At 40.5% G+C, this 72,089-nt stretch overlaps 2 long non-coding RNA genes across 3 annotated transcripts in view; both read right to left on the minus strand.

Moving 5' to 3' along the window:
- Positions 1 to 18,799: 18,799 nt before the first annotated feature.
- Positions 18,800 to 21,400, minus strand: LOC122010138. Its single transcript, XR_006119794.1, has 3 exons — positions 21,037 to 21,400; positions 20,660 to 20,867; positions 18,800 to 18,985 (listed from the first exon to the last, which is right to left on the minus strand). It is a non-coding gene; the product is annotated as an uncharacterized LOC122010138 (long non-coding RNA).
- Positions 21,401 to 71,797: 50,397 nt separating this feature from the next.
- Positions 71,798 to 72,089, minus strand: part of LOC122034318 — a 9,737-nt gene continuing 9,445 nt past the window's right edge. For both annotated transcript variants that reach the window (XR_006126681.1, XR_006126680.1), the window contains exon 6: positions 71,798 to 72,089. This exon is cut by the window's right edge and continues 735 nt beyond it. This is a non-coding gene — a long non-coding RNA (uncharacterized LOC122034318).

Below are 72,089 nucleotides of genomic sequence, written 5' to 3' on the forward strand. Positions count from 1 at the left end.
AAAGATTTAGGAACTCAAAAATCATTGTTAATGCAATGATAGAAGTTGTAACATATTTTGAGGAGGAGGTATTCCTTAAAGACATGTTTTTTTATGAGACAATGGAAGATTGAAAATCTTCATCGTGATGGATATATACTCAAGATTGAGCATATGATACAATGAAATGTATGATACTTTCATTGGGTTCCTTTGAACAAATTGTCTATCAGAAAGAGTTTTTGATGTGTGTCAAAGAGGGCTAAATGTGGGGTTTAAGTTAGAAACCCTCGTGAATACTTTGGTATGAGATGAAGATAGAAGTTGGGCTAGAAGTTGGGCTAATGAGTTAGCCTAATTTAAACATATTGTCAAATATAAAAAAGGAGAAGATTATTGGTACAATCTTCTTTGGGTTAAGGTTGACTAAGTTGACTAAGCTCGAGTTAGCTCGAGCTTGAGTTTCGATATTTGAATAATATGTGTGAATGAGAAGTCAAGTAGGCCAAGGTTGATCAGAAACTTGACTAGCAAATTTCTAACTGAAAGTTAGGCAAACAAGAAGTCCTAACTGGAGGTGATGCAAATGAAAGTTCTAGTGGAACTAGGCAAACCTAGTTAGGAACTAGGTTAAGTCCAAGGTGGGTTAGTTGAGAGCTAAACACTTGGCACAAAGGAAGTCCTAGTGGGACTAGGCAAACCTAGTTGGGAACTAGTTAAGTCTAAAGTGGGTTAGTTGGGAACTAAACACTTGAAGTTCTAGTGCGTCTAGGCAAACCTAGTTAAACTAGGTTAAGTCCAATATGGGTTAGCTAGGAGCTAAACACTTGGCACAAGAGAACTCCTAGTAGGACTAGGGAAACTTAATTGGGAACTAGGTTAAGTCCAAGCTGCATTAGCTGGGAGCTAAACAATTGGTACAAGTGAAGTCCTAGTGAGACTAGGCAAACCTAGTTCGGAACTAGGTTAAGTCTAAGGTGAATTAGTTGAGAACTAAACACTTGGCACAAGAGAAGCCCTAGTTGGGAACTAGGCAAGGGAAAGTCCAAGTTGGTCGAAGGTTGACCACACACTTGGTAAAAAAGTTCTAGCAGGTCAAGGTTGACTGTATGCTAGACAAAAAAAAGTTCCAACAAGTCATGGAAAGCTTCGAGTTGGGCAAAGGAACCCTAAAACCAGGTTTAGTGGATTAGGCTAGGCAATTGATTAGGGTAATCAATTAGTCCAAAGCTAATCGATCAGACTGGGATCTTTCCTTGCAAAATAGAAGGGTTCTGGATTGATTGGGTAATCGATTGAGCGAAGTTTTTTGTGAAACAAAAGGGTTATGGATTTATTAGGTAATCGATCAAGAGCATCTTCAATCAATTGAGAGAAATAACGAATGAATAGTAACTTCTGAGATCGATTGGGTAATTATTTGGAAAAGGAGCTTCTTCATGAATAGAAGTTTCTTAATCGATCAGTTGATCGATTGGAAGATGTTCAATCGATTCCTACAGGGCTTAATCAATTGGGAAAAGGAAAAAAAAACCATTAAGAGGTTTAGACGGCTAGCTTCAATCTGATTTAATGTGATAATTGATTGGGAATCTAAATCAATGCGATATAAAGGGGTTTCATGAAGGATTGAAGCCAACTTTTTTCAACCAATTCTTAAGACGTTTGTTGGTGCAATATTCCCTAGGTTAAGGTTGACCAAGTTGACTAAGCTTGAATTGGCTCAAGCTTGAGTTTTGATTTGGGTTTTGATGTTTGATAATATTTGGAGATTGCAGGTGCAATTATCCGTTTGGAGAAATTGTTGGAACAATTCCCCACTGGTTAATAGTTGACCAGGTTGACAAGAAGAAGAGTCAAGTAGGTTAAGATTGACCGGATACTTGACTTGGAAAGTCTTAATTGGAGGTTAGGCAATGATAAGTCTAATGGGAAGGTTGGCAGAAGAGGGAAATCCAAGTGGGTCATTGTTGACCAGACATTTGGTGTTGAAAGTCCTGGTGAGTGAAGTCAGGCAGAAAGAAAATCCTAGTGAGTGAAACTAGGTAAAAGCCCTGGTGAGTGAAGCCAGGCAGAATGAAACTCCTGGTAAGTGAAGTCAGATAGTGAAAAAAATCAGGTGAAAGACCTAGTGAGTGAAACTAGGCAGATGGAAATCCTGGTGAGTGAAGCCAGGTAAAAGCCCTAGTGAGTGAAACTAAGCAGTGAGAATATCCTGGTGAGTGAAGCTAGGCAATAGAAATCCAGGTGGGTCAAGGATGACCGGATATCTAGTGATTGGAAGTCTAAGTAGGTCATGATGGATCGAAAGCGCTAGAGGGGGGGGGGGGGGGGGAATAGCGCTCGTGGCTATTTTTAGCGATTTAAAACACAGATTAGAAATGCAGCGGAAAGTAAATGCAAACACACAAGACACGAGTGTTTTACTTCGTTCGGAGCCTATCTCGACTCCTACTCGAATGCCCGCGGTCCTTGACCGCTTTTGGTGGGCAACAACTATAAATTCGAACTATTACAAGCTAGAAGCAATTACAGTTAAGTGCAAATAAGAAAGTTTTACCAACGAACAAGAAAGTAGAAGAGCGTTTGAGGTTCAGTTCGTTGTTGCAGCAGAGCGTTGTTGAAGCGTACGGAGCACACGAGAGCACAAGACTTCTGTTCGGAATTCGATGTTCTGAGCTGCACCTCGAGGCCTCATTTTATAGCTCTGCAAGGTTTGATCCAGATCCCCAAGTCTCGGGATCAGATTTGACTTGAAGCGGATCGGTCGACCGATCCTCACGTTCGGTCGACCGATCAGATGATCTCCACCGCATCTGATCCATCCATCCGTTGCTCTGCTTCGATCTGGTCAAACTTTATTCCTGGGATCGGTAGACCGATCCCAAGGTTCAGTTGACCGATCAGTCTCCTCTGACCCGCACACCTCGGCTTGATCCAGTTGATATCTATCCCAGGTTCGGTCGACCTTTCCCGAGGTTCGGTCGACCGATCCCTGGTCGAACCTTGTCCAACTTCTGGCGATCTGGTCTGGTAGCTTGGAGGTTCGGTCGACCGATCCCGAGGTTCGGTTGACTGATCCCGGTCACATCTAACCCTGCATTAAAATATTAGTTTCCTGCAAAACAGAGTTAGAACACAAATGATAATATATAAACAAATGAATTGACAGCCTTCGGACTGTCCGGGTCTGACTTCGGGTTTCCGACCGGAAACCCTAGGTCGACCCGACGCCTACTATTCCCTCTACGGAGAACGCGTCCTCACCTACTCCACTCAGGAGATTTTACCTTTTGCCAGTTCGATCCTCCAGATCGACTGGACTTTTGCTCAGCGTCCGATGCTTCCGGTCTTCATGTTGGATGTTCGGTCCTCGACCCATCTAGACTTCTACCCGGTTCGCGACACCAGGATTTTAACCTAGGGTTACCAACCCCTAGGATTTTTGCTCGAAACACCGACCCGCCAAGACTTCCCGCATAGGGTTACCACCCCCTATGATCTAGGGTTATCGCCCCCTAGGGCTTTCCTTTTGCCTAACCGCAGCTAGGACTTTTCTCCACCTAGGGTTACCACCCCCTAGGGTTTTCACCTTGCCTAACCGCGGCTAGGACTTTCCTGAAACACTTAGTCATACACATTAGATAACAATTAAACTTAACTTTGAATCCCTTTGTCATTATCAAAACTAAGGTTCGATCGTCGGATGCTTCCCGCACCAACAATCTCCCCCTTTTTTATTATGACAACCGAAATTCAAAGTTAAGTGAAAAACACAAAAAAATGCAATAAAGGTAAATAAAATCTAAGCACATTGAAGCTCCCCCTTAATGGAAGCTCCCTCTTAAGCTGATTTAGTTTTGAATTTTTGATATCTTTTGGTTTCCTTTGAATTTCCTTATCTTTGAATTTCCTTATACTCTCCCCCTGTGCCATATATCAAAATAAAGAGGAGAAAAATGAGTACTGAAGTGAACACTTAGCTTTTCATTAAAGTTTAAGTGTTTCTTTTAAAATTTTTAACAAACTTTCTTCTAAATTCTAAGTATAAGAAATGAATAATTTTAAAATAATTTTGAATAAATTTTTCAAAGATTTTGAAATTGATTTTCAAAGGATTTTAAAACAATTTTGAATAATTTTTCAAAGGATTTTGAAATGATTTTCAAATAATTTTTAAAGTAATTTTGAAATAATTTTTCAAAGGATTTAAAATGATTTTCAAATAATTTTTAAAGTAATTTTGAAATAATTTTTCAAAGGATTTAAATTGATTTTCAAATAATTTTTAAAGTAATTTTGAAATAATTTTTCAAAGGATTTAAATTTATTTTCAAATAATTTTTAAAGTAATTTTGAAATAATTTTTCAAAGGATTTAAATTCATTTTCAAATAATTTTTAAAGTAATTTTGAAATAATTTTTCAAAGGATTTAAATTGATTTTCAAATAATTTTTAAAGTAATTTTGAAATAATTTTTCAAAGGATTTAAAATGATTTTCAAATAATTTTTAATGTAATTTTGAAATAATTTTTCAAAGGATTTAAATTGATTTTCAAATAATTTTTAAAGTAATTTTGAAATAATTTTTCAAAGGATTTTTAAAATGATTTTCAAATAATTTTTAAAATAATTTTGAAATACATTTATTCATTAGATTTAATTAAGTCGTTTTATTTGATTAAATTGAATTTATTTAAGACTAAGTTTAACTTAGATCCATCTCACCCGATTCTAAGTTATCAAACACGTAATCTTACGTATGTTTGTGAGATGGTTATCTTTGATTTAAATAGTTTTTAAGGATTAATTTACATTTGAGTTAAAAATAGGTTTTCCAATTAGTCAATTAAATAAGTATTTCAAAGATTGATTCCCAGGTCAGGGCGAGGCTCTAGGCCTTCTTGGGTATGAGATCATCCACCCTTTCCTAGACAGAATCGCTCAAAGAAATATATATTTAATTTCCTTTTTGAAACTTCTAGATTTAACTGGCAAGTGTAAATTATGCCTAGATCCTTAAGCTATCCTAGTCTAAGCATGTATATTGTAAGGAAAAAAAATAAACAAGCATTTTATCTATTTATTGAGATAATTTTTCTATTTGCTCCCCCTGGATCATAGCCTCGATATGGTCTATCAAGGAAATGGATCTGATCCTAGTGACCAGGTCCAACTTGATTAACCAAGTTTGACTTGGGGACCCATGCTTGAATTATGTTTCTATTATCTCTATTTACTAACGACAAGTATGATTTAAACTTTGTTTTGGTCTTAAATCCAAGTCCGGATTTGTTGTAAACGGCTCGCTGTTTTCCAAGAATTAAATCCAAATTCTTGGAACCCAAGGTGAACCGTTCCAACGTGTCCTTGAGTTCTTTAATTTGAGTTTTTAAATTGGAATTTTCTTTCTCAAGTTGTTGGACTTGAGTTGAACTTCCAATTTGAACTGACTCAGTTAAGGAACTCGAGTCAGTTGCTCCCTTAAGGGCTGCTACCTCCTTTTGGAGCGACTTAACCCGGATGTTGGATTTAGCCAACTTTTTAAGCAAGTACGGAATTAAATTTTCTGAGTCATCTAAGTCAATACTAGACATTAAAGCACTTACAGTGGGGTTCGGTCCTTTAGAAACGGATGCGGATCCATGGCTTCGCTCGGACTCAGTTTCCGACTCGCTCTCGATTTCGGACTCGAATTCGGACTCGGTTTCATCAATATCTACTTGTACTGGCAACGCGAGGAAGCTTGTCGGTTCTTCTTCGTCGGACTCGGATTCATCTGAGGACTCTAACCAGGTTGCTTTTAATGCTTTCTTTTTGCGTTTCTTTTTGTTTGGACAATCCGGCTTGTAGTGCCCCTTCTGGTTACATCCGTAGCAGGTGACTCCAGATCTGTCCTTCGGGTCCATTTGAGTTGTCCTTTTTTACTTGCATATTTTCTGCACGAGCTTTACCAGTTCGGAAATAACTTCGTCTTCGTCCTCTATGTCTGATTCGTCTTTGGACTTGGGCTTAGTTTTGCGCCTCGACATTGATTCACGTGTTCTGCTGGTACCTGCAACCAAAGCAACACCTTTCTCGACCGGACATGCATTAGTCTGTTCATGCAATTCTAATTCTGAAAAAAGTTCATCTAATTTGATTGAAGAGAGGTCCTTAGAGACCTTGTAAGCATCAACCATGGATGTCCACAAGGTGTTCCTTGGAAAAGCGCTGAGTGTGTACCTTATTATGTCCCGGTTATCTACCTTCTGTCCAATTGCATGAAGACCGTTGAGCAGATCTTGAATCCGGGCATGGAGTTGGGCAGCTGTCTCACCTTCCTGCAGTCTGATATTAAACAATTTATTAAAGATTAGGTCTCTTTTACTTACTTTAGTGTCAGACGTTCCTTCGTGAAGTTCAACGAGCTTCTCCCACAACTCCTTGGCACTATTGAAGGGGCCGACGCGGTTGAGTTCTTCTTTTGATAGGCCACACTGGAGGGTGCAGGTTGCCTTGGCATTTGCTTCCACCTTCTTAATCAGAGATGTGTCCCAGTCCTCGTATGGTAGTGGTTTGCCGGCGCTATCAATTGGTAGTTGGAATCCGGTTTTGACAATCATTCAGACTTCAAAATGAGTCTGGAGATACGCCTCCATCCGACCCTTCCAATACCCGAAGTCGTCTCCGGTGAATAGCGGGGGATGGGCTGTACTATAGCCTTCTTGAAGGGCCATTTTAGATTAACTAAAAAAATAAACAACAAGGAAGTTCCAGGACTTGGTCCTGGCTTAGTAGTGCGGTATAAAAAAATAGACCACGAACTCGGGTGGTGTTGCACCAACCTCGAGCAGAAAGCCGAATCGAGAAAATAATTAGAATATAGCTATAAAGCCAAATTCTAATTGACTCCGAAAAAAAACTGAAAATACCACGACAAATTATTTTTAATAGTGGTTGCACCGATTCAAAATGACCCCTCTATGATACCAATTGATGGATCGAAAGCGCTAGAGGGGGGGTGAATAGCGCTCGTGGCTATTTTTAGCAATTTAAAACACAGATTAGAAATGCAGCGGAAAGTAAATGCAAACACACAAGACACGAGTGTTTTACTTCGTTCGGAGCCTATCTCGACTCCTACTCGAAGGCTCGCGGTCCTTGACCGCTTTCGGTGGGCAGCAACTATAAATTCGAACTATTACAAGCTAGAAGCAATTATAGTTAAGTGCAAATAAGAAAGTTTTGCCAACGAACAAGAAAGTAGAAGAGCGTTTGAGGTTCAGTTCGTTGTTGCAGCAGAGCGTTGTTGAAGCGTACGGAGCACACGAGAGCACAAGACTTCTGTTCGGAATTCGATGTTCTGAGCTGAACCTCGAGGCCTCATTTTATAGCTCTGCAAGGTCTGATCCAGATCCCCAAGTCTCGGGATCAGATTTGACCCGAAGCGGATCGGTCGACCGATCCTCACGTTCGGTCGACCGATCAGATGATCTCCACCGCATCTGATCCGTCCATCCGTCGCTCCGCTTCAATCTGGTCAAACTTTATCCCTGGGATCGATCGACCGATCCCAAGGTTCGGTACACCAATCAGTCTCCTCTGACCCACACACCTCGGCTTGATCCAGTCGATATCTATCCCAGGTTCGGTCGACCTATCTCGAGGTTCGGTCGACCGATCCCTAGTCGAACCTTGTCCAACTTCTGGCGATCTGGTCTGGTAGCTTGGAGGTTCGGTCGACCGATCCCGAGGTTCGGTCGACCGATCCCGGTCATATCTAACCCTGCATTAAAATATTAGTTTCCTGTAAAACAGAGTTAGAACACAAACGATAATATATAAACAAATGAATTGACAGCCTTCGGACTGTCGGGGTCTGACTTCGGGTTTCCGACCAGAAACCCTAGGTCGACCCGACGCCTACTGTTCCCTCTACGGAGAACGCGTCCTCACCTACTCCACTCAGGAAATTTTACCTTTTGCCAGTTCGATCCTCCAGATCGACTGGACTTTTGCTCAGCGTCCGATGCTTCCGGTCTTCATGCTGGATGTTCGGTCCTTGACCCATCCAGACTTCTACCCGGTTCGCGACACCAGGATTTTAACCTAGGGTTACCAACCCCTAGGATTTTTGTCCGAAACACTGACCCACCAAGACTTCCCGCATAGGGTTACCACCCCCTATGACCTAGAGTTACCGCCCCCTAGGGTTTTCCTTTTGTCAAACCGCAGCTAGGACTTTTCTCCACCTAGGGTTACCACCCCCTAGGACCTAGGGTTACCACCCCCTAAGGTTTTCACCTTGCCTAACTGCAGCTAGGACTTTCCTGAAACACTCAGTCATACACATTAGATAACAATTAAACTTAACTTTGAATCCCTTTGCCATTATCAAAACTAAGGTTCGATCGTCGGATGCTTCCCGCACCAACAGGTCAAATGATCGACCAGATACTTGGCACAAGGAAAAAAGTCCTAGTGGGTCAAGGGATTGACCGGACACTTGGTGAAGAAGTCTCAGCAGATCAAGGTTGACTGGATGCTAGACAATGAAGAGTCCCAACAAGTCAAGGTTGATGGGTGTTGGGTTTAAGAACCCTAGACTTGAGTTAGGTAAGTTAAGGTTGGTCAATCGATCTGGTGATCGATTAAACCAGAGCATAATCGATCAGCCAATCGATTGGGAGTGTGCTGCGATTGAAAACAACCCAATCGATTAGTCGATCGATTGGGGAGACCTTCTTGTGAACATAGAAAGGTTCCAAATCGATCAACTGATTGATTGGAGCTGGATTTCTCGCAAGAATGTGAGGAAGCTTGAATCGATTGGTCAATCGATTCAGGGCTTTTTCCAGAGAGAGTACAGAGGTGTTCTAAATCGATCGGTCGATCGATTCAAGCCTCCCTAATCGATTTGTCAATCAATTGGGAAATGATCATTGCGCAAGATGCAGGTTTTGGATGGATGGGATCACTAGGATCTAACGTGGCAATCGATTGGGAGGAGGCCCAATTGATTGGGAGCCCTAAATCGCGAACTATAAAGGCGACAGTGAGTTCAAATGAGGCAGCACTTACACAAAGTCTTCTTCCCGATCTTCACACGATTTTCTCAGCCACTCTCCTCTAGTTCTTAGAAGCTCTTAGGGACAAGTGCTGCTATACTTCTAAGGTTCAAGAGGCGATCTACATCAACAAGATCAAGTAAGAGAAGGTTTTTAGTTTATACACTTGTGTATTTTCTTCTTGTTTGAGTACATCTTGTTGTGAGGAGATTGTACCAGGTTTCTTTACCTCCAGTTGTTCTGAGAAGGAGTTGTTTTCATAGCGGAGAGTATGCTTGACATAGATCCTTGGATTAGTCACCTCATCTTGAGGTGGATACCAAGTAAATCCTACTTGTTAGCATTGAGAGCTTACTTTGAGTTTATCTGTTGCAAAATCAACATCAACGAAGTGAGCTAGCGAGTGAGACAAGTTATTCACCCATCCCCCCTCCCCCCTCTAGCTCCAAAGTGTCCCAACAACGTTGAGGAAGAAGTGCTACATTTCTAATCGATCAAGAGGTATTTCCAAACAACAAGATAGCAAGCTAAGCAAGATCTCATTGTAAAGTATTTACTTTCATTTTTACTTATATTCTTGTTGTATTTCTCATGTTCGAGATTGTACTAAGTTTCTCTACCTCCGGATATTTCGAGAAGAAGTGTGTTCATAGTGGAGTAATATACACCATGTGGATCTTTGAATTAGTTATCTTAGGGAGGTGGAGACCAAGTAAATCAGAGGTGTTAGCATTGTGGAGTCTTCACTTTGAGTATTCGCTGCAAATCATCATCGAATAAGCTAACGAAGTCATTCACTCCCTCTAGCTCTCAAAATGCCCTAACATCTGCAACCTATTCCTGATTGAAATCATTGACGAATGAACAATCAGTGAGTTGACTTCTATGTTAACAAGATCGCCGGACTTCAAGGAAGGAATCAGAGAAGGGAGCCGAAGGTGGAAGAAGACATCATATCAACAATGCCTACAAGACTGTCGAAAGAGTGGAAGGAAACAGAGCATTAGAAGGAATGCTCAGCTACTCTGACACTCAAGTTAGCCTCTAATGGAGAAAACGGAAAAGATGAAAAGTAGTGGAAAAATATGAGTGTGCATGCGTATGTTTGCACACTTGTGTGTGCAAAGGTAGACTCTTTTTATAATACTACTAAAGTAACATTCTCTCTTCATTGATTAGACATCATATCATAGTAAGAAAAAACATCGTATTGCTGTATCTCCGTTGTATCAAACAATCACATCGCCCATATCATGTATTAGTATAATTATACTATCCCACGTGCCCTAACAACCCATGTGTTGTCCCATGTGCTATACCAATTATGGTGCTAACCCACAAAATATAAAACCCACTGGGCCTTAGAGACCTAACCCACTAAGAGGGGTCAAGTCGGGTTGGAAGAATCGAGCAAAGAAGAGTAGTGTGTGTGTGTGTGTAGGTAGGGGGGGGGGGGGGCTAAGCCCTAAAATCGGATGAATGAATGGCAGGAGTTGAGCAAGCTGACTTGACTGGGCGGAGCATTGAGTTAGGGGAGATGAACCCCAAGAGTCGAGCATATTGTAAAAGGTCAATCTTAATGTTTGTTCATATTTGAGGAGTCAGGGGAGCTTCTAGTTGAGTGGAGTGTGGAGTTGAGACCCTGAAGTTAGGCAGGCCGACCAAAGGAATATAAGCTTGTTGATGCAATTGTCTCTGGGTCAAAGTTGACCAGTTTGACTCAAGCTTGATTTTTGATGTTTGACAATATATGGAGATTACATGTGCAATTATCTATTTAGAAAATTATTGGTGCAATTCTCCATTAGTCAAAGGTTGACCAATTTGATATGAGAGAATAGTCAAGTAGGTTAAATTTGATTGGATACTTGACTGAAAAAGTCCTAACTAGATGTTGGACAAGGGAAAGACCAACAAGATAGTTGGCAGAAGATGAAAAACCAAGTGGGTCATGGAGGACCGAACACTTGGTATGAGAAGTCTCAGTAAGTGAAGTCGGGTAGTAAAAAAAGTTCTAGTGAGTAAAACCAGACAGATGGAAAGTCCTAGTGTGTAAAACCAGACAGATGGAAAGTCCTGGTGTCACGCCCCCAGGTAGTCCCTGTCCGAAGAAATTTCGGCAGCATCTCCCCTGTACGACGGACAATATGAAGCTCAGTATACATATATCTCCATACCTCGGCCACACACGGCCGGAATAATACAATACAAAAGAACAAGCCACGCAGTTTATATCAACATTCCACATAATTCAACATATAATCAATTCACGCAGTTTAATAAGGAAAGACGATATAAAATCTCGAAAATATATGTACACATCCTACTCCACTACATCGAAGAAAATCAAATCCACGAAGTAATGAAAATATCTGCAGCGGAAAACAATAGTAGTAAACCCGAATGTTCAATGTCCACAATACAACCCACAATACAAGTATTTAAGATGCAAAAGCAGAATAAATCCGACAAAGAAAATCCTCGCGACAAAGGGGCTAGCGATTGGAATCTCTCCTGACGGCCTCAACTTGAAAAATAGTAACAACGGGGTGAGTTCAAAGAACTCAGCTGGTAAACCAATAGACATGTACAGCAATATATATCCACCAGTAAAAACCTAAGGTACAGTCTCCTAAACCATATGATCAATAGTACAGTTCTCTAACCATACAATCTATATAGTACAGTCTCCTAAGTATAACAGGTATGCAAGACTAAATAAACTGCAGTAACCAACAATAAGCATGCAATACAATATACTGCAAGAATATAAAAAGTGCATAACTGAAATAAATTGTACTTACCTGCGAGGCTACAGATGCAGGATCGTCAGACTAAATACATAATGTCTCCTAGATGCATGTCAATCATATGCAATCACCAAAATGCATCAATCATAAATAATGCAATCATGCATATGATGCAAATGACATGTCCTGGTCACCCCTACCATGTCAGTCGTCTCACACAATGGTGAGACCGAGTGGGGACAGTGACAACCGTGCACTCTGCCGTCACTACCCACGATGGTGGCCGAGTGGACGGGATCTTTGTCAGTACACCTATCCTCCGCCTCAAACATAATGAGGGCGTAACGCTCTCATCTCCCGATACGCTGATGGGGAGGGACCCGGTGTGCTACCACGCTCTGTCACGCTACCCATGGCGTCCTGGCGGAGCACTACGGCAATCTACCCTACACACCACGAGTCTGTGCCACTACCCATACGATGAACACGTTGTGTGCGGGTCCATGTAGCCGGCCGACGAGCTCAACAATAATGGAGTCGTCAATCGCCCAGCGTGCAATCATGCAATATGGTGCATGCGGCTACAGTATGTCATACCTGAACATAGCCTCCTCCGTATATGTGTGTGCCCAAAAGGTAAACGCATATATATAACCATGATATAAAACAGCATAAATCCAAAGACCTCACATATAACAAGGATATAAGTATCATGAATCCAAGAGCATGTATCACACATGTACAACAACTAATCAGTAGAGTAGAGCACTATAGATATACATCTCTATGAACATATACACATGGCAAGCGGTAACAGTATCCAATCCTAAAGTAAAGCAACTAGCAGATGAAGCATGTGATAGGTATCAACTAGCTAAGACCAAGGGAAGAAAATAATCTACTATCTGCCACTAGTAAATATATATAAGCTACACATATCATAAGACATTATCAAAAGATAAGTCAGAGGGTACCCGCCTCCAATAGAAGGTACAATCAAGCAATCCAAGGTCGAGACGCCTGTCTCTAATCCGAGTCCTGTGTCAATCAAACAATATATATATATTTTATTTAGCTAAATCCAAATGAATAGCTAAATAAAATCCCTAAACCTAAATTAGGGCAAAGCCCTAATCACAACCTCAATCTACATAATTAAATCTAATGGTTAAATAAGATTAGTTACCTAATCCCTAATCACCAATTAGATTAGAAATCCAATCTTAGATTAAATCCAATAGTTGACTAGGGTTAATTGTCTTAACCCTAATCATTCCATTAGTTTAATCTAAGCAATTAAATCTAATCACAATCAACATAACCCTAATTCATCCACAACAGGCATAACCATCTAAAATAACCAAACTACATGATGATCTACTACCCAATCAAAAATCCTACACCATACCTTAACCTCACAGCCCCCTATTGATGCTGGAACAAAGTGTTCTGCTCGATGGAGTAGCTGCCGGAACCAAAGAAACTCCACAGCAAGCACAGACCTCACCTCCTGATCGGATCAAGAAGGGTTCAATCAATGGAGATCATGGATCACACAATAAACCTTCAAGCCTTTGCTCGGCAACTCAATTGATCCCATCATCTCCAACCAAAACCTAAACCAACCACAATAAGATGACCAATTCGATCAGAGAAGAATCCAGCACAAGAAGATTCAAATCCAAAAGAAGAACCCTAATCTAGCTAAACCCTTGAATCAACAAGGATCCAGTGATGAATCAAGAGGCAATTTCAGAAGAGGGGCTTTCGGTTAAGGCTGGCTTACCCACGCCGGCGATCGAGTGATACAGATCCGGACTAGGGCACCTCTCCAAGCTTCGGTAGGCGATTGGTTGGGAGTCGACGCAAGATCTGGTCCTTCACCGTGCCCTAGCCGCCGCACCTTCGGCGATCGGCCGCAAGCACCACCGGAGCAGAGACCCTTCGGCCGAAGGCAGCCCGGTCTTCCTTGGCACCGTCGAGATCCAGCGATGAGTTCCTCAGGATCGGCGACGAAGGCTAGAGAGATCGAGGAAGGAGAGGGTCGCGTAGGAGGAGATCGGCTTCCAAATCCGCCGGACAGAACCCCCTGATCAGATCCAGCTCCTCGGCACCGTCAAGCTCCGGTGACCCCACTAGTTTCCGTCGAGGTCGACAATCACTGGAACCCCCGGCTGTGCTTCGTCCGAGAGAAAGAGAGGTCGAGAGGAGTTGGGGAGATCGGGGAAGAAGGTGTTCGGGTTGGGTGAAGAGTCGGGTGAATCGGCGATGGGGTTTGGGGGAGAAAAGAAATAAAGGAAATGAATTTATATATTAACACATTTCCTCACTTAAACGAGTATCCTAAACAGGCTTTATCCGAGCCCAAAGTTTATCCCCTCAAAACCCTCCGTACGAGCTCCGAAAAATTCCCAGAAAATTTCTAAAAATTCCTGAAAAATTCTATAAGGCTATTTCCCAAATAACCTTATTTATTTAAATTTTTCCGAGATCTCACATCCTCCCCTACTAATAAAAATTTGGTCCCCAAATTTCGCTATAACTAACAGCAAACACTAAAATATAACCAAACAGTATAAATGCCGAAAGAAACGCTAACCCACATACCTCAAGTCAAAAGATGGGGGTATCGAGCTCGGATCGTATCCTCCAGCTCCCATGTAGCCTCCTCGTCAGAATGATGCTGCCATCCGACTTTAACCAGTCGGACAGTCTTGTTCCGTAGCTGACGCTCCCTGTGGTCCAGAATCCGCACCGGAACCTCCTCGTAAGTAACATCAGGCTGAATAGGAACAAATATATCTGACAGAACATGTGCCGGATCGGATACGTATCTCCTCAGCATAGACACATGGAATACATCATGAATGCCAGCTAGAGATGGTGGTAGCGCCAGACGGTAAGCTACTGCTCCAATCCTCTCCAAGATCTGGAATGGTCCAATATATCGGGAAGCTAGCTTACCTCGGAGACCAAATCTCTTCACCCCTTTCGTGGGTGAAACTCTAAGAAATGCGTGATCACCAATGGAGAACTCCAGGGGTCTCCGTCTCTGATCAGCATAACTCTTCTGACGGTCCTGGGCCTCTGACATCCTCCGTCTGATAGTGCGAACCAACTCTGCATCCTGCTGAGCTCTCTGAGGTCCTATCAGCTGGGCCTCCCCAACCTCTTCCCAGAGGATGGGTGTCCGACAAGGCCTACCATACAACGCCTCAAACGGTGCCATCTGGATAGCCGAATGATAGCTGTTGTTGTAGGCGAACTCCACTAATGGCAGGTGGTCCTCCCAACTGCCTCCGAAGTCCATGACACAAGATCTCAGCAAGTCCTCCAATATCTGAATAGTCCGCTCTGACTGCCCATCTGTCTGCGGATGGAATGCCGTACTGAAACGAAGCTGTGTGCCCAAGGCCTGCTGCAGACTCTGCCAGAATCGGGACGTGAAATGTGGGTCTCTATCAGATATAATGCTCAACGGAACTCCATGCAATCTGATAATCTCTCGACAGTACAACTCAGCTAATCGATCCAGAGAATCAGTCTTCCGGATCGCTAAAAAGTGTGCGGATTTGGTTAATCGGTCAACGATTACCCAAATCGCATCATGACCTCGTCGAGTCCTAGGCAATCCTACCACAAAATCCATAGTGATATGCTCCCACTTCCACTCTGGAATAGGGATCCTCTGAAGTAGACCAGCAGGTCTCTGGTGCTCAGCCTTCACCTGCTGACAAACAAGACATCTAGCTACAAAATCTACGATGTCTTTCTTCATGCCGTTCCATCAATAGGAACGTCTCAAACCGCGATACATACGAGTCCCACCTGGGTGGATAGTAAATCAAGAACGATGAGCCTCCTGAAGTAACTCCTCCATGACCGGGTGAGACTGAGGTACACATAATCTGCCTCGGAAATAAACAATACCTTCGTCATCTCGTGTAAACTCGGTCTACTGTCCGGAAGCTATCTGGCTGCTAATGAACTGTAAATGCTGATCTCCGGCCTGGGCCTCTCGAATCCTCATCCTGATCGACGACTGAGCAACCATGGTAACAAGAATACCTTGCTCTGTCCGTCCCTGCTCCTCAAGGCCCAACTCGGCGAATCCCTGAATCAAGTCCATGACTGTAACTCGATGACAAGCTAAAGTCCCTCTGGACTTCCTGCTCAGTGCATCAGCAACCACATTAGCTTTACCCGGATGGTAGCTAATAGTACAATCATAATCCTTCAGGAACTCCATCCATCTCCTCTGTCGGAGATTGAGTTCCTTCTGGGTGAAAATATATTTGAGACTCTTATGATCAGTAAGAATCTCAAAAGTAATACCATAAAGATGATGTCGCCAAATCTTCAAAGCAAAGATAATAGCGGCTAGCTCTAAATCATGTACTGGGTAGTTCTTCTCAAGCTCCTTCAACTGACGAGAAGCATAGGAGACTACCCTACCGTGCTGCATCAAAACAGCGCCCAAGAGATGCGTCTGTGTAAAGTATGAATCCGTCATCACCAGAAGGTAAAACCAAAACTGGTGCTGATACTAATCTCCGCTTCAGCTCCTGGAAGCTGGTCTCACAAGCCTCTGACCACGTGAACTTCACGCCTTTCCGGGTCAGACGTGTCAACGACATAACAATGCTGGAGAAACCCTCAACGAATCGTCGGTAATATCCAACCAAGCCCAAGAAACTGCGGATCTCCTGGACTGACTAAACTGTCCTCTCGGAACAGAAACTCCGGACGCTACCTGCTGAGCCTTCAGCGAATAGTTTCGACTCAAGTGCCCAGGCAGTTTGCAATAATAGCAAACTGACTGTCCCAAGGTGCATGCACAGGTGATGTGATCTCGGGATCCGCATCGGGTGCAGTGTCACCGGTGGGTTGTTTCCGGTTCTGCTTAGAAGACCGGGAACGTCCAGATGAAGATCGTCTTGACTTCCGGGGTCGTCCAGTTGACCCAGAAGTACCCTGACCTATCTGAGTGCGACTGCTCTGCTGTTGTCCCGAAATCTGTGGCTGCTGGGTTTGTCCGGAAGTCCGATCAGTCTGCTTCCTTTTCTTGTCCGCATTTACTCTCTGATGAGCAGACTCAATCATGAGAGCTCTATCCAGTGTCTCGGTGTATGATGAACAACCAAAACCAGACATCTTCAGCTGAAGATGCCCGTCCAATCCCGGGACAAACTAAAGCATACGAGATCTGTCATCGCCAACCAACTCAGGACAGAATCTGGCCAACCGATTAAATTCGACATTATACTCCATCACTGAGCGATTATTCTGCCGAAGAGAAAGAAAATCCTGCCGAAGAGTCAGCTGATATGCTCGGGGAAAATACTGACTCTCGAATGCCTCCCTAAATCTCGTCCAGGTAATATGCTGATCGCCTATGATGGAGCGCTGTGTGTCCCACTAGATCTCTGCCCCATCTCGCAGGTGGTAAGCAGCTAGCTCGGCCTTCTCCCACTCGGAGCAAGCCATATAAAAGAATGTCCGCTCCATAGTCTCAATCCAGGACTGAGCTATGCTCGGATCAGTCTCCCCGCGGAATAATGTGAATCGACTCTTCATCGACTCGGCTAAGGCAGGGATCCGTGCTCGTGCCGCAACTATACCAGTAGGGATCGCTGCGGAACTAGGTAGAGCCACTGGAGCTGATCCTATAGGTGGTACTGAGGGATAGGCCGGAAGAGGTACCACTGGTGCTGTCGTATAACCTGGAATGGGTACTGCTGGTGGAACTGCTGAGTAGGCATAAGTAGGGGCGACTGGAGGTACGGTGGGCGGTACCGGATAAGGAGTAACCGGTACTGCTGGTGCGGGTGCCGGGTGTGCAGTAACCGGCGCAGGTATCTGGGGTACCCAGTACGTAGTAGCAGGCGCGACTAGAGGGGCTGCCGGGTATACTGCGGGTACTACTGCTGGGGGAGGTGCTGAATATGCCGACGGTGGTACCACTGGTGGTACAGTCGAGGTAGGTACCTCGGAAGTCGGAGCTATCGGGGTCTAATAAGCACCCGTACCCACAATGACCTGAGGAGTCTGCCTCTGTGGTGGTACCGAGTACGCAGTAGGCACGGCTAGAGAAGGTGCCGAGTACCCTGTAGGTACTACTGGCGGTACAGGCGAGGTAGGTACCTCTGAAGTCGGAACCGCCAGGATCTGACAGTCTAACGTGGTCACAATACCCTGAGGAGTCTATCCCTGACGGACAGGCTCAACCCTAACAGAACTCTCTGGAGACTCTGTCTCTAGAGAATCGATCGCCCTCATACATGTGCGACCACGTTTAAGTACTAGAACACGTATCATATATGTAAAAATGTTATCCAGAAATCACTACAGGTATGAAAACTATAAAATTACCTGATTTACCTATTTGCCGTCTGGAGATATCCTGTCGCTGCATAGCCCCCAAATAGATCCAATAAAACCTCGTCAAAATGCCTCGGAATTCCGAAACGAGAAAATCGACGGAAATCCGTACAATCCGAAAATACCGAGAAAGGCTCACGAAAGTAAGCATCGTAAATCCGAAACCCGACAAGTAGGTATCGCAAAACTTTGCTCTGATACCAAATAAATTGGTATCAGATAAACTCAAGAATCCAATACACAAAGAGCAGATACCGTAAACCCGCTCTGATACCAAATAAATTGGTATCAAATAAAATCCCGAAAATCCAAATACGCTAACAAACTCCAGGACACAAAAATCCGAAATCGGAGCCTAGCTCTGATACCAAAAATTGTTACGCCCCCAGGTAGTCCCTGTCCGAAGAAATTTCGGCAGCATCTCCCCTGTACGACGGACAATATGAAGCTCAGTATACATATATCTCCATACCTCGGCCACACACGGCCGGAATAATACAATACAAAAGAACAAGCCACGCAGTTTATATCAACATTCCACATAATTCAACATATAATCAATCCACGCAGTTTAATAAGGAAAGACGATATAAAATCTCGAAAATATATGTACACATCCTACTCCACTACATCGAAGAAAATCAAATCCACGAAGTAATGAAAATATCTGCAGCGGAAAACAATAGTAGTAAACCCGAATGTTCAATGTCCACAATACAACCAACAATACAAGTATTTAAGATGCAAAAGCAGAATAAATCCGACAAAGAAAATCCTCGCGACAAAGGGGCTAGCGACTGGAATCTCTCCTGACGGCCTCAACCTGGAAAATAGTAACAACGGGGTGAGTTCAAAGAACTCAGCTGGTAAACCAATAGACATGTACAGCAATATATATATCCACCAGTAAAAACCTAAGGTACAGTCTCCTAAACCATATGATCAATAGTACAGTTCTCTAACCATACAATCTATATAGTACAGTCCCCTAAGTATAACAGGTATGCAAGACTAAATAAACTGCAGTAACCAACAATAAGCATGCAATACAATATACTGCAAGAATATAAAAAGTGCATAACTGAAATAAACTGTACTCACCTGCGAGGCTCGGGCGAATGACTGTGAGCATACACAGATAAAAATAGTCAGAGCAAAAGCATATAACCTGTATGCATGTCAATCATATGCAATCACCAAAATGCATCAATCATAAATAATGCAATCTGTGCATATGATGCAAATGACATGTCCTGGTCACCCCTACTGCCATGCTCAGCCGTCTCACACACAATGGTGAGACCGAGTGGGTAGGGCTGTGACAACCGTGCACTCTGCCGTCACTACCCCTGATGAGTGACCGAGTGGACGGGATGCTGTCGGAGTACACCTATCCTCCTGCCTCAAACATAGTGAGGGAGCGTAACGCTCTCATCTCCCGGTACGCAGTGACGGGGAGGGACCCCGGTGTGCTACCACGCTCCTGTCACGCTACCCATGAGCGTCCTAGCGGAGCACTACCGGGCAATCTACCCTACACACCCTGAGTGCTGTGCCACTACCCATGCAGTGAACACGTTGTGTGCGGGTCCATGTAGCCGGCCGACGAGCTCAACAATAATGGAGTCGTCAATCGCCCAGCATGCAATCATGCAATATGGTGCATGCGGCTACAGTATGTCATACCTGAACATAGCCTCCTCCGTATATGTGTGTGCCCAAAAGGTAAACGCATATATATAACCATGATATAAAACAGCATAAATCCAAAGACCTCACATATAACAAGGATATAAGTATCATGAATCCAAGAGCATGTATCACACATGTACAGCAACTAATCAGTAGAGTAGAGCACTATAGATATACATCTCTATGAACATATACACATGGCAAGCGGTAACAGTATCCAATCCTAAAGTAAAGCAACTAGCAGATGAAGCATGTGATAGGTATCAACTAGCTAAGACCAAGGGAAGAAAATAATCTACTATCTGCCACTAGTAAATATATATAAGCTACACATATCATAAGACATTATCAAAAGATAAGTCAGAGGGTACCCGCCTCCAATAGAAGGTACAATCAAGCAATCCAAGGTCGAGACGCCTGTCTCTAATCCGAGTCCTGTGTCAATCAAACAATATATATATATTTTATTTAGCTAAATCCAAATGAATAGCTAAATAAAATCCCTAAACCTAAATTAGGGCAAAGCCCTAATCACAACCTCAATCTACATAATTAAATCTAATGGTTAAATAAGATTAGTTACCTAATCCCTAATCACCAATTAGATTAGAAATCCAATCTTAGATTAAATCCAATAGTTGACTAGGGTTAATTGTCTTAACCCTAATCATTCCATTAGTTTAATCTAAGCAATTAAATCTAATCACAATCAACATAACCCTAATTCATCCACAACAGGCATAACCATCTAAAATAACCAAACTACATGATGATCTACTACCCAATCAAAAATCCTACACCATACCTTAACCTCACAGCCCCCTATTGATGCTGGAACAAAGTGTTCTGCTCGATGGAGTAGCTGCCGGAACCAAAGAAACTCCACAGCAAGCACAGACCTCACCTCCTGATCGGATCAAGAAGGGTTCAATCAATGGAGATCATGGATCACACAATAAACCTTCAAGCCTTTGCTCGGCAACTCAATTGATCCCATCATCTCCAACCAAAACCTAAACCAACCACAATAAGATGACCAATTCGATCAGAGAAGAATCCAGCACAAGAAGATTCAAATCCAAAGAAGAACCCTAATCTAGCTAAACCCTTGAATCAACAAGGATCCAGTGATGAATCAAGAGGCAATTTCAGAAGAGGGGCTTTCGGTTAAGGCTGGCTTACCCACGCCGGCGATCGAGTGATACAGATCCGGACTAGGGCACCTCTCCAAGCTTCGGTAGGCGATTGGTTGGGAGTCGACGCAAGATCTGGTCCTTCACCGTGCCCTAGCCGCCGCACCTTCGGCGATCGGCCGCAAGCACCACCGGAGCAGAGACCCTTCGGCCGAAGGCAGCCCGGTCTTCCTTGGCACCGTCGAGATCCAGCGATGAGTTCCTCAGGATCGGCGACGAAGGCTAGAGAGATCGAGGAAGGAGAGGGTCGCGTAGGAGGAGATCGGCTTCCAAATCCGCCGGACAGAACCCCCTGATCAGATCCAGCTCCTCGGCACCGTCAAGCTCCGGTGACCCCACTAGTTTCCGTCGAGGTCGACAATCACTGGAACCCCCGGCTGTGCTTCGTCCGAGAGAAAGAGAGGTCGAGAGGAGTTGGGGAGATCGGGGAAGAAGGTGTTCGGGTTGGGTGAAGAGTCGGGTGAATCGGCGATGGGGTTTGGGGGAGAAAAGAAATAAAGGAAATGAATTTATATATTAACACATTTCCTCACTTAAACGAGTATCCTAAACAGGCTTTATCCGAGCCCAAAGTTTATCCCCTCAAAACCCTCCGTACGAGCTCCGAAAAATTCCCAGAAAATTTCTAAAAAATTCCTGAAAAATTCTATAAGGCTATTTCCCAAATAACCTTATTTATTTAAATTTTTCCGAGATCTCACACCTGGTGGGTGAAGTCAAGTAGATGAAAAGTCCTTCTGAGTCAAGCCAGACAGATGAAAAGACTTGGTGAGTGAAGTCAGACAATTGAAAAGTCCTAGTGAGTGAAGTTAGACAATTGAAAAGTCCTAATGAGTAAAGTCAGTCAATTAAAAAGTCCTGATGAGTGAAGCCAGACAATTAGGAAGTCATAGTGAGTGAAGCTAAATAGTGAGAAAATCCTGGTGAGTGAAGCCAGGTAGGAAAATCACAGTGAGTGAAACTAGGTGGAGAAAAGTCCTAGTAAGTGAAACTAGACATTAAAAAATCTAAGTGGATCAAAAGTTAATTGGGCACCTTGTATTTGAAAGTCCAAGTGGGTCATGGAGGGTTAGACATTTGGCACGAGAAGAAAAGTTCAGGTGGATCAATGGTTGACTGTGTTGGAATAGGTAGGGTTGGCAAGAGGGAGATGATTTTATCTGTCAAAAAGTAATACAACACCTTTCTCGATCGCTCAACTCAGATTAGAAGCAATAGTATAATTAAAATAAATAATAAGAAAATGAAGGAAGAGGCACAGGGTTTACTTGGTTACAACCTAGGTGGTTGCTAATCCAAGGATAAATGAAAGCTCTAAAAATCTCCTTCGGTGAAGATAGAGAAGCCTCTTACACTCGTTAATTGCTCAGACTATTACTAGGAAAAGAATACAGGAGTTGTGTATTATTTCCTAGGTCCAGGGGTCTTTTTATAGCCCCTGAAAAATCTTATCTGTGGCTTGAAGGCACCTTCCATAGGGTTGAAAGGCGCCTCCAGTGAGGTGCCAAATGATAAAGCTTTATCTTTTGGCAACGACTAAAATCAGCCTGGTCGAAGACACCTTCCATAGGGTTGAAAGGCGCCTTCGTAATGTTCATCGAAGGTGCCTTCCAGCCTTGGAAGGCGCCTTCCATAGTGAAGGCGTGGAGGCGCCTTCAACTCCCTTTGAAGGCGCCTCCAGCAGCATTTTCAACCATCTTTAGCTCTCCTGCTATTTCGATGGTCTGAGTGATGTCAGCAAATTGAAATAGGGCTCACCTGAACCCAATTTATGACCTTCTCCTCGAGCAAGCTTCCGCTCTGGCTTCTCGTCCCTCGGACCGTTGCGCGCATCCTTCTCATCCGCCGGTGTACTCTTCCGCAGCACCTCGTCCCTCAGACACACCGAGCCCGTCGGCTCTCTCTTGTGTCGTCCTTCTCACTAGTCGCATATTCTGCTTGACTTCTTGTGCTCCTAAGCTCCTGCACACTTAAACACAGGATTAAAATACCAACATGACCTAACCTGACTTGGTTGATCATATCAAAACTACCATGGGGTACCAACAATCTCTCTCTTTTTGATGTGATCAAACCCAAGTTAAGTTAGGGTAATTAAAAAATTTCTCATTTTTGCAAGTATGCAAGTAAGAAAAAGAAAATTTTGGTAATTTTTTTTTAAGTAAGAAAAATTTTAGGAAAAAAAATTCAAAAAAGAAATTTTTTTTTTCAAACACCCTCTAGACTTGTTCTGTTCTTCCCTACTCCCCCTTTTGATTGCATTAAAAATGAGGTTCATTTAAAAGTCTAAGAGTAAAAATAATAAAACTAGAAAAAATTTCTAACGGTTTTAAAAGGATAAGAATTAATTAAAAAATATTTAATTAATTTTTAACTAAAAATTAAGGTATTTTTATAACTTTCAAATGCCTAACAGTTAGTCAATTAAATACTCATTTCAATAATTAGCTTCCAGGCTGTAACAAGGCACTATGCCTTCTTAGATATTGGAACAACAACTACTTTCTAAACAAAGTCTCTTAAAGGAATTAATATTTAATTTACTCTGAAAGTTATAATTTAAAGACATTCAATCCAAATATAATTTTGGAACCCAATATAGGTTCCTTCCTACTAGGTTAATTAAAAATTTCTTAAGTATATATTTTTATGAAATTTTCCTAATTTGGCCCTTATGATATTTAAGGTACCAATTCAATCCACTATATTTTCTAATATATTGAATATTTGAGCATGCACAATTTTTCAAATATGTTCTATTTCATTTTTCAAGCTTTCATTTTCATTTTGTATTTTATCATAGTCTTCTAATCAACAAGATTTAGCTAGAGTTGACTTTAATTATTTAACTTATTTTTTTAATTTATAATAATTCTTTGTTAATAATTTAACAAACTAAAATAATTTATTAGAAGGAAGAGATCGTACCTGATTTACCTTGTCGATCCCGTGATCTAAAGCTCTCCCTAAAGTACTACTTTCTTCCGATGTCGCTCCCCCTTCATCGATGCTTTTGATGCTCATTTCGAACAAGCTTGCTTCGTCTCCTTATTCTTGGTGACTTGCCACTAGCACAAGTCTAGCGATGACTTCAATTTCTGATTCGGACGACGTTTCGTCTCACATCGCCTTCATATTCTTATACTTGTTCACTTGGGTTGGTTTCTTGTTCTTGTCCTTGTCTTTTAATTTAGGGTAGTTATATTTCACATGCCCTTCTTCATTGTAGTGGTAGTATCTTATCATTCTTTTTCTACCCTGCACTTGATTAAGTCTTCTAGTTTTAAATAATTTTTTAAATTTACGTACCATCAATGTTGTTTCATTATCATCGAGAGAAGATTCTGAATCTTGTTCGTCCGCCTTTACCTTTAAGGCAATGTTATGCTCCTTCGAACCTACACATCTCGTTTCATGAACTTCAAAAGTTGAAAATAATTCTTCTAAAGTAGTTGAATCTAGATCCTTAGATATATAATAAGCTTCTACTAATGATGCACATTCAATATTTCTAGGAAATGTATTAAGAGTGTACCTTAGCAAATCTCGGTTACTTACCTTTTCTCAGAGATTCGTGAGTCCAGTAATGAGCTCCTTGATCCTTGAGTGAAGGCGTGAATATCAAGATGTCAAGGAGCTATGGAGCAAATTGGTAAAGCTCCATAAAGATCCATCCTCAATGAAGTGCAATGACAAAGGCAAAGAGGAAAACTCTTTGTTTCATGTGTATAAGGATTTTGAGAGGTTAAGATATGCTCAACGTCCAAAGATAAAGAAAGTCAAGAGGCATCTACCTCAAAAATTAAGGGGAGCATTAATCATCAATGTTGGATCAAGAAGAAGTCTCTATATCCGGATCGAATGAAAATTGTGCCACTTTTACATGTCAAGAAAGATTAAATGGAGGATCTTGTGTCACCCCTACATGTGAAGGTATAAAAATTTCAAGTTGTAATAATAATAAAAATCACATTATATGCTTTGAGTGTAGGAAAAAAGGACACTATAAAAGCAAATGATCTAATTTGGTCAAGAAGAAGGTTCAAGTGGCTTCCAAGGCAAAAGAAAAATCAAAAGAAGTCAGAACCTTGGTATGCAAAGGCAAGGAGCATATTATATGCTTCCTATGTCATAAAAAGGGGCACTACTAGAATCAATGCCCAAGAAGAAAGATTTTGATCAAAAACCAAAGAGGAAGTTCAATTCAAGAGGGAACTCTTAAGAGTAAACCCAAGGTATCATTTATTGGTACAATTCCTTTAAGAAGTGATAAAAAAAACAAGCTAGAAATAATTTATATCATTTTAATGTTGTTTATCATGAAAATAGGAAGCATAATAGGATTAAAAAAAATATGTAGTATATGATGCTAGAATTACCTTATATAAGGATAGGAGGGTAGAAAATAATTTAGACATGAAATTTAAGAAAAATTGATATATGCCTAAAAAGAAAAATTCTCAAAAGATAAATGAAAAATCTAAGTTTGAGGATTTATGGAAGGAAAATCAAATCTTGAAGTCAGGGCTTAGAAAATTAGAAAGAATCCTTAGAAAAATAACAAATGAAGAAAAAGGGTCCAAGAACAAAAATCTAAGTAAAAACATACAAGATTTATCCAATGGTTGTAGGGGTTTGGGATACAAACCTAAAGCCAAGAAGGATATGCCTTCATACCATAGAGTTCCATATAGTTATAGAACTAGTCCTAGGTCTATGAGTCAAGTCAAAGTTACAAGGGAAGCAATCCTAGAATTGATTTTGAGAAGACTAGTGTGACTAAGGCTTCAAGTTCTTTGGGGGAGCCATGTCTTGCAATGCTTTCACCTTGTTAGGATTGACCTCTATGCCTCGCTCGATCACCATGTATCCCAGGAACTTCCTGCTCTTGGCACCGAATAAATATTTGTTGGGATTAAGTTTGAGCTCATACCTTCTCAGAGTCCAACAAGTTTCTTCAATATTAGCACATAAATTAGAAGCCCTTATAGTTTTTATAAGAATATCATCCACATAAACTTCCATATTTCTACTAATCTACTTCTCGAAAACCTTGTGCATAAGTCGCAGATAAGTAGCCCCTGCATTCTTGAGACCAAAAGGCATAACATTATAGCAATAAGTACCTTCAGCAGTTATAAAGCTAACCTTTTCCTGATCGGTCTTAGCAAGTGGAATTTGATGATACTCCTTAGAATCCACCACTTGATCTATGCGAGGTAAAGGATAATAGTCTTTCGGACAGCCCTTGTTGAGATCTCTGAAGTCAATACACACTCGTCATTTGTTGCCCGGTTTAGAAACTAGAACTACATTAGCCAGCCAACTTGGGAATTGTACTTTCCGGATATATCTAGCCTCCAGTAGCTTATCTACTTCCTCTTTGATAATCTTATTCTAATCAGCCCCAAAATCCCTCTTCTATTGCTTGACCGGTCGGGCGTCAGGATAAACATGAAGAGCGTGCTCCATAACTATTGGTGAGACACCTTTTACTTCTTTAGGTGTCCAAGCGAATACATCACTATTTTTTGTCAAGCATTTTATTAAATCTTCTTTGAGCTCAGGATCTAGGTCGGAAGCGATATGTGTGGTAGCTTCCGGTCGGCCAAGTTGTATTTGCACTTCTTCCTCTTCTTCATACATGAGAGTGGGCGCCTTTTCATGAATGGCGTTGATATCCATCCTTTGAGCTTTTCGAGCGACATTAGCTTCCACCCCGACAATTTATACATAACACTTATGTACTATTATTTGATCTCCTTTAACCTCCGCAATTTGATCATCCACGGGGAATTTTATTTTCTGACAAAAAGTAGAAACGACCGCCCTGAATTCATTCAAGGTCGGTCGACCCAAAATTGTTAGAGTGTATACTAAAAGTCTAGCTTTTGTAAAAATTTATTTTGAAATAAGAATCACATTGGTCAAATATCTACATTTATGCTAAGTGTAGTTGTCCGTTTAATTTATATTGTAGATAGCATGGTATGAGGAGACACACAGATGTTCATGTTATCAATTCCTTATAAATTATAAACAGCTGCTCACAACCAAGATGGAATGGGACAAACCATTGAAGTGATTGTAGTGTAATTAGGTATTAATTTATCTTGACTAATAAATTATACTAGTACACTATGAGTGTATTGAGCAGTACCATTTGAGGTAGTTTCTTTTTATACTGACTAGCTATATTAAAGAACAAAACCTCTATTATTATGGAAGTGCATACTCTTAATCATGATATAATAACAACTGCGTATACTTAATATTTATTTCTTTAATTTATCAAAAGATATGATTTAGTTCGTTAAATCAATAGGCCCAATAAGTTGGTAAATGATATTATTTATAAGGTGTGTTGTTGATTATAGAATGAAACTGTGTCCTAGTAATCTAGGTTGATGATGTCCCCTTGAGGAGCTCATAAGAATTGTTATGTAAACCCTGCAGGTAGACTTAGTCTGACATGACGATAAGGATGGGTGGTACTACTCTTGGAGCTAGATATTAATTAAGTGAGTTGTCAGTAACTCATTTAATTAGTGGGCATTCAATATCTTAAACACAGGGAGACTAACACACTCATGATAAGAAAGAGCCCATATAGTAATATGGTATTGGTGCGGTAGTGCAATAATAACTCTTTAGTGGAATGAGATATTATTGATGAACTTGAGTTTGGTGTTCAAGGTGAACACGGGAAGCTCAAGCTCATCGGGAGACCAAAACCAATTCCTCCTCTCGGTCCCTATTGTAGCATCTTATTTATAAAGTCTGTTGGATCGAGAAGCGCTAGAGGGGGGGGGGGTGAATAGCGCTCGTGGCTTTCACTCGGTTCGGAATCATAAATCGTTCGATTAAACAGTATCAGAGTTAAAACTCGCAACGGAATAAAGAAGAAGCAAACACACAAGAACACGATCATTTACTTCGTTCGGAGCCTATGATGACTCCTACTCGAAGGCCCGCGATCCTTGATCGCTTTCCGTGGGCAACAACTATAAGTTCGGAATAATTACAAGCTGAAGTACAATAATTGATAAGAATTAATTATACCGACGACAATTAAGAAATGAAGATTCGGAGCTCCAGGTCGTCGGGTGGTTGTCGCAGCACTTCAGGATCGTGTCGTTAGCAGCTAGTCGCAGAAGGATTGCTTGGAAGAAGATGATTCAAGCTGCTGGTCGAGATGTCCTTTTATTGGACGTTCAAGGCGCCTCCAGTGCCAGTCAAGGCGCCTTGAACCCCAAAACTTATCCCTGTTCCTGCGCCGTGATAACCTCCGCTGACTGCTGCTTATCCCAACTTGAAGGCGCCTTCATCAAAGCTCCAAGGCACCTTCAATCAATGGTCCAAGGCGCCTTCAATCCCTATGAAGGCGCCTCCAGCTCCACTTCGCAGCCAGCTTCAGCCTTGCACCCGAGGCGCCTCCAAGCTCCATGGAGGCACCTCGGACACTGTTCATCCGAGGTTAATCTTTGCAATTTGGTCCCTACAAGATACATTAATCCCAAATATACCCTACAGCACAAAGTTAGCACATAAAACATAATAGATATGATAATGACAGTCTCCGGACTGTCCGAGTCTGACTTTGGGTTTCCCACCGGAAACCCTAGGTTGACCCGACGCCTACTGTTCTCTCTGCGGGGAACGCGTCCTCACCTACTCCACTCAGGAGATTTACCTGATGTCAGTTCGGTCCTCCAGACCGACTGGACTTTCCGCCTAGGGTTACCACCCCCTAGGACCTAGGGTTACCGCCCCCTAGGGTTTTTCTCTACCTAGGGTTACCACCCCCTAGGACCTAAGGTTGCTGCCCCTTAGGATTTTCCTCAACCTAGGGTTATCGCCCCCTAGGACCTAAGGTTGCCGCCCCTTAGGGGTTTTCTCCACCTAGGGTTACCGCCCCCTAGGACCTAAGGTTGTCGCCCCTTAGGGTTTTCCTCCACCTAGGGTTACCGCCCCCTAGGACCTAAGGTTCCCCCCCCCCCCCCCCCCCTTAGGATTTTCCTTCACCTAGGGTTACCACCCCCTAGGACCTAAGGTTACCCCCCCTTAGGATTTTCCCCTGCCTAACCGTAGTTAGGACTTTCCTGAAACCTTATTTAACCACGTTAGATAACAAGAAATCTTAACTTTGAATCACTTTGCCATTATCAAAACTGAGGCTCGATCGTCGGATGCTTGTTGCACCAACAATCTCCCCCTTTTTGATTATGACAATCGAAATTCAAAGTTAAGTAAAAAATGCAATAAAGATAAGCATAAATAAGCACAGGCATAAAGCATGGGCACATTCACAAAAAAAATTTCCTTTTAATTTTCTTTGAATTTTAATTTTCTTTGAATTTCTTCCTACTCTCCCCCTTTGCCATATCAAAATACCCAAGAGAGTGAAGAAAATCTAGGCCTTAGCTTAACTTTCAAAGACAATTTTTTATCTTATCTTTCAAAGAGAAAAATAGAGGGTTAAGCATACTTTTGATAAACACTTAGTTTTTCTTGTAAGACTTTTAGCTAGGTGAAATCAAAAATGTTATCATAATTTTGAAAGCAAAATTCTTCCTTTCGTTTGAGATATACTTTTAGCTGAGATAAAGTTATTTTATCTTTAAACAGTAACTTAGCAAATTTTTGTGATATCAAAACACTTTAAATTCTTAGTTTTTAAAGAGGGAGTTTAGCTAAAAAAAAATTGATCAAGATTTAGTTTAGCTAAGATTTTTACTTTTTAAAATACTTTTATCAAGGACTTAGCTAAACTTATGAAGATAATAGTTTTGTTAAGTATTTAACCTTAAAAAGATTTAGTTTTTCAAAAAAAACTATTTTGATGAAATTTTGAGAATGCTTTGGAAAATACTTAGCATTTTCAGCAGAACTTAGCATTTGAAAACAATTGCTTTGAGAGACACTTAGCTAAATTTTTTTTTTTAAAAAACACTTTAAAATGTACTTAGCTAAATGTTTTTTAAAAAGAAAAAAAATATTTAGCTAAATTTGAAAATACTTAGCTATGTTTTCAACTTAAAAATCATTGCGTTGAGAAAATATCTTGCCAATTAGCTAAGTTTAGAAAATAATTTAACTAAGTTTAGTTAGAGAAAACTTAATTAAGTACTTAGCTTTGAAAACATTTAGCTTCTAGAGGAGTTATAATTTAAAAGTCAGGTCATAAATAATTTTAATTTTAAAGCTAAGTTAAAAATAACTTGAATTTTCGAAGATATGCCAAAAATAGTTTTTAATTTTGAGGTCAAGTCAAAATTTTTAAAGAAAAACTAATTTTAAAACCGACTCAAAATCACTCCCCCTTAATTAATGCCTTAATAAATTTTTGAGTTCAGGAGTTCAAGCATGAGAGGTTAAAAAATTATTTTTCTAATTTTCCATCAGACTCATTCTAGATTAACAAGCATGTTTAGCATATGAGTGAACGTAAGATGGAGTTGTCTTTGCAGTTGATAATTAAAGTAAGTTAGAGTTTCAAAAGACTAAACATTTAAAGTTTTGAAGATTTTCAATTAATTGAGTTTGAAATTATAATTTGAAAAGAATTAAAATTTTAATAACTTGAAATTTGATTATAATTTGAAAAACTATAATTTTATAGATAGTGATTTTGAATATTTAAAATGTTTTTTCAAATGATTTTTAAGATGATTTCCTAATGATTTTCAAATATTTAAAATAATTTTCAGATGAATTTTTTAAAATGATTTTGAATAATTTTTAAAAGAATTTTTCAAATAATTTTTAAAATATTTTTTTAAAGAATTTTTCAAGTGATTTTTAAAATTATTTTTCAAAATAATTTTTCAAATATTTTTTAAAACGATTTAAAGAATTTTTCAAATAATTTTTAAAACTATTTAATAAAGAATTTTTTAAATAATTTTTTAAAATGATTTTTAAAAGATTTTTAAAATTAATTTTTAAAAGATTTTTCAAATAATTTTGAAATTGATTTCATTAAAAAAATGATATTAATTACGAATTTAATTTTGAATTTGAATTAATTATAGTTATGAATTTGAATTTTAAATTCCTTAGTCATCTCACCCGATCTAAATTTTCAATCAGGTACTCCTATAATTGTTGTGAGATGAATTGAGGTTCAATTTAAGGGTTTAGTTTAACTTTGTGTTAGATTCAGGTTTAGCTTTGGGTTCAACAAGTAAGCATTCTTTGGATAAACTTCTGGGCTATGGTGAGTCACAAGGAACTCATTAAAGTAACCATGCCTTCGAGGTTTTCCAAATAGTCCTACCCATTGAACTTAATACTAAACCTTGGTCTAACTAGTTAGGATCCATTTAAGGGTAGCTTCGGTCAGTTCCACTTGGCCAAATGCACCAGGTCGAAGCCATATCTTCCTAGACATGCGATGCCCAAGCTTCCCTAACGTACTATCATCCAAAAACTTCACCAGTACCGTGGGTCAAGTTAAACCTAGCCCATTTTATCTAACCTTAATTACCCTGCTGGGTAGTCTACTCTTGTTTATCCATTTCGGGTAGATTAAGTTCGGTTACCCAGTCGGCTAGTTTAGTTGGGGGTGCCAGCTATTCTGGATCCTCCTTCTATTTTTATTTGATTTAAGTTGAATTTGAATTAATTTTTAATTTAATTTTTAATTTTTAATTTAATTTAAATTTTAAGTTTATTTAATTTGATTTCCTTTTTAGCTTGTTCCGTAGTGTTTAAGTTTTACTTTAGACTTGTAATCTAAGTCTAGATTTTGTGATTTGACTAAATTATTAACAATCTTTTCTAATTTATCAATTTTATCTTTTAAAATATTATTTTGTATTCCTAATTTTCTTAAAGTTAATTTCTTATTTTTATTTGAATTAATTTTATTCATTATATTATTAGCATGCATATCTAATTTTGAAGAGAAATCTATACTAGAGCAAGCAGGATTAGTTAAACTAGTGCAATCATGTGTTGTAAAAACTAGATTTTCATATAATGTAAATGTACTAACCTTGATTTCTTCCTCTGGATTCTTGGGTCTTCTTTCTGGGCATTGTCTTTTGCAGTGACCCATTTGTTTGCATTTGGAGCATTTAATTTGTTCCTTCCCTCTTTTGATCATTTTCTCTTTCTTCTTCGATTGTACCGGCCGAGTCTTATGAGTACGACACTCGTTTTTATAGTGTCCTCTCTCCCTACACTTAAAACAAGTTATGTGGCATTTGTATTTTGAATTTACAATCTTACCTCTCAAATTCATGACAGGATCCTCCCCCTTGACTGTTGCCACCTCGAGTTCAGACTCAGAGTCAGCAATTTCCTCTCTGGCCATTAGTGCTATGAAATCGGTCTGATCTGATTCTTCTGAGTCTGGTTCGGAGGTTGACTCTGGAGATTCGTATTTGGGTTCGCAGTCTTGTTCAATTTCTGACTCTGAAGGAATCTCATGAAGTTTGAGTAGTTTCTCCCAAAGCTCTTTAGCAGTGTCGAACCTTCCGACTTGATCAAAATCTGAATTTGATAGTCCGCCTAGGAGAATACATGTTGCCTTTGCATTTGTCTCGAAGTTTCTTATCATTTGTGCATCCCACTTGTCATAGGTGATGGATACACCTTCTTCAGTTGGAAGGATGAGTCCGATCTGGACTATAGTCCATGTCTCCACTTGGGTTTTCAGTTGGTGCTCCATCTGGTCTTTCCAGTAACCAAAATTTTTGCTGGACAAGAGTGGTAGACTTGCGGTGTTGTATCCATCTTCATAGGCCATTTAAGAACCTAGCACGCAATATAAACAAAAAACTTGTTCCAAGACTTGGTCTTGGATTAGTAGTGCAGAATAAAGATAGAAATAGCAATTTACAAATTTTGAAAAAAAATAATAAAAAAATAAAAAAATATTATTAAAATAATATAAAAAATATTATTTCAAAATTTGCTAAATTGCGATATTTCATTAATCCCAATCAATTGTGAAAAGATGAAACTGAATTTTTTGAAAATAGTTTTGGAGGGAAAAAAATAAAAGGCGTAAATAGACGAAAAAACCACAAAAGAAATGCTCGAATGGTGGTTTCACCTATTCGAAGCGACCCCGCTCTGATACCAACTGTTGGATCGAGAAGCGCTAGAGGGAGGGTGAATAGCGCTCGTGGCTTTCACTCGGTTCGGAATCGTAAATCGTTAGATTAAACACTATCGGAGTTAAAACTCGCAGCGGAATAAAGAAGAAGCAAACACACAAGAACACGGTCGTTTACTTCATTCGGAGCCTATGACGATTCCTACTCGAAGGCCCGCGATCCTTGATCGCTTTCCATGGGCAACAACTATAAGTTCAGAATAATTACAAGCTGAAGTACAATAATTGACAAGAATTAATTATACCGACGATAATTAAGAAATGAAGATTCGGAGCTCCGGGTCGTCGGGTGATTGTCGTAGCACTTCGGGATCGTGTCGTTAGCAGCTAGTCGCAGAAGGATTGCTTGGAAGAAGATGATTCAAGCTGCTGGTCGAGATGTCCTTTTATTGGACGTTCAAGGTGCCTTCAGTGCCAGTCAAGGCACCTTAAACTTATCCCTGTTCCTGCGCTGTGATAACCTCCGTTGACTGCTGCTTATCCCAACCTGAAGGCACCTTCATCAAAGCTCCAAGGCGCCTTCAATCAATGGTCCAAGGCGCCTTCAATCCCTATGAAGGCGCCTCCAGCTCCACTTCGCAGCCAGCTTCAACCTTGCACCCGACGCGCCTCCAAGCTCCATAGAGGCGCATCGGACACTATTCATCCGAGGTTAATCTTTGCACTTTGGTCCCTACAAGATACATTAATCCCAAATATACCCTACAGCACAAAGTTAGCACATAAAACATAATAGATATGATAATGACAGTCTCCAGACTGTCCGAGTCTGACTTCGGGTTTTCCACCGGAAACCCTAGGTCGACCCGACGCCTACTGTTCCCTCTACGGGGAACGCGTCCTCACCTACTCCACTCAGGAGATTTACCTGATGCCAGTCCGGTCCTCCAGACCGACTGGACTTTCCGCCTAGGGTTACCACCCCCTAGGACCTAGGGTTACTGCCCCCTAGGGTTTTTCTCTACCTAGGGTTACCACCCCCTAGGACCTAAGGTTGCCGCCCCTTAGAGTTTTCCTCAACCTAGGGTTACTGCCCCCTAGGACCTAAGGTTGCCGCCCCTTAGGGTTTTCCTCCACCTAGGGTTACCGCCCCCTAGGACCTAAGGTTGCCGCCCCTTAGGGTTTTCCTCCACCTAGGGTTACCGCCCCCTAGGACTTAAGGTTACCCCCTCTTAGGATTTTCCTTCACCTAGGGTTACCACCCCCTAGGACCTAAGGTTACCCCCCCCCCCCTTAGGATTTTCCCCTGCCTAACCGTAGTTAGGACTTTCCTGAAACCTTATTTAACCACGTTAGATAACAAGGAATCTTAACTTTGAATCCCTTTGTCATTATCAAAACTGAGGCTCGATCGTCGGATACTTACTACACCAACAAAGTCTTATATCCACCAAAACCCAACTTCTTACCCACCTCTTGGTGGTCGACCAAGCCTAGCTTGGAGCCCAAGCTTAGCTTGGAGCCCAAGCTAGGGTCAGCCAAACCAAACCAAGAAGGGATCCAAGTTGTGGTCGGCCCTAGCTTGGAGCCCAAGCAAGGGTGGCCGACCACATTAAGATTAAAAGGAGGTTTTAAATTTTAAATCTTTCCTTATGTGGAAACCATGGTTTTAAAAGAGAGTTTTTAAAATTTTAAATCTTTCCTTTTATAGATTTCTACAAAGGATTAAGAGAAATGCTTGATATCTTTCATTATTTGTAGTTAAAAGGAAGATTTTAATTTTTGATAAAACTTTCCTTTTTTGCAACCATCCACATGTTTTAAAAAAAAAATTAATTTATATAATTTTCCTTTTACAACCAACAAGGGATTTAAAGAAATAAATTTTTTAATTAAAATTTTTTACCAGAAACAAATAAGAAAGTTTTAATTTTATGTTTAAAACTTTCCTTGTTTGAGGCAATAGATATGGCCAGCCATGACAAGAAGAATAGGAAGTTTAAATTTTTGTTTTAAAACTTTCCTTTTTAGTCATTGGCAAGGAATATAAGGAAGTTTTAATTATGTTTAAAATTTTCCTTATCTTCCAAGGTCAAGGAATATAAAAGAGGTGGAGGGGGTGCCTTACTGAAGAACACATCTATTATTCTTCCTCTCTTATTCCTTGTGGCCGACCCTCCCTATTCTCCTTCTCTTCCTCTTTGGTGTCCGGCGGCATCATCTCTTGGAGCTTGTTTGGTGGCCGGATTTTGCTTGAAGAATAAGAGGAGAAAGGAGGCATTATTTCCTAGCGCCCCTTGGAGATTCGTTGGTGGCCGAAACTCATCATCCTTTGGAGGTTGTTGGTGGCCGAAACTTGGAAGCAAGAAGAAAAGGCTTGGGTGGATTTCATCTTGGTAGATCGTCACTCACACGATGTCCAAGAAAATGAGAGGAATACAATAGAAGATCAAGAGGTCTATAAGCTATAAAAGGTATAACTAGTTATTAGTTTCCGCATCATAACTAGTTCATCTTTTATATATATCTTGAAAAACCAAACACAAGAGGTTATCGGTTTTATTTATCATTTTTGTTATCCATTTTCGTTTCGATTTCATGTTTCGATATTGTGCTTCTATTGAGCTCTCTATAGTTAAACCTAGTTTACTGTAAGAAATTAAATATCCAATTTCTTTGTGAGGCTTTGTCTAGTAAATGGTGGATGATCCCATACCCAAGAAGGCCTAGTGTCTCGCCATATTTAACCTAGAAGCCGATCTTTGAAATAGATATTTGATAACTTCTGTAATATGGTTTAACTTAGAAAAATCTCATTGGTTGAACTTGGAGTAAGAATGTTAAGTTTCGTTCCCAATCCAAGTTTAACTTCTAAAGGGGAAATTTGGATTAATAATGTTAAGCATCGTTTGCAATCCAAATTTAACTTTAGTAGAGCACATGGGTAGCTAGGATAGTTCTATGCTTGTACAACTTTTTATACAGGGGAACTAGGATGGTATTCCGAGTAGCAACCAACAATTGGTATCAGAGCTAGGTTTTAACCTCTATGTGTTTGGTTTTAGTTTAATTGTGCACATGTCATACATATTTTAGGCAGGATAATAGTAGGATGTGCAAATAGATTAAATCTGTGGTTGCAGACTCCAACTATTATGGCCTATTGTGATTATATGTGATTGGACCCTCGGACATGTCGAGGGCATTTTATGTGTGTGCATGATTGTACTTATTAAATATAGCAGGAGCTGTATTAGTTTTAGGATTTTACATTATTGTTCAATCTAGACTCTATGTACATTCCTTTGTAGAATATAGGATCGATATATGTAAAATTTTATTTTTGTCACGGATCGTATCCTTTCGAGGCGTGGTACTATTTGAGGACCAGAGGTGCAGCGGAAAAAGAAGCAAGATAGATGCGATGACTAGACTCGATTGTAGTGGCTAAAGATGACAGCAGCTAGGGTTGGTAGCACATGGAGGACAGTGATGGAAGAGGCAATAATAGTTGGAAAATTATTTTTCTATATTTATTGCTTTTATTTGATGTGATGTGTGTGTGTGTGCATGTTAAAATCCTCATGTTAAATAACTAAGTGGGAGAGGGATTTATAAATAAATTCCACGGTATTCATTACTGGTTTGTAAGTGATGCAAACAAACTTGCGCATTGGCTCTGAGTGCCTCCCTCCATATCAGATGAGTTTGTTTGCGGATCACTAGATCAAACTTCCTTTATGGATAATTATACGAAATTATTTAGGAGTGTGTGATCTTCTCCAACTGAAGGGGCACAATCCTATTTAATGGACTAAGTATCAAGTAATGGTATACACTTAGGCGCATTTAATAGTATCCTCTCCATCGGAGTCACTGCTATTATTTGTGTGATCAAAGAAATACCAACTATTAATTTTATTTATCATAAAGTTAGGATGACAAGAATAAAATTAATAGGTAAAACCTCCTCTTACAAATGTTTGAATTTGTATACGTCCACACTAACGTGGCATACAAAATTCACGGTGTTTTGAGGTGTTGGTGAATTTAAATAATATTGTTTGAGAACTCAAAATTATTCTAAATTCTAAAGTATTGACCAAAACTTATTTTGTGATTCTTATGATGACTTTCAACCCACTGGCTATTATTCTAAAAGAGAACAAACTTACTGGTCCAAATTACATAGATTGGAAAAGAAACCTGGACATTGTCCTAACTGCTGAAGGCTATAAGTTTGTACTGTTAGAGGTCTGTCCTAATGAGCCTAATAGTAATTCTAGTGAAGAGGAGATTGAGTATCACAAGAAATGGGTAAAGGCAGATGAGATGGCGCGGTGTTACATTTTGCCTTCTATGTCAAATGTGCTGCAACATCAACATCAGTCCATGCCTACAGCCTATAACATGATGTACAATCTCAAGAAACTCTTCGGACACCAGAATCAGGTTGTTAGGCAAGAGACAATGAGAAACTTAATGACAACCATCATGTCTGAGGGGACGCCCGTAAGGGATCATATCCTCAAAATGATGGCTTACATAAATGAGATACAAATCCTTGAAGCTGAAATCGATGGGGAAACCCAGGTCGATATTATTCTCCAAATGTTACCCAAAAGTTTTGAGCAGTTCCACCTGAACTACAATATAAATAAAAGGATTTATTCATTGGCGGAAGTACTGACAGAACTTCAGGAAGCAGAAGGGTTATTTCGTCATAATTCTCAAATTCACTTTGCTAAAAATGTTTCTATTTCTAAGTCGAAAGGCAAGTAGAAGAAGAAGAAACAAGCTGACTCAGCAAAGAAAGTGAATCGATCTCTAGGTAATGGACTAAAAGTAGGAGTGAAGAAGCCCAAGGGTAAATGCTTCATTTGCAAGCAGTCTGGATATTGGAAGGCGGACTGTCCTCGTAAGAAAGAGAATAATAAAGGTATATCTTATTCTCTAGTAGTTGAAACATATTTAACAGTGTTATCTACCAGTACCTGGTGTGTAGATACAGGAGCCACTGATCATGTCTTCAATACATTGCAGGGGTTCCAGGAACCCCGACGACTATATGAGGGAGAGATAACCGTCTACATGGGCAATGCTATGAAAGTGGAGGTTGTTGCAGTGGGAGACGTCTACTTATCATTCGATAGGAATAGAACTTTGATTTTGAGAAATTGTCTTTATGTACCAAGTTTTAGAAAGAATTTAATATCGATTTCTAAACTATTTATGAATGGATATACTATTTATTTTGATGATAAGGTGGTTGTTAAGAAAAATAGGGTAATTATCTATTCTGATACATTAGTTGGCAATTTGTATACTCTAAATCCGATAACTCCCACAAAGCAACAAATGGAAATTAATAACACTCCCTCTAATTCTAATAAGAGAAAGGAACCTTCAAAAATGAACCAAACATATCTTTGGCATCTAAGACTTGGTCATATTAACTTGAGTAGGATTCAAAGGCTAATAGCCGATGGACTCTTGGATTCATTAGTGTTGGAAAACTTTCCAACCTGTGAATCTTGCTTGGAAGGAAAAATGACCAAGAGACCTTTTAAGGAGAAGGGGTATAGAGCAAAAGATGTGTTGAAATTGGTTCATTCTGATTTGTGTAGACCTATGACTATCCAGGCGAGAGGTGGTTTCGAATATTTCGTCTCTTTTATAGATGACTATTCGAGATATGGGTACATTTACTTGTTGCATGCGCTGCAAGTCTGAGTGCTTTGATAATTTCAAAGAGTACAAGGTTGATGTGGAGAAACGTCACGGTAAAAGTATCAAGACACTATGGTCTAATCGTGGTGGCGAGTACCTCTCAGGAGAGTTTAGAAATTACTTATCAGATGTTGGGATTCAATCCCAATTGTCTGCACCTGGTACACCCCAACAGAATGGTGTGGCAGAATGAAGGAATAGGACTCTTATGGAAATGGTTAGATCGATGATGAGTTATTCAAAATTACCAAATTCATTCTGGGGATGTGCTTTAGAAACGACAGTGTACATTCTGAACCTGGTACCTTCTAAATCAGTATCCTCTACTCCCATGAAATTGTGGAATGGGCGTAAGCCTAGTCTGAGTCATATTCGGATATGAGGTAGTCCAGCACATGTGCTGAAGGGAGATATTGATAAGTTGGAATCTCATACAAAAGTTCGCCTGTTTATAGGTTATCCCAAAGGAACGAAAGGTGATTTGTTTTATAGTCCTAAAGATCATAAGGTCATTGTTAGCACGAATGCTTGATTTTTAGAAGAGGACTATGTAATAAACCATAAGCCCATGAGTGAAATTGTTCTAGAAGAAATGAGAGAGGGCACGCCTACTTTAGTACCAACAGTGCAAGATGAAATATCACAAGAAACTGCAACACGTATCATAAATGACACACAACTACAGACAGTGCCTCATCGTAGTGGGAGGGTTGTGAGACAACCTGAAATATTTATATTTTTGGGAGAGTCATCGGACTTGATCCCAAGTAAACATGGACCTGATCCCTGAACATATGACAAAGCACTCCAAGATAAAGATGCAACATCTTGGCAAAGAGCAATGAATTCAGAAATAGAATCTATGTATTCTAACAAAGTCTGGGAGCTATTAGAACCATCTAATAGTGTAAAAGCTATTGGATGTAAATGGATCTACAAAAGGAAAAGAGAGAAAGATGGGAAGATAGAAACCTTCAAAGCAAGGCTTGTTGCGAAGGGTATACTCAAAAAGAGGGAATCGATTATGAGGAAACCTTTTCACCAGTAGCTATGCTTAAGTCTATCTGGATACTCTTATCTATTATTGCTCATATGGATTATGAGGTATGACAAATGGATGTCAAGACAGCTTTCCTTAACGGAAGTCTTGAAAAAAAAACATCCATATGAAGCAACCAGAAAGGTTTATTGCAAAGGGCAAAGAGAATCTAGTATGTAAGCTTAATCGGTCTATTTATTGACTGAAGCAAGTTTCAAGGTCTTGGAACATCCAGTTTAATGAAGTAATCCAGTCGTATGGATTTATTCAGTGTCCGAATGAGTCTTGTGTATACAAGAAGTGTGATGGAAACGTGGTGGTATTTCTTGTACTATACGTAGACAGCATTTTATTAGTTGGAAACAATATCAAAGTATTGTCGGAAGTAAGGATATAGTTGTCCAAGTAATTCGATATGAAGGACATGAGAGAATGTGCACATATTCTTAGGATCAAAGTAATAAGGGATCGTAAGAAAAGAATGTTGTGCTTATCCCAAGCTTCATATATCGATACAATCCTAGCTCGTTTTAGCATGCAAGACTCCAAGAGAGGTTTTCTACCTTTTAGGCATGGAGTATCTTTATCTAAAGAGATGTCTCCGAAGACATCAAAAGAGATAGAAGAAATGAAGGCAGTTCCTTATGCTTCAGCTGTAGGAAGCCTAATATATGCTATGTTATGCACGAGACCGGATATCTGTTTTGTCGTGGGCATGGTTAGCAGATATTAAAGTAATCCAGGACAGGGACATTGGACTGTCGTAAAGCATATATTAAAGTACCTGAGAAGGACTAGAGATTATATGCTGGTTTACAAGGCAGATGATTTGCTCCATGTGGGTTACATGGATTCTGACTTCCAATCCGATAGGGACAATAGTAAGTCTACATCAGGCTATATGTTTACTTTAGGAGGTGGAGCCATAGCATGGAGGAGTGTTAAGCAGAAATGCATTTCAGACTAACCATGGAAGCTGAGTATGTGGCAGCCTCTAAGACAGCCAAAGAAGTTGTATAGCTCAGGAACTTTTTGATGGACTTAGATGTGATTCTTGGTTTGCTGAAAATAATCACAATTTATTGTGATAATAGTGGTGCAGTAGCAAACTCGAAGGAACCACGAGCCCATAAGGCAAGTAAACACATTGAGCGCAAGTACCACCTGATACGGACATCGTAAAGCGAGGAGAAGTTGTTGTCGCCAAGATTGCATCAGCAGATAACCTGGTATATCCTTTCACTAAGGCCCTTCTGGCGAAAGCTTTTGATCGGCATGTTGAGGGGATAGGAATCAGATGTATGGAAGCGTTTATGACAGCATAGTCTGTTAGTATAAGTGGGAGATTGTTAGAGTGTATACTAAAAGTCTAGCTTTTTGTAAACAATTATTTTGAAATAAGAATCACATTGGTCAAATGTCTACATTTATGCTAAGTGTAGTTGTCCATTTAATTTATATTGTAGATAACATGGTGTGAGGAGACACACAGAAGTTCATGTTATCAGTTCCTTATAAGTTATAAACAGTTGCTCATAACCAAGATGGAATGGGGCAAACCATTGGAGTGGTTGTAGTGTAATTAGGTATTAGTTTATCTTGACTAATAAATTACACTAGTACACTATGAGTGTATTGAGAAGGACCATTTGAGGTAGTTTCTTTTTATACTGACTAGCTATATTAAAGAACAAAACCTCTGTTATTATGGAAGTGCATACTCTTAATTATGATATAATAACAAGTGCATATACTTAATATTTATTTCTTTAATTTATCAAAGGGTGTGATTTAGTTCGTTAAATCAATAGGCCCAATAAGTTGGTAAATGATATTATTTATATGGTGTGTTTTTAATTATAGAATAAAATTATGTCCTAGTAATCTAGGTTGATAATGTCCCCTTGAGGAGCTCATAAGAATTGTCATGTAAACCCTGCAGGTGGACTTAGTTCGACATGACCATAAGGATGGGTGGTACTACTCTTGGAGCTAGATATTAATTAAGTGAGTTGTCAGTAACTCATTTAATTAGTGGGCATTCAATATCTTAAATACAGGGAGACTAACACACTCATGATAAGAAAGAGCCCATATAGTAATATGGGATTGGTGCGGTAGTGCAATAATAACTCTTTAGTGGAATGAGATATTATTGATGAACTTGAGTTCGGTGTTCAGGGCGAACACGGGAAGCTCAAGCTTATCGGGAGACCAAAACCAATTTCTCCTCTCGGTCCCTAATGTAGCCTCTTATTTATAAAGTCTTATATCCACCAAAACCCAACTTCTTACCCACCTCTTGGTGGTCGGCCAAGCCTAGCTTGGAGCCCAAGCTAGGGCCGACCAAACCAAACCAAGAAGGGAGCCAAGTTGTGGTCGGCCCTAGCTTGGAGCCCAAGCAAGGGTGGCCGACCAGATTAAGATTAAAAGGAGGTTTTAAATTTTAAATCTTTCCTTATGTGGAAGTCATGGTTTTAAAAGAGAGTTTTTTAAAATTTTAAATATTTCCTTTTATAGCTTTCTACAAAGGATTAAGAGAAATGTTTGATATCTTTCCTTATTTGTAGTTAAAAGGAATATTTTAATTTTTGATAAAAATTTTCTTTTTTGTAACCATCCACATGTTTTAAAAGAAAGATTTTAATTTATATAATTTTTCTTTTACAACCAACAAGGGATTTAAAGAAAGAAATTTTTTAATTAAAATTTTTTACCAGAAATAAATAAGGAAGTTTTAATTTTATGTTTAAAACTTTCCTTGTTTGAGTCAATAGATATGGCCGGCCATGATAAGAAGAAAAGGAAGTTTTAATTTTTTGTTTTAAAACTTTCCTTTTTAGTTATTGGCAAGGAATATAAGGAGGTTTTAATTATATTTAAAACCTTCCTTATTTGCCAAGATCAAGGAATATAAAAGAGGTGGAGTGGGTGCTTCACCGAACAACACATCTATTATTCTTCCTCTCTTATTCCTTGTGGCTGGCCCTCCCTATTCTCCTTCTCTTCCTCTTTGGTGGTCGGCGGCATCATCTCTTGGAGCTTGTTTAGTAGTCGGATTTTGCTTGAAGAAGAAGAAGAGAAAGGAGACATTGTTTCCTAGCATCCCTTGGAGATTCGTTGGTGGCCGAAACTCATCATCCTTTGGAGGTTGTTGGTGGCCGAAACTTGGAAGCAAGAAGAAAAGGCTTGGGGGGAATTCATCTTGGTAGATCGTCACCCACACGACGTCCAAGAGAATGAGAGGAATACAATAGAAGATCAAGAGGTCTATAAGCTATAAAAGGTATAACTAGTTATTAGTTTCCACATCATAACTAGTTCATCTTTTGTATAGATCTTGAAAAACCAAACACAAGAGGTTATCGGTTTTAGCTATCATTTTTTTTATCAATTTTCATTTCGATTTCATGTTTCGATATTGTGCTTCTATTGAGGTCTCTATAGTTAAGCCTAGTTTACTGTAAGAAGTTAAATATCCGATTTCTTTGTGAGGCTTTGTCTAGGAAGTGGTGGATGATCCCATACCCAAGAAGGCCTAGTGTCTCACCATGTTTAACCTGGAAGTTGATCTTTGAAATAGATATTTGATAACTTCTGTAATATGATTTAACTTAGGAAGATCTCGTCGGTTGAACTTGGAGTAAGAATGTTAAGTTTCGTTCCCAATCCAAATTTAACTTCTAAAGGGGAAATTTGGATTAATAATGTTAAGCATCATTTGCAATCCAAATTTAACTTTAGTAGAGCACATGGGTAGGTAGGATAGTTCTATGCTTATACAAATTTTGTACAGGGGAACTAGAATGGTATTCCAAGTAGCAACCAACAAAAATGACATTATGAGCTGATGGGGCATCCGCCACTATGAAAATCGATCGGTGAGTTCGCATAAGAGGCTCCTCCCCTAGAGATATGCCCAATTTTATCTGACCCAATGGTTGTACCTCATTATCTGTAAATCCATACAATGGAGTGACCATAGGTTGAAGCTCACTCAGGTCAATCTGTAATTGGTCAAAAGCTTGTTTAAAAATGATGTTAACAGAGCTACCAGTATCAATAAAAGTACGTGAAATATTATAATTGGCTATAACAGCCTTGATTATCAACGCATCATCATAGGGTACTTCTACCCCCACCAAATCTTGGGGTCCAAAACTGATCTCCAGCCTGACTGCCTTTTCAGCACTACATCTGACAACATGAATTATTAGCCGTCGAGTGTGTGACTTTCTCGCCCAGTTGGAATCACCTTCAGTGGGTACTCCTACTATCATACTAATGTTACCTCGAGCGACATTACTACGATTTTCTTCCTATCGAGCTGATGATGGCTCTGATTGTGCATGGCCGGGTGCTTGAGTTGATACCACAGGGAGGGGTAATATTCCTGCCTGTGACCCTCTCGGTTGATATCCAATCTTGAGCGGGTTGTTTTGTCGAGGATATTGCCTACGATTCTGGATTGGAGAACGCCGACGATATCAATTATTGCTTGCTTGTTATTCTTCAAAGTGAAACAATCCTCCGTATTATGAGTATTAGCCAGATGGTATGTGCACCATCTTTGGCGAAACTGTTGAGGAGCTCTCACATATTGCACTACTTGGGGTCGTGGCTCGGGATAACGATGGGGCAGGTCTCACATAATGTTGTTTAGATTTCCTCGATTTAAACGAGGAAATCTTTAATTTCCTTAAATACTTTCTTTTTCCTTTTCCTTAAAAGCTTTCCCGTCCCGTGCCCTAGCCATAGACGGCGATCTTGTTCCTCCCCGAGCCCTCACCTCCTCCGCCGAGCTCTTTTCTCCCGACCTCCTCCCCCTCAGCCCTTTCTCGTGTCGAGTCCTCACAAGCCACCTCATCGCCGCCCGACCCTCTTCTCCTTCACCGCCGCATCTTCCCCAAGCCACCTCATCGCCACCCGACCCTCTTCTCCTTCACCGCCGCATCTTCCCCAAGCCGCCTCGCGACGCCGATTCTTCTGCCGCAGCCGCCAAGCAGCGCCGCCGCCAGGGCATCTTACCAAGCCGTGCCCTAACTGGTGAGCAAGTTCAATTCCTATGCTAAATAAGAGATCCATAGGTAACGAAATAGGTATCTAGGGGAAGATAATGCTTGCCAAGGATGTGCGATTGATTGGATTAGTTTTGCTCCGATTTCTTAGTGCTGATCTGTTTCCTCTGGTGATGTTTCTGGAAGTTTTTGATCAGATTTGGGGCGCTTGCGATTGGAATTGGTTTAGATTTGTTCTCTTGTGATAGGTTAGGTTTCACTTGAAATTTTGGTATTTCTGTTTGTGAGTTAATTTTGGAGGTTGTGGTGGTGTTGTTGCGTGGCGAATTTCATATCAGTAATGGTTCGATTTTGGTGATGTGAACGCTTGCTTGTGTTAGCTAAACTTCGTGGACAGTTTTAGTAGGTGGGTAGCAAGATTTCAATGCGGGTTTGTTTTATATGATGACTTCGATTTATTTGAATAGATTGGAAGATAGTAGAATTGTTTTGAGGATGGTTCTGTGTTCTTATACAGTGGTCGGTTTGCTATTTTTGTTTCTGATGAACCTTTGGAGGAAACATGCTTTGATTGGATTTGAGTTGGGTGCAAGGACTTAATGATTTACTATTTAATTGAGTTGTGTTTGGGGTTTTCGTGATGTATCTGCTTGCACTTTCTTGGTTTTGGGTCATCGCGTGGTTCTTCTCAGTTTCCTACAATGGATTGAATAGTTGTTTTGTTTCTCCTTAAGTTTCCAGAATTTTGAGCAGGTCCTTCGTGGATTAAGTTGTGTGCATTACTATTTTTTTTTTCCTCCTCCTTAGAGCTGTTGAAATTTATGGATAAGTTCTTGGTAGTTTGAGTTTGATATTCCTGGAGTCTTTGTTTTTGGACTGCGAGGCTTGGATTTCTTAGTGGATTTGATATCACTATTCGGATATGTTTTGGAGCAATGATGTAACACTAGAGTTTTAATGTTTGCTTTTGGTGGAGGTTAAACTTGGGTGGAACACATTTTGGTTCCTTTTGGTGCTTTAGAAATGTTGTTTAGATTTGGGCGAATCGAGGTTCATAGTTGGATTAGGGCTTTTCCCTAATTAAGTTGGGTTTCGGTTTAGCTAGTGTCGTTTATGAAATTAGCTAAATTGTACATCACGTGATTTGCAGGACGTTGATTGAAGACGGTTGACACGATCTCCACATAAGGCGGGTATTTCTTGCTTTGTCTCTTTAGTCCTTTGAACTTGGTGCATGAGCTATTTTTGGATAAGAACTGCCTTACCTTGACTCCACTCATAATTTTTCCTATGCTTGATATTTCCACTCAAAATCTTTGAGTTACTCGTTTTTATATCCATACAGTCTCTTGTCGTTGTCCATGATCAGTAGCAGATACTAGATACCATGTTTGTATGCTTTGACTGTTGCTTATTTATGTACGATATTGAGCATGCTGGCCTCATGTAGCATACCTATTTCTGCTTATATATATACATATGATGATTGTTGCATTGTTCGCATCATGTCATTGCATGCATGCTGCATCCTCGGCCACTCGAGAGAGTGGCAGCTGGAGTTGATGCCGCTTGTCCTGTCGTGCCACACTCGGCCATTCGTGTGAGTGGTAGCTGGAGTACGAGCAGCAGGGACCCCATCGCAGATGTAGCTAGTTAGCTACTATGCAACTGTCCCCTCGGCCACTCGTGTGAGTGGTAGCTGGAGTGGTGTACAGTCTGTCACTGACTCGGCCTCTCGACCATACAGGGGTCATGGTGCAGAGAGGTGGGCGGGAGTGACCATCCGTGCATACGCTGTTATTATATTTGCTTGGGCTGCTGTTGTTTATATATGCTGTTATTGCTTATTTATTGCTGTTGTATACATACGCTACTATTGCTTGTATATACCTTGCTTGTTGTCTCTGTAGTTATGAGTAGTACTGTAGCAGATTAGTACCAGTTCTGTCCTACTATACCTAGCCTAAGATATGGTTTCAGGTATGAGTGTTTATTTTGGTTCTATTGTAGTATCTACTATTTCCTCTTATGAGACTGTATACTTTTGGCATTTTCTATCTGTATATTATGTTCATGCACTATCTCTTTCCTTACTCGCTGAGTTCCAATACTCACCACCCCACAAAATAGTTTTCTTTCGCCAGGTAACAGATAGATGAGTCATATATGCTTGGAGAGATGCCAGCTACCAGTCCTGGATCCTACGTCACACTCGAGGATAGTTTTCATTTTGGTTTTGTTATCATTTGGGGTGGTATATTGATTTTGTGTATTTTGTTCTTCAACAAGTTGATGTGAATTTTTGGTCAAGTCTGTGATGACAAGTTTTTTTTAGTGTCGTTGTTGGTTTTACGTTCGTATCATTTTATGTCTTCCGCTGCTGTGTGTTTATTCATTTATGTCCAGCCGGGTAGGTTTGATAAACTGCGTGGTTATGTTATTTGTTTTTCGTGTTCGGTATTTTCGAGTTAATCTGATACCAATTTAGTGGTATCAGAGCCCAGGTTGCGAAGCCTATTTATGTGTTTCGGATTGTGCGATTTGTTTTTCGTGTTCGGTATTTTCGAGTTAATCTGATACCAATTTAGTGGTATCAGAGCTCAGGTTTTGTAAAGCCTAGTTTTGTGTTTTTTTCAAATTTTGATCTTGTCTCGATTTATGATTTTCTGTGTTCCGTTTTTTGTTTTTCCTTTGTAAGTTGGTTTTGCGATGTGACTTTTTGAGTTTTGGGACCAGGCAGCGGCGGGAATCTCCAAGCTATAGGAGGTATGTTGTATATTGTTATCATACATTTCCGTTGTTATTTGGATAGTTGTTTATACCATGTATGACTTATGTTGTGTCAGTCATTGGTGAGATCAAATATTGTGATATGTTGATTCATGATGGTTTATTGGTGGATATCATTTTATACAACATCTAAATATAGTAATATCTGATTTTTCAGATACTCTATTAGTGAGTATATGATTTAATGATCTATTGTTTGGTATTTGAGGTGGACAGAAACATAAGGAGTAGCACTTGTGTGATGGTTATGGATTTGGTGATTTGTAGTTGGTGATCTAATTTCAATGATCTTACGGTTGATTGACCCTTGGATTTTGGATTAGAACTTTTGTGTGGTGGATACTTGAGTATTTGGAGGATCTATTGATAGTGGATTATGGATTTATAAAGTAGTTGACTTAACTACGGTTAGCTAGAAAGTAGTGTGGAGTAGCGGAAGCATGATGAGCTCATAACACACAGAGTCATATCTTACGATTGGAGATTTGTTCATGGATACTTGGATTGAATGGTATAAGAGTATCTTGTTTGGTTGTTACCCTTGGATGAGGATTCCCTGAGTTGAGTAGGAAATTTGGGGACCAAATTTTTATTAGTGGGGGAGAATGTAAAATACGGCAACAAAATAATGATTAAATAATAAGGTTATTAGACAAATAATCTTATTGGATTTGATATCACTATTCGGATATGTTTTGGAGCAATGATGTAACACTAGAGTTTTAATGTTTTCTTTTGGTGGAGGTTAAACTTGGGTGGAACACATTTTGGTTCCTTTAGGAGGCTGGGTAGGTCCCCCCGGGCGGGCTACCGTTGGAACCAGTTCAAGGGCGTTAACTTCTTTCCTACAAGCTGCTTGAGCCTCTTCCACATTGATAAATTCAGAAGCCTGTTCAATTAATATATCAAAATTAGTAGGAGGATTCCTAACGAAATCCTTGAAGAAATTGTTATCATTAAGACCCTAAGAGAAGATGCTTACCAAGATCTCTGTAATGGCTGATGGAACATCAATGGTCACTTGATTAAATCTCTTAATATAAGATCTGATAGATTCCTTAGGCTCTTGCTTAATAGAAAATAGACTCCATGGAGTTTTATGGTACGTTCGATTGCTAGAGAAATGATGCAAGAATACCTTATGAAAATCCTTGAAGCGGCGAATAGAATTCTCCAGCAATCGCTTAAACCATCTCTGAGCCGCTCCTCCAAAAGTGATAAGAAACATCTGACATTTGACTCCATCAGTGAGTTGTTAAAGAAGCACTGTGTGCTCAGACTTGAGAAGATAATCTTCAGGATCAGTTGTCCCTGACTATTCTCCGACATTTAAGTTCTGATAGTGTTTTGGCAATGGATCATCCAACACTCGTTGAGAGAATAGAGTGACAATCCTTTCAGGAGAACTATCACTAGCTACTACCTTCCCCTTTCTCTTTTCCCTTATAGGGGTTTCTCCAAAGGATTCCTGAAGGGTTGCTCTCCGTCCTCCTTATTCCAGAGGTATTCGAAAATAAGCTTTAGGACGATGAGTGAGTGAGAGAGGAGCAGAGAATAGATGAGCCGGATCTCCTCCTTTGATTTCCTTCTCTCGATGATGGGAGGTTACAGACATCGCCGGAGGTGGTATCACCGGTACTGTACCGCTAGTATTCCCCTATTGCTGTTGTTGCTGTAGTATCTTCTGTACTCTCGCGTTGATGAGCAACTCCAGATCATCTTGCGAGATAGTGATGGTATTTGGTTTACCAGCTTCCTCCATCTTCATAGTCTCACATCCAGGTGAATAGATTCCCACAAATAACACCAAATTTGATCCTGTCTGAGATCTGCAGAGATGAGCGTTGGTTCTCATGAATGATGATGACCTCCAATGAAAACGAACTTCGATGATCTGAAGAAACTTCTCCACGCTCCTACGCATAATGAGATGAGCCAACAAAGCGTTAGTGACCTAAGACCGGGGTGGGGATCCCTAGTTAGACCCTCCGACGCTCAAGTCAATTCCTCTCCAAGATGAAAGAAGAAGAAGTAGAAGAAGAAGAAGAATAGTAACTGAAGTGAAAACAGACTTCTGATGCTAAAACTTGCGTACCTTGCCAACGGAGAAGATCCCCCTTTTTATACCACCTCACGTGACCTCCGTAGTCGTGACGTGCTCCCCGGTTCGTTAGAGTTTGTTAGGAGATGAAGTCATCTTCTATACTTTATGCAATAATCCTTTAAGGAATCATTTTTGTACCCCAGATATACCCGTTTTATCATTTATAACACGTTATCATAATTAAAAAAGCTTCTAGAAGATATTTTCCGCTAAATATTCTGTTCAGCATGTTTCGCCCGATCATTTAAGCCGACCGTGTATACTATTAGGAATGCCCCTATTGAATATGTCTTTGCTTGTCGTTCAGGTCAGTCGCGTATATTGTTCAGAATACCTTTTGTGAAATATGTCTCGGCCGACAGTTCAAGCCGGTCATATATGTAGGACCGTTGGGCCGGCTAGAAGGGGGGGTTGGATAGCCTGTAAACATAAAAACAAACAACCCTTCCTCGAACTCTTTAAGCTAACACTTGCATAAATATATTAAGCAGTAAATTAAAAGAATAAAATAAGAGACACCAGTGTTTACTTGGTTACAACCGATGTGGTTGTTAATCCAAGGAAGATTAAGCCCAATATCAATCTCCTTCAGGCAGAGAAGTCTCTTACAACGTTGACGCACAAAAAGAAAGAAGCTTAACTAAAACTCTAAAGCACACAAGCGTTGAATTTACAATTCTGAGTTCGTTAAAAAACTTCTGGACCAAGGCTATATTTATAGCCTTGGTCGAGGCGCCCCGAAGGGGTTCCGAGTGCCCTGGGGGGATAAAATTTATCCCCCAATGATCAGATCGAGTCAAATCTCGATCCTGGTCAAAAGTATGGTCCGGGTGCCCTGGAGCCCAAAGTCAACAGATGTTGACTTTTTCGTCCGGGACCTCTTCTCTAGTTCAGTCCCGCCTCGGTTCGGTTCTTCTCCTCTGAATCCGCTCGCTTGGGTGATCTCTGTCATCTGGAAAATGGCTCACCCAAACCCAAGTTCCGGTCTTCTCGAGCAGCCTTCCGCTCCGACTTCTCGTCCCTCGGAATCGCCGTGTGTTTCCTTCTCGTCCACCAGCGTACTCATCCACAGTATTCGCCCCTCGTCCGCACCCCGTGCCGACCTTCTCGCTAGCTGTATCTCTTGCTCCCGAAGCAATCTTCCGCTCCGGTTTTCGTCCCTCGGAACCACCGCACGCTTCCTTCTCGTCCACCGGGGTACTCTTCAGCAGCACCTCGTCCCTCGGACGCACCGCGTGTCGTCCTTCTCGCTAGCTGCATCTTCCACTCGAGTACCTGTGCTCCTAAGCTCCTGCACACTTAGACACAAGGTTAGAAACACACAGGACCTAACTTAACTTGTTGATCACACCAAAACAACCTTGGGGTCCCAATAATCTCCCTGTTTTGATGTGATCAACCCAAGTTAAGCTAGGGTCAAAAATAGATATGAAAATTAAACATTTTTCAATTTTTCAATAACGTGCAACAAGATAGAAAAATTCTAATTTTCAATTTTCTACCTCCCCCTAGACTTATACTTTTTCTTCTCCCCCTTTGATCACATAAAAAATTGGGGTTGCAAGAAAAGTCTAAAGGTTGACACTTCGAAACTTATAAAAATCTATTCCAATGATTTTCAGAAAAAAAATATTTCCAAGTCAAGGAAAAATTTTTAAGTCAAAAATAACTTGTGAAAAAATTTCTTAGTTTTTGCTATCAAGAAAAAATCTTTCTGAGCCCAAAACTTTATGCAAGAAAAACTTTAAGAAAATTGATAACATTTTAAAAAAATTTCCTATGCATTTATTTATTTTATTCTAATGCTTTTATCAGAAAATTTTAAATTTTCATTCTAATTTATCATAATTTCTTAACTTTGAAGCAAGAAAATTTGAACATGTAGAAATCTGTATAAATTGTAACATGTCATTTTCTATTGTATTTTGAATTCTTAATTTGCAAAGATATTTTGATAGTATAAATTCTTATTTAATAGAATTTTCGACAATATAATTTGTAAAAATTCTTTCGCCATTGTTTTTACTTTGCAAAATTCTTTCAGAAGAATATTTTGTAATTCCCAGAAGCATTTTGTCATAATTTCTAATTTGTAAAAATTTGTCGACAAAATATTTTGTAATTCACAAAAGTCTTTCAGAAAAATTTCTAACTTGCAAAATTCTTTTGTCAAAATATTTTCTAACTTACAAAATTCTTTTATCAAAATATTTTGTAATTCGTAAGAATCTTTCAAGATAATTGGTAAACCGAAACACTCTTTCGATAATTCAATTAAATCACAAAAATCTTCAGGCAACTTTTCTATTGAATTATTCGATAATTCAATTTTTAAATCACAATAATCTCCAGGCAACTTTTCTATTGAATTAGCCAGTTGTTCTGAGGGTAGAGGTCATACCTTACTTATCTCATCGGCCGTTGGTTCTCCCCCTGTCGAGTTGCTTTCTTCCGAAGTCTCTCCCTCTTCAACGATGCTTGTCTGGGATGAGCTTTCTGTGGCTTCGGGATGGAATTCGGCTGTTGGGGCTGTTGCGGTACTTACGTCTGTTTCGAACTCTTCAGATGGCGGATCGGTGTTGGATTCATCCTCGACTTCAGCTGGTTCATGGTGGAGCTTCAAGAACTTTTCCCAAAGTTCTTTTGCGCTTTTGTATTCGTCGATTCTGTAGAGATCTTCATTTGGTATTACGGTTAGAAGATGAAATTCTGCCCGTCCGTTTGCCATCGATTCGTTACGTTGTTTGTTGGTCCAGAGACGTAAATCGATTTCTTCTCCATTCGCGTTCTTCGGTTCTTCATAACCAAATTTCATTATTGAAAAAAATACCAGAATCAGAGTTTAGATATACCTCCAATTGTTTCTTCCATGAAGAAAACTCCCCCTCAAATGCTGGTGGATATTCGCTAGCTCCGGCCATCGTTTTGTTGCTTCAGATGGCGGTTAGTCCTTCTGAGACGTCTCGGCTCTGATACCACTTGTAAGATCGTTGGGTCCGCTAGAAGGGGGGGTTGGATAGCCTGTAACATAAAAGCAAACAACCCTTCCTCGAACTCTTTAAGCTAACACTTGCATAAATAGATTAAGCAGTAAACTAAAAGCATAAAATAAGAGGCACCAATGTTTACTTAGTTACAACCGATGTGGTTGTTAATCCAAGGAAGATTAAGCCCAATATCAATCTCCTTCAGGAGGAGAAGCCTCTTACAACGTTGACGCACAAAAAGAAAGAAGCTCAACTAAAACTCTAAAGCACACAAGCGTTGGATTTACAATTCTGAGTTCGTTAAAAAGCTTCTGGACCAAGGCTATATTTATAGCCTTGGTCGGGGCGCCCCGAAGGGGTTCCGGGCACCCTGGGGGGATAAACTTTATCCCCCAACGATCAGATCGAGTCAAATCTCGATCTTGGTCAAAAGTCGGGTCTGGGCGCCCGGAAGGGTTCTGGGCGCCCCGGACTGCTCCGGGCGCCCCGGAGCCCAAAGTCAACAGATGTTGACTTTTTCGTCGGGGACCTCTTCTCTGGTTCAGTCCCGCCTCGGTCCGGTTCTTCTCCTCCGGATCCGCTCGCTTTGGTGATCTCTGCCATCCGGAAAAGGGCTCACCCGAACCCAAGTTTCGGTCTTCTCGAGCAGCCTTCCGCTCCGGCTTCTCGTCCCTCGGAATCGCCGCGTGTTTCCTTCTCGTCCACCAGTGTACTCATCCGCAGTCTTCGTCCCTCGGTCGCACCTCGTGCCGACCTTTTCGCTAGCTGCGTCTCTTGCTCCCCGAGCAATCTTCCGCTCTGGCTTTCGTCCCTTAGAACCACCGCACGCTTCCTTCTCGTCCACCGGGATACTCTTCCGCAGCACCTCGTCCCTCGGATGCACCGCGTGTCATCCTTCTCACTAGCTGCGTCTTCCGCTCGAGTACCTGTGCTCCTAAGCTCATGCACACTTATACACAAGGTTAGAAACACACAAGACCTAACTTAACTTGTTGATCACACCAAAACAACCTTGGGGTTCCAACAATATATACTATTAAGAATAACTCCTGCTGAATATATCTCCGCCAGTCGTTCAAGCAGCCGTACATACTGTTAAGAGTGCTTCCTGCTGAATATATCTCGGCTGATCAATCAAGTCGGCCGTATATACTGTTAAGAGTGCTTCCTGCTGAATATATCTTGGTCGATCAATCAAGTCGACCGTATATGCTGTTAAGAATACCTTCTATTGATCCTTTCTTTATACTTGGGCAGGCTTTGCCCAACCAAGCATATATGAGCGCGAGAGCACTCGCTCGGCCTGCTATCGATTGGTAAGATGATGAGAATTTATATAGGGCTAAATGTCTTTATGCTCGGCCGAGCTTTGCCCGACTGAGCTTATATGAGTGTGTGGATACTCGCTTAGCCTGTGGTCGACCGGTGATATACTGAGAATATTATATAATGCTAAATTCCTTTATGATTGGGCGGGCTTTGCCCGACCGAGCATGTATGAGCACGGGGGTGCTCAATCGGCCTGCGGTCGGCCAGTAATATATTGAGAATATTATATAAGGCTAAATGCATTCATACTTGGGCGGGCTTTGCCCGGCTAAGCATGTATGAGCACGGGGGTGCTCACTTAGCCTACGGTCGGCTGGTAAGATACTAAGAATATTATATAAGGTTAAATGTCTTTATGCTCGGGCGGGCTTTACCCGGCCTAACATGTATGAGTGCCTGAATATTCGCTCAGCCTGCAGTTGGCCGACAATATATCCTTCCTATCTTTCTTAACCTAATCCCCTCCTTCATTCACTCGACTAATCTATCATAACTCGTATCATCTGAATTGGCAGAGATTAAATCTTGTAAAGAGCAATTGGTGATGGAACCAATTCGAGACTAGAAGATAGGATCTCGATCCCAACTATGTTTGAGTTGGAAGAGATTTGACTCTGAAAAGGACAATTGCTGATAGAGATGGTCCAAGACTAAAAGATAGGAGCTCAATCCCGACTATGTCCAAGTTGGAAGAGATTGAACCCTGAAAAGGATAATTGCTGTTGGATATGGTTCGAGATTAGAAGATGAGCTTTGAGGGAGATATTAGGTCGAGCTCCTTCCCTTTGGGATCCTATAAATAGTAAGCTCTTGACTATAATTTGTAAATGATATTATAAGGTCCTCCCTATTGAAGATCCAATTTGCTAACATTTCAATAGGCTTGACCTTCATCCAAGTCAAGTTGCTGACTAGAAATGCACGGAAGATAACTCTCTTATTGTAAGTCTACCACATTCTCTGTCAGTCTGCTATGAGCCAAGCGACTGATCTTTCTCTAGTTTCACTTATCAGGTCCAACTCAAGGAGTCATCGATTGGGATTGTTTTGATCATAGAGGCTTTGCTAAGAGGACTCCTCGCCTATCTCGACTGGAACAATAGTTTCCCCTCTATAGACCAGATGGAAGGGTGTCATTCTGATGCTCTCTTGAGGAGTGGTTCGAACCTCAAGATGTTTGGTAGTTCTTCTACCTAGTTGCCTTTGACATAATCAAGCTTAATCTTAAGCACCCAAATTATCTCTCGATCGACCACTTGAGCTTAATCGTTGCTTTGGGGATATGCGACTAAGGTGAATGCCTAATGAATGTTGAAACTTTCACACCATTCTATGAACTTGCGACCTTGAAACTGACGATCATTATTGGAGACACATTTATGGGGGAGACCATACAGACAGATGATGCTCCTTCATAAGAATTTCATAATTGCATCTTCTGTTATTCGAGCTAGAGCTTCGGCCTCCACCCATTTAGAGAAGTAATCCACCATTACAAGGAATTTCTTCTAACTGGGCCTGATCAAGAAAGGACCCACAATATCCATCTCCTATTGATCAAAGGGGTAGAAAACAATAGAAGACCTCAGGAGTTTGATTCGCATAATATCCATCCCCTATTGATCAAAGGGGTAGAAAACAATAGAAGTCCTCAAGAGTTCCATCCCCACAATATCCATCCCCTGTTGATCAAAGGGGTAGAAAACAATAGAAGTCCTCAGGAGTTTGATCGGGTTATGAGAAAGATGTTGATATTTCTAACAATAAACACAGGTGGAGCCGAATCGGGCAGTGTCATCTTGCAAGGTTGGTCAAAAATACCCAATCAATAATACCTTCTGAGCGAGCATTCGACCCCCAACATGGTTTCCACAGTAGCCTTTATGGATTTCTTGCATGACATATTCTTTATATTCTGGGTTGAGGCATTTAAGCAAAGGGCGAGAGAAAGTCTATTTGTACAAATTGTCTCCAATCAAAGTGAAGCGAGTGACCCTCCTTTTGAGTATTCAAGCTGTTAGAGTGTATACTAAAAGCCTAGCATTTTGTAAATATTTATTTTGAAATAAAGAATCACATTGGTCAAATGTCTACATTTATATGCTAAGTGTAGTTGTTCAATTAATTTATATTGTAGATAACATGGTGTGTGGTGTCACACACAGAAGATCATGTTATCAATTTCTTATAAATTATAAACAGTAGCTCATGACTAAGATGGAAAGGAACAAACCATTGGAATAGTCGTAGTATAATTTGGTATTAGTTTATCTTAACTATAAAATTACACTAGTACACTCAGAGTGTATTGAGCTGGACCATTTAAGGTAAGTTTTTTTATACTGACTGAATAAAAGAACAAGACCTTTGTTATTATGGAAGTGTATACTCTTAATCCTGATATAATAACAAGCACATATATCTAGTATTTATTTCTTTGACTTATCAAAGAGTGTGATTTAGTTTGATAAATCAATAGGCCCGATAAGTTGAGAAATGATATTATTTATAGTATGTGTTGTTGATTATAGAAGAAAACTGTGTCCTAGTAATCCAGGTTGATGATGTCCCCAAGAGGAGCTCATAAGGATTGTCATGTAAACTCTGTAGGTGGACTTAGTCCGACATGATGATAAGGTTGAGTGGTACTACTCTTGGAGCTAGATACTAATTAAATGAGTTGTCAGTAACTCATTTAATTAGTGAGCATTCTGTATCTTAAACACAGGGAGACTAACACACTCATGATAAGAAGGAGCCCAAAATGTAATTTGGGATTGGTGCGGTAGTTTAATAATAATTCTTTAGTCGTATGAATTATTATTGATGAAATTAATTTAGGTGTTCGGGGCGAATACGGGAAGCTTAATTTCATCGGGAAACCAAAACCAATTCCTCCTCTCGGTCCCTATCATAGACTCTTATTTATAAAGTATTATATCCACCAAATACCCACTTCTTACCCACCCTTAGGTGGTCGGCCAAGCAAGCTTGGAACCCAAGCTTGGGCCGGCCAAGCCAAAAGGCTTGAGCCAAGTAGGGTGGTCGACCATAGCTTAGAGCCCAAGCTTGGTGTGGTCGGCCATATAAAATAAAATGATTTTATTTTTAAAATATTTTCTTATGTGGATACTATGATTTTAAAAGAGAGTTAAAAATTTAAATCTTTTCTTTTATAGCTTTCTACAAAAGATTAAGTGAAAGGTTTGATATCTTCCCTTATTTGTAGTTAAAAGGAAGACTTTAATTTTTATAAAACTTTCCTTTTTTGTAACCATCTTCATGATTTAAAAGAGAGTTTTAAAATTAAATCTTTCCTATTATAGTTTCTACAAAAGATTAAGAAAAGATTTGATATCTTTTCTTATTTGTAGATTGAGAGAAAGATTTTAATTTTAAAGAAAACTTTCCTTTTTGGAAATCATCCACATGTTTTAATAAGAGAGATTTTAATTTATAAAATTTCCTATTATAACCAACCATGAAGGGAAAATTAATAGAGAAATTTTTATTTTAAAATTTTTGAAAACAAATAAGGAAGTTTTAATTTTGTGTTTAAAACTTGCCTTATTTGGAACAATTAATGTGGTCGACCATGATAAAGGATTAAAGGAAATTTTAATTAAATTTTCCTTTCATTGGCAAAGAGAATAAGGAAGTTTTTATTAAAACTTTCCTTATTTGCCAAGACCAAGGAATATAAAAGAGAGGGTAGAGGTGCCTCACCTAAGAATATATCATTTATTATTCCTCTCTCTTTTCTTCCTTGGTGTGGTTGGCCCTAATCATCCTCTCCTCTCTTCTTCTTGTGGCCGAACCATATCATCTCTCGGAGTTCTTGTGGTGGCCGGATTTTGCCTAGAGAATGAGAGAAATGAGGCTTTGCTCTTGCATCCCTTGGAGCTTGAAGGTTGGTGGCCGAAACTTGCAAGAAGGAAGTTGTCTTGGTGGTTCTCATCTCAGTAGATCGTGTTGGACCCCGTGGTAGTTTTGATATGATCAACCAAGTTGGTTAGGTCCTGCTATGTTTGATCCATGTGTTTGAGTGTGCAGGAGCTTAGGAACACAGGAAGTCGAGCGGAAGACGCAGCTAGCGAGAAGGACGGCACGGGAAGGGAGCCAACGGGCTCGGTGCGGCCGAAGGACGAGAGAGCTGCGGAAGAGTACTCCGGTGGGTGTGAAGAGCGTGCACGGCGTTCGAGGGACGTTAAGCCGGGACGGAAGGCTGCTCGAGGAGAAGGCCGAGAATTGGGTTCGGGTGAGCCCTATTCCGGTTGGCCGCAATCACCCAAAAGAACGGAGCGTCGAAAGACAGAGAAACCAAGCTGGAACTTGAGCTGCCAGCTTGGAGGCGCCTCCAGCAGGCTTGAAGGCGCCTTCAACAGGTAACTTTTGACCATTTGCGTTGTGGATAAAGTTTTATCCGCTGACCGAGTTGGAGGCACCTTGAACCTTGTTGGAGGCGCCTTGGACCCTCGGGATAGACTTTCCAGGAGCTATAAAAAGGCCCCTAGAGCTAGGAATTCAATAACAACTCAAGCAATCAATCTGTAAGCAATTCCTAGCAGTAGTTCTGAGCCATTGAAGTGTAAAAGGCTTCTCCGCCTTCAGCAAAGGAGAATTTTCTTAGTGCACTTTTCACTGCCCTGGATTAACAACCCTCTTGGTTGTAATCAGGTTAAATTCCTGTTTCTGTTTTTATTTTCTGCCTTTACTATTTTACTACTACATTTATTTTGAGTTGAAATCCAAGGAGGGTAGTTTTAATTTTTATTTACAGCAATTCACCCCCCTCTTGCCGGTCTCTGCTGCACCTACAATTGGTATAAGAGCCAGACCGCTCAGAAGGACTAACCGCCGACTGATGCACAACGATCAAAACGATGGCCGGAGACAGTGACTACCCACCTACATTCGAGGGGGAGTTTGCTTCAAGGAAGCAAAAGATGGAGGTATACCTTAACTCTGATTTTTCTATTTATTTAATAATGAAATCTGGTTATGAAGCACCAAAGAAAGCAAACGGAGAAGAGCTCGAGAAATACCTCTGGAACGAGAAGCAACGTGACGAGTTTATGGCAAATGCGCGGGCTGAATTTCATCTTCTAACCACAATACCAAATGAAGATCTCGACAAAGTCGGAGAGTATGATAGCGCAAAAGAACTTTGGGAAAAGTTCTTAAAACTCCATGAAGAACAAATTGAAGTTGAATCCGATTCCTCGATGGACACTGATCCGACGTCAGAAGAGTCCGAAACTGAGGTAAGTGTCGAGACAGAACCAGTAACCGAACTCCAACTTGAAGACTTAGAATGCTCATCACAAATGAGCATCAATGAAGGGGGAGAAACATCAGAAGACGAAAACAACTCGACAGGGGGAGAATCAACCGCCGACAAGGTAAGTCAGGTATGGTCTCCACCTCTTGGCAAATTAATTGTTTCAATTGAAATATTGCCGAAAGGTTTTCGTGAATTACAAATTATTTCGTCGAAAGAATATTTTAAATTAAAAACTGAAAAACTATTAAAGAATATTGAGTTAAAAGACACAATTTGTCAATTAAAAGATTTTGACAAACTAACAATAGAAAATGTACAATTTTTTTCATGCTCAATATTTTTTGCCATAATTCTAAAAAACTGTGAATTAAGAACTTATGAGAAGTTAAAATGGAAATTTAAAAATCATAATATTTGATCTTAGTTGAAATATTAGACTTAGCACTTTCAGAGAAGAAAATTAAACAGTAAATTTCTTTATAAAGCTTTGTCAAGGAAGTGGTTGTTGCTCCAATAACCAAGAAGGCCGAGTGCCTCTCCACGACCTGGAAGCTGAAATATTGAAATGAAAGGTTTAATTAACTTTCTGAAAAAATATTTAAAAATTAAAATTAAATAATGCTTTGAAAGTTTAATCAAACATATTTGAAAATTTTGGTTATAAATTCATTTTTGGAAATATTCTTCTGGAAAATACTAAAAGTTCATTTACTTGGATTTTTTTTTTAAATTCAAAAAGTCTTTTAACTTAGAATTTTTTTTTCAAAAAATTCAATTTGAGTAGAAATAATTTTTCTGGAAAGTTTTGTTTGAAAATTCATTTACTTAGAATTTTTTTTTAAGTTCCCTCTAATTAGGGCCCCATTTTTGCTGTGATCAAAGGGGGAGAGAAAGGTACAAATTTAGGAGGAGTTTAAATTTTTATCTATTTTTTGAAAATGTGTTGCAATTTTAATTATTACAAATTTATGCTTAAATATGTTAGTTTAGTAATTTCCTTTAAAATTACTATTTATGTCTATTTTAACTCTAACTTGAACTTGGGTTGATGCACATCAAAAAGGGGGAGATTGTTGGACCCCGTGGTAGTTTTGATGTGATCAACCAAGTTGGTTAGGTCCTGCTGTGTTTGATCCCTGTGTCTGAGTATGCATGAGCTTAGAAACACAGGAAGTCGAGCGAGAAGGACGACACGGGAAGGGAGCCAACGGGTTCGGTGCGTCTGAAGGACGAGAGAGCTGCGGAAGAGTACTCCGGTGGGCATGAAGAGCGTGCGCGGCGTTCGAGGGACGTTAAGCCGGGACGGAAGGCTGCTCGAGGAGAAGGTCGGGAATTGGGTTCGGGTGAGCCCTATTCCAATTTGCCGCAATCACCCAAAAGAACGGAGCGTCGAAAGCCGGAAAAACCAAGCTGGAACTTGAGCTGCCAGCTTGGAGGCGCCATCAGCTTGAAGGCACCTTCAACCCTGTTGAAGGCACCTTCAACCCTGTTGAAGGCACCTTCAACCCTGTTGAAGGCACCTTCAACAGGTCACTTTTGACCGTTTGCGTTGCGGATAAAGTTTTATCCGCTGACCGAGCTGGAGGCGCCTTGAACCTTGTTGGAGGCACCTTGGACCCTCGAGATAGACTTTCCAGGAGCTATAAAATGGCCCCTGGAGCTAGGAATTCAATAACAACTCAAGCAATCAATCTGTAAGCAATTCCTAGCAGTAGTTCTGAGCCATTAGAGTGTAAAAGACTTCTCCGCCTTCAGCAAAGGAGAATTTCTTAGTGCGCTTTTCACTGCCCTGGATTAACAACCCTCTTGGTTGTAACCAGGTTAAATTCCTATTTCTGTTTTTATTTTCTGCCTTTACTATTTTACTACTGCATTTATTCTGAGTTGAAATCCGAGGAGGGTAGTTTTAATTTTTGTTTACAGCAATTCACCCCCCTTCTTGCCGGTCTCCGCTGCACCTACAAATCGTTGCCCACATAACGTCCGAGATAAGAAGAGGAATACGATAGAAGATCAAGAGGTTGTTGTTTACAAAGAAAGGTATAACTAGTAATTCTATTCCGCATCATACTAGTTTTCTTTGTATAGATTTTAAAATACCAAACATAAGAGGCACATGATTCTAGGTTTCGAATTTATGATTCGAGTTTGTATTTTTTTCGAACTTGTGATTCGATCGTTCTATTTTGTTAAACCTAGGGTTACTATAAGGAAATTAAATATCAAATTTCGTTGAAAGGCCTTGTTTAGGAAGTGGTGGATGCTCCCGTACCCAAGAAGGCCTAGTGTCTCGCCATGTTTAACCTGGAAGCCAATCTCTGAAATTAATATTTAATTAAATTTGTAACATGGGTGAATTTGGATCAATAATGTTAAGTATCGTTTGCGATCCAAGTCTAAACCTCTAAGAACAGATAAGTTAAATTTGGAAACAATAATGTTAAGTTCCGCTTGTGATTCCTAATTTAATTTCTAATGAACACAATAGGTTGTTAGGAATGGTTCAGGACTTGTACAAAATTTTTATACAGGGGAACCAATACGATATTCCGAGTATCAACCAACATAAGCCTACTCTCAGTCGGCTGGCAAAATTCCTTTCTAGAGGAAAGAAATGAGTGGGGATATGCCAATTGATTTGTTCCTCCTATCTCTCTTGTTGATCAATATGAGCAATCAGAAGGGTATGAGTGACCGAGTCATCTAAAATCCAAGTAGTCAATGAACTAGCTATTTTGGCTAGCTCCTCCACCTTCTGATTTTTTGTTTGAGGGATCTTTTGAAGAATAACCTCTAGAAATCAGCTCTCAATTTATTGAAAACCTCAACATACTGCTTTAGTCGGTCATTGTTGATTTCAAAACTTCCATCCAACTATTAAGCAACCAGTTGAGAATTCGAGTGGGTGTTGACTTGAGAAGCCCCAACTCTCTTTGTTGCTTGAAGGTCCGCGAACAAAGCCTCATACTCAACCTTATTATTGGATGCTCGAAAGTTCAATCGAACGAAGAGTTGGAGCACATCCTCCCAGGGAGAGATTAACGGTATCCCAACACTACTGCATTACCGAGTGGATGATCCGTCAACATAGATTTTCCATGTACCCTCCACTTCTAATAGTGAACTTCTGTTAAGAAATCAGCTAAAGCTTGAGCCTTGATGGTTATCTAAGACTGATATTGTATATCCTATTTACTTAGCTCTGTAGTCCACTTGATCAATCTCATTAAAGTCTCTGGATTAGTTAATACATGACCAAGAGTGTTGTCGGTGAGGACCGTGATCAGGTGAGATAGAAAGTAAGGCCTCAATCGGCGAACTGTCAGGACTAACCCTAAGGCTAGTTTCTCCAAGGTTATATTTCTACACTTGACATCTTTCAATAAATAACTTGAAAAATACACATAATGTTGTACATTACCCTCTTGTCGTATCAAGACAGATCTGATTGCTCCCTCAGCAGCAGATAGATACACCCAACCTCTATCTTGCTATTGGCTTGGAAAGAAGTGGCAAGGAAGCTGGTATTCCTTAAGCTTGGTGAAAGCTCTGTTGTAACTTTCATCCCACTAGAATTTGGAGGCTTTGTGAAGCACTTTAAAAAATGAGAGACTCTAATCGGCCAATCGAGAGATGAATTGCAAGAGAGTCATGATCCGACCGACTAGCCTTTATGCTTCTCTAAGATTTGGGGAGAAGACATATTCTGGAGCGCACGAATCTTCTCTGGGTTGACTTCAATTCTTTGCTCAATCACTATATAGCAGAGAAATCGACCACTTTTGAATCCAAATAAGCATTTGCTTGGATTCAACTTGAGCTCATATCATCTTAATGTGTTGTATGTTTCTTTCACATCTGAGATTAAATTCTTGGCTCGGGTGGTCTTGATTAGGAAATCATCTATGTACACCTCAATGTTTCTCCTGACTTGATTCTTAAAGATTCAATCCATGAGCCATTGATAGGTTGCCTATGCATTTTTTAAGTCTAAACAATATAACATTATAGCAAAAAGTTGTGTCATAAGTGATGGAACTAATCTTTTTTTGATCTTTGGGAACTAGAAGAATTAATGATAGTCTTGATAGGCATCCAACATACAGATGAGTTCACACCCCAAAGTTGAATCTACTAGCTAGTCGATACGAGGAAGAGGATAGCAGTCCTTCAGGTAAGCTTGGTTGAGGTCTTTGAAATTAACATAGACTTATCATTTGTTCCCCAGTTTGGGAACCAACACCACGTTGGTGAGCTAAGTTGGGAATTGAACCTCTCAAATGTGATCGACTTCCAATAACTTATGGACCTTTGCTTGAATTATTTTATTCTGTTTGGGTCTAAAATGTTCTTCTTCTATTTGATTAGCCAAGCATTTAGGAGGGTGTTGGGTTGATACTTCATCACAGTCGGGGACACGTTGGTGAGCTCTTAAGCCGACCATGCGAAGACATCCGGATTGTGTGAGAGATATACAATTAGGTCCTGCTTAAGTTCTGAGTGGAGATCTGTCATAATTCAGGTGACTCTGTTTGGCCGATCGAGATGGATTTATACTTCTGCTTGATCTTCAGTTAACCGGGATACAGGTACATCCTGCACTACTTGTACATCAACCCTTGAGTCTTGTGGGCCTTGTCGGAGTTGTTAAAATCCCAAGGTTGTTTTGGTGTGATCAACAAGTTAAGTTAGGTCCTGTGTGTTTCTAACATTGTGTCTAAGTGTGCAGGAGTTTAGGAGCACAGGTAGTCAAGCGGAAGACGCAGCTAGCGAGAAGGATGGCACGCGGTGTGTCCGAGAGACGAGGCGCTGCGGAATAGTACACCGGCGGACAAGAAGGAAGCGTGCGGTGGTTCCGAGGGACGAGAAGCTGGAGCGGAAGACTGCTCGAGGAGCAAGAGACACAGCTAGCGAGAAAGTCGGCAAGGGGTGTGACTGATGGACGAAGACTGCGGATGAGTACGCTAGCGGACGAGAAGAAACCACGCGGCAATTCCGAGGGACGAGAAGCCGGAGTGGAAGCCTGCTCGAGAAGACCGGAAGTTGGGTTCAGGTGAGTCCTATTCCGGACGGCAGAGATCACCCAAGCAAGCGGAAGACTCGGTCTGAGGCGAACGGAGTCAGAGCAGAAGACCCGAGCTAAAAAAAGTCAACGAGGTTGACTTTCCCGCCCGGGGCACCCGGAATAGTCCGGGGTGCCCGGACCGTACCAGGGCGCTCGGAACGTACCGGAGCGCCCGGAAGTCGATATTTGACCAGATCAAGATTTGACTCGATCTGAACGTTGGGGATAAAGTTTTATCCTCCCAGGGCGCCCGGAACCCTTCGGGGCACCCCGACCAAAGCTATAAATATAGCTTTGGTCCAGAAGCTTTTCAACGAACTCACGAATTATAATTCCAACACTTGTGTGCTTTAGTTTAGAGTTAAGCTTCTGTTTCTGTGCTTAAACGCTGTAAAAGGCTTCTCCGCCTGAAGGAGATACTGGTGCTTCATCTTCATTGGATTAACAACCTCCCCGGTTGTAACCAAGTAAATCTCTGTCTGCCTTTTACTTCCTTTATGTTTTATTGTTTATTTTATTTATACAAGTGTTAGTTTAAGAGTTCGAGAAGGGTTGCGTTTTTGTATTTACAGGGCTATCCAACCCCCCCCCCCCTCTAGCCGGCCGCAACGGTCCAACAAGTGGTATCAAAGCCGAAACGCCTCAAAAGGACTAACCGCCGTCTGAAGTAACAAAACGATGGCCGGAGATAGCATCTATCCGCCAACATTCGAGGGGGAGTTTTCTTTATGGAAGAAACAAATGGAGGTATATCTAAACACTGATTTTGGTATTTGTTTAATAATGAAATCTGGTTTTGAAGCATCAAAGACAACAAATGAAAAAGAACTCGATAAATGCCTCTGGAACGAGAAGTAACGTAACGAGTATATGGCAAACGCCCGGGCAAAATTTCACATTCTAAGCGTAATACCAAATGAAGATCTCGATAGTGCTGGCGAATATAAAAGTGCAAAAGAACTTTGGGAAAAGTTCTTAAGGCTCTACGAAGAACAAGTCAAAGTTGAATCCAACACCGATCCATCGTCATAAGAGTCTGAAACTGAGGTAAGTGTCGCGACAACCCCAATAGCCGAATTTCATCCCAAGGACACAAAAAACTCTTCTTCAATGAGCATCAATGAAGGGGGAGAATCTTCAAAAAAAAACAATTCAACAGGGGGAGAATCAACGGCCAAGAAGGTAAGTCAGGTATGGACTTCAACTTCTGATCAATTGAGTGATTCAATCAAAATATCATTGAAAGTGAGTGATTCAATCAAAATATCATCAAAAGAGTTTTTCGAATTAGAAAATCTACTATCAACATATTTTTACAAATTAGAATTTATGACAAAATATTTCTGCAAATTACAAAATATTTTTTCGAACAAATTTTGCAAAGTAGAAACATTGCCGAAAGATATTTTACAAATTATATTGTCGAAAATTTTTATCAAATTAGAATTTATATTATCAAAATATTTTTATGAATTAGAAATTCAAAATATAACAAAAAATATTAAGTTAAAAGGGATAGCTTGTCGATTAAAGAATCTCAACAAACTAATAATAGAAATTAACATGATACAATTTTTTGCATGTTTAATATTGGTCGCTTTAAATATGAAAAAGTGTGATTTGAGAAGTTATAATAAATTAAAATAGAAATTTAAAGCTTTCTGATAATACCATTAGAATTAAAAATAAATAAATAAATAAATGTATAGAAATTTTTTTCTAAATGTTCTCAAATTTTTTTAAATTTTTCTTTCATAAAGTTTTCGGATTAGAAAGTTCTTAATTCTTGATGACGAAAACTTAAGAATTTTTTCAAAAGTTATTTTTTACTTAGAAATTTTTCTTGACGTAGAAATATTTTCCAAAAAAAAATTCATTGAAATAGATTTTTAGAATTTTTCTAAGTGTCAGCCCTTAGATTTTTCTTGCAACCCCAATTTTTATGTGATCAAAGGGGGAGAAAAAAAAGTATAAGTCTAGGGAGAGGTAGAAATTAATTTTTTTTTTAATTTAATTTTTCTATCTTGTTGCACGTTATTGCAATATAAATTGTTTGTTTTTATGTCTATTTTAACCCTAGCTTAACTTGGGTTGATCACATCAAAAAAGGGGAGATTGTTGGAACCCCAAGGTTGTTTTGGTGTGATCAACAAGTTAAGTTAGGTCCTGTGTGTTTCTAACATTGTGTCTAAGTGTGCAGGAGCTTAGGAGCATAGGTAGTCGAGCGGAAGACGCAGCTAGCGAGAAGGACGGCACGCGGTGTGTCCGAGGGACGAGGCGCTGCGGAAGAGTACACCGGCGGACGAGAAGGAAGCGTGCGGTGGTTCCGAGGGATGAGAAGCCGGAGCGGAAGACTACTCGAGGAGCAAGAGACACAGCTAGCGAGAAGGTTGGCAAGGGGTGTGACTGAGGGACGACGACTGCGGATGAGTATGCTGGCGGACGAGAAGGAACCACACGGCGATTCCGAGGGACGAGAAGCCGGAACGGAAGCCTGCTCGAGAAGACCGGAAGTTGGGTTCAGGTGAGCCATATTCCGGATGGCAGAGATCACCCAAGCAAACGAAAGACTCGGTCTGAGGTGAACGGAGCCGAAGCAGAAGACCCGGGCTGAAAAAAGTCAACGAGGTTGACTTTCTCGCCCGGGGCGCCCGGAACAATATGGGGCGCTCGGACCGTACCAGGGCGCCTGGAAGTCGATATTTGACCAGATCGAGATTTGACTCGATTTGAACGTTGGGGATATAGTTTTATCCCGCAGGGAGTCCGAAACCCTTCTGGGCGCCCCGACCAAAGCTATAAATATAACTTTGGTCCAGAAGCTTTTCAACAAACTCACGAATTGTAATTCCAACACTTGTGTGCTTTAGTTTAGAGTTAAGCTTCTGTTTCTGTGCTTAAACGCTGTAAAAGGCTTCTCCGCCTGAAGGAGATACTGGTGCTTCATCTTCATTGGATTAACAACCTCCCCGGTTGTAACCAAGTAAATCTCTGTCTGCCTTTTACTTCCTTTATGTTTTATTGTTTATTTTATTTATGCAAGTGTTAGTTTAAGAGTTCGAGAAGGGTTACGTTTTTGTATTTACAGGGCTATCCAACCCCCCCTTCTACCCGGGCGCAACGGTCCAACAGGAGTTATTCTTGAACATGTCCACATAACATTTCTTGGTAACCACTTGGTCTCCCTTTACTTCCCCAACTTAGTCGTCCATGGGGAACTTGACTTTCTGATGAAAGATGGAGACCACGGTTCTGAATTCATTCAGGACAAGTCTCTATAAGATAACATTATAAGCGGAGGGGCATCCATTATGGTGAAAGAGGAGCACTGAGTCCATCGAAAGATACTGCTAGACGGACTTAGTCGAGCGGTTGTACTTCATATCCAATAAATTTGAATAAGAAAGTTGTCATAGGGTGAAGATCTTCCCTATCAATCTACAATTAATCAAAGACTTTCTTGAAAATAATATTGATTGAGCTATCCATGTTTATGAAAACCCTAAACACGTTGTAGTAAGCTATGGTAGCCTTGGCGACTAAGGTATATTCGTGAGGAGCTTCTACTCCCTTGAGGTCTTGAGGCCCAAAGACAATCTGTGTGCCTTCTTGCTACACTGTGCCAGAGTTGACCTCGTAGTTCTCAAACTGCCGACAGTGAGCTTTTCATACTCAATGTGAATCTTCATATGTGGGGCCTCTAGAGATCATATAAACATCCCCTTAGGCAGTGTTGCTTCTGTTTTCCTTTTAGCGAGACCAAGGGGGGTTCTCAGGCTCTGTTGGATGGAGAGCAAGTTTAACAATCTAACTGTCGGGGTGCATCTTCTCGCTGAGTGGTTGGGAAAGGAGAACACCAAGAAGGGTTAGGAGCCGAATGACCACTCTGCCTTTGAGTGATTCAAGAAGGAGAACTTCAATTCAATGAGCGCTGATCAGTAACTCATCGAAACTTTCAAGCATACTAGTGACATTCTTGAGTAGAATGTCCCTTCATATAATGATGGGCATAGAAGATGGGAAACCATCAACATGGCTTGATAGTCTTCCTCGAGGCTAATTCCACAGTCTGCATCGCCTCCCCCCCGCCAACCCGGTTTGATGATGACTTGGCCGCGACTCTCTGTTGTGTAAGGGTGGCAAGAGAGCTTTGTGTTTAGACTGAATAGATGCGGAGGTTGGAACATGACTGTCTTTTTTCTTGCAAACTAAACTTTTTCCATGTTGGCATACTTGACCGCTTGGCCCAACAAGTAGTCAAAATATGTTGAGGACTTCTTCACTAGAGAACTGAAGAAGTCTCCCTCTATTAGCCCCTATAAGAAAGCACTCGCTAGCACTTATGAGGTTGTCAAGTGAACATCCAAAGTGACTTTATTAAACTGTTAATGTATTCTTTTAACATTTCATTTGGCCTCTGCTTGAGGGTAAATAGATTGAGCAGAGTCTTGTAGTACCTCCGACTATTGGTAAAATGATGAAGAAAGTCGGTCTTGAAGTCTTCAAAAGACCAAATAAGGGAGGTGGGAAGTCAATTGAATCACCTTTAAACTAAGCCCAAGAATGTTGTCAAGAAGACTTGGCATCTAATGGTGATGCAACATGGTTGCATTGTCGAATTTACAAAGGTGATCTTCCAAGTCGGTTGGTCCTGTGTATTCCCCGATCTATAATGGTTGGAAATGGTGGGCTAATTTGTCTTCAAGGATGCTCCAAGAAAAATGAGTACCCGGGAAATCCTTAGAACTACCGATAGTGGGGCCTTTTCCCCAAAGAGGGTCTTGGGGAGGCATTTCTCCTATAGAGGACTCCAAAGACTGCTCATGTCTCGTGGATACTTCTGTGGGTGTCCAAATCAGGGCCTGAGGGAATTCAATCGGCTACAATGGCCTAGACCTCTTGTCGAGCGCTTGAAGTCTCTCGGTTGATGTCGCTTGTATCTTTGAAGGTGAGGGTTCATCATTTGTTGTTTTTGTAATGCTTGTTTCACTTCGATTGCTACAAGTATATTGAGATCTTCTTGTGTTATGGTGATGACAACGGGTCATCCATCTTAATGTCTCAGTTCAAGACTGTATATTCTCATTGACGGTGTCAAATTTGTTCCTGACTGAAATAGCTAATGGATGAACCACTGTGAGCTAGCTTTTTTGTGTTGATGGGATGGTCGAACTTCTAGGAAGGACCTAGAGGAGGGAGCCGAAGGTGGAAGAAGACTTCGGTCAACAACACATGTAAGAGTGTGGAAAGAGGGGAAGGAAACAGAGCGTTAGAAGGAAGGCCAGGGGTGCTCTAGCTTAGCCACTCTAACTCTCGAGTCAGTCTTCGAGGGGAAAAATAGAGATGAATAGTAGTGGAAAAATGTAAGTGCGCACACGTATGTTCACGTCCTGTGCTTGCAAGGGCAGACACCTTTTCTAATACCGCTAAAGTGACATTCTCTCTTTATTAATTAGACATCATATCATAGTAAAAGAAATGTCGCATTGCTGCATCTTTGTCGTATCAAATAGTCACATCACCCATATCCTGTATTAGTATAATTATACTACCCCACATGCCCTGACAACCTATATGTTATCCTACGTGCTATACCAATTATAACGCTAGCCCACAAAATATGTAATCCATTAGGCCTTAGGGACCTAGCCCACTAAGAGGTGTTGAGTCAGGTCGGTGGAACCGAGCAGAGCAGAGTAGTGTGTCGAGGGAGCTGAGCCCCTTAAATCGAATGAGCCGACGAGAGGAGTCATGCGAGTTGACCTGATTGAGCGAAGCATTGATTCAAGGGCGATGAACCCTAAGAGTCAAGCTTACTATCAAAGGTCAATCTTCATGTCATTTTTGAAGAGTCAAAGGAGCTTCTGGCTTAGTAGAGTGTGGAGTCGGAAGAGTTGAGCCCTTAGAGTCAGGTAGACTGATCATAGGAATAGGAGCTGACTAAGGAAGGTGTTGAGTTGAAGGAGCTAAGCCCCTAGAGTCAGGTAGACTGACCGAAGGAAAAAGAACTGATTGAGCGAGGTGTTGAGTCGGGAGAACTGAGCCCTTGGAGTCGGACAGACCAACCGAAAGAATATAAGCTACTTGAGTAGAGTGTTGAGTCAAGGGAGCTGAGTGTTTGAACATCAGGGTCGAATAGAGTTTTGAACACTTAATGTTGATTTATCATCTTCGATGCAAATGGATAGGCCGAGTGAAGATGCATGATAACTAGTATTTTTATCTATTATTGTAGCTCTTATTCTTAGTATTTTTACCTCCTGATAAATTTAGTGTTTATATCATGATTTATGAGCAGAAAATTATTTTAGACTTAATTATAAATTTCCTAAAATTGTGAAATTAAATCTTATGTTTTGAGTGTGGTTTTGTAGGAAATCTCAAGAACCATGGATTATGGTCAAGTCAGATTGAATTTGGCTTGATTTGAATGTCAAATGGAGGAGATCAAGCTGAATCAATATAAACTATTGAACCAGATCTAAAAAATTTTTGTTTCTTCACTCTGATCTAGTCATCCAGCCCTCCATCCAGATTTGGAACGATAAAATCAGTCTCAATTTCATTTCAAATAATCTAAACAGCTCATCTCATGATCTGACAGTCAGATCTTCATCTTTTTTCTCATCAAAATGGACGGCTGAGATTGAAGGAGAAAACCTTTATTTTATCTCCTCCGCGCACAGTGAATACGGCTCGGGTTCGTGTACTGTGCGCGTCATTTTCCCCTTGCGTTTTCTTCCCTGCAGGCCCCAAATCTCCTTTCTTCTCACGATCTGCTTCAAGCGGCAACAGCGCGATGTTCCATCCGGTGGCTGCAAGTGGCAACGACGACATTCCGACCGTGCTCAGCTCATCGGAGGTTTTCTTCGGTGAGTCTCCTTCCTCCATTTCTTCGTTGATTCCTTGCTTGAGCGGTCGCAGAAGTAGGGTTCAAGGCAGTGGCGGCGGCAACGAGCTCCGGTCATCTCCAGCTCATCGGAGGGGGTTCTCCGGCGTTGTTCTCCACCTTTCGGTGCCTTTCTGAGGTTCTCTACCTCCAACGGGTTGCAAGGGCAGAGGGTTCTTCTGAGCGGCGACGGCAGTCCATCCTCCACTCTGGCGACACAGTTCCAGTCCCTTCACAGTCCGTCATCGAGTTCCCAAGAGCTCCCTGCTTGAGTGGTTGCGATGGCAGGGATGTTCTGAAGGGGTGCTCGCAACTCATCCAACTTCAGCCGTGAGTGTCCACATGCTGTCTCCATCTTCGGTTTCATCCTATCTGGCCAAACTTGCCGTGGTTCGCGTGAGTAGAAGCACAGATTTGCGGAGACCAGCAGCACTTCAATTCTTCTAGTCAACTTCCATTGGAGGGGTTCTTCGGTGGAAGACTCGTTCATTGTTGTTGTTGTTGTTGACGCAAGCACCGCTGGTGTCTTGCTGCTGTCCACCGGCTCTGGTGGTTCAGATTGGGGCTCTTCGTGCGACGGCGACGAGTAGTCGGATTGGAGTTGATCGTGGAAGAGAGAGTTTGGTTAACTTAGTTCATTTTTCACATTTGATTTTGTAGTTATGTTACGATGAATGTTAGATTTTTTAGTCTTGCACTTTGTTAGGTTTTGTTAACTTTGGTTGGTTTTATGCATGATT

The sequence above is a fragment of the Zingiber officinale genome, chromosome 1A, assembly GCF_018446385.1.
Source record: "Zingiber officinale cultivar Zhangliang chromosome 1A, Zo_v1.1, whole genome shotgun sequence".
Lineage (NCBI taxonomy): Eukaryota > Viridiplantae > Streptophyta > Magnoliopsida > Zingiberales > Zingiberaceae > Zingiber > Zingiber officinale.